General features: G+C 38.5%; 3 protein-coding genes across 6 annotated transcripts in view; 2 read left to right on the forward strand and 1 right to left on the reverse strand.

The window, feature by feature from the left end:
• Nucleotides 1-22,045: 22,045 nt before the first annotated feature.
• On the reverse strand, nt 22,046-46,168 carry LOC133547096 (gastrula zinc finger protein XlCGF17.1-like). Of its 3 annotated transcripts, none has more exons than XM_061892921.1 (3): nt 46,021-46,168; nt 30,183-30,295; nt 22,046-24,518 (listed from the first exon to the last, which is right to left on the reverse strand). In XM_061892921.1, exon 3 carries the CDS (start codon nt 23,962-23,964, stop codon nt 23,062-23,064), a length of 903 nt encoding a protein of 300 aa, XP_061748905.1. In that variant the 5' UTR covers nt 23,965-24,518; nt 30,183-30,295; nt 46,021-46,168; the 3' UTR covers nt 22,046-23,061. The 3 variants fall into 3 exon arrangements, with proteins under 3 accessions (XP_061748905.1, XP_061748906.1, XP_061748904.1); XM_061892922.1 differs by lacking the exon at nt 46,021-46,168 and adding an exon at nt 30,561-30,597; XM_061892920.1 differs by lacking the exon at nt 46,021-46,168 and having other exon boundaries at nt 30,183-30,634.
• A 14,118-nt stretch (nt 46,169-60,286) lies between these two features.
• Nucleotides 60,287-67,610, forward strand: LOC133547099 (oocyte zinc finger protein XlCOF8.4-like). The gene is made up of 2 exons (XM_061892925.1): nt 60,287-60,942; nt 66,358-67,610. Exons 1-2 carry the CDS (start codon nt 60,756-60,758, stop codon nt 67,395-67,397), a joined length of 1,227 nt encoding a protein of 408 aa, XP_061748909.1. The 5' UTR covers nt 60,287-60,755; the 3' UTR covers nt 67,398-67,610.
• Nucleotides 67,611-71,981: 4,371 nt separating this feature from the next.
• The window catches only part of LOC133547097 (gastrula zinc finger protein XlCGF57.1-like), a 7,442-nt gene continuing 7,334 nt past the window's right edge, over nt 71,982-72,089 (forward strand). For both annotated transcript variants that reach the window (XM_061892924.1, XM_061892923.1), the window contains exon 1: nt 71,982-72,089. This exon is cut by the window's right edge and continues 111 nt beyond it. Coding sequence is in view for 1 of the 2 variants with exons in the window: in XM_061892923.1 (XP_061748907.1) it covers nt 72,077-72,089 (13 nt within the window). In the remaining variant the exon portion in view is untranslated.

A 72,089-nucleotide genomic window follows, 5' to 3' on the forward strand; every position in this document is an offset into this window, starting at 1 on the left:
ATATGTTTAGTTTATTAAAATTAAATACATGTTTTTGTATTAATATCAAATACATGTTTAGTGTATAAATATTAAATACATGTTTAAGGTATTATTATTAAATATATGTTTAGTTTATTACAATTAAATACATGTTTTTGTATTAATATTAAATACATGTTTAGTGTATTAATATTAAATACATGTTTAAGGTATTAATATTAAATATATGTTTAGTTTATTACAATTAAATACATGTTTTTGTATTAATATTAAATACATGTTTAGTGTACAAATATTAAATACATGTTTAGTGTATAAATGTTAAATACATGTTTAGTGTATAAATATTAAATATATGTTGAGATTTTAAAAATTAAATACATTTTTTTTAAATATTAAATACATGTTTAGTGTATAAATATTAAATACATGTTTAGTGTATTAATATTAAATACATGTTTAGTGTATAAATATTGAATACATGTTTAGTGTATGAATATTAAATACATGTTTAATGTATGAATATTAAATAAATGTTTAGTGCATAAATATTAAATACATGTTTAAGTTATGAATATTAAATACATGTTTCGTGTATAAATATTAAATACAAGTTAAGTGTATAAATATTAAATACATATTTAGTGTATAAATATTAAATACATGTTTAGTGTATAAATATTGAATACATGTTTCGTGTATGAATATTAAATACATGTTTAGTGTAAGAATATTAAATACATGTTTAAGTTATGAATATTAAATACATGTTTCGTGTATAAATATTAAATACAAGTTAAGTGTATAAATATTAAATACATATTTAGTGTATAAATATTAAATACATGTTTAGTGTATTAATATTAAATACATGTTTAGTGTATTAATATTAAATACATGTTTAGTGTATAAATAGTAACTACATGTTTAGTTAAATAATATTAAATACATGTTTAGTGTAATAATATTAAATATATGTTTAGTTTATTAAAATCAAATACATGTTTTTGTATTAATATTAAATACACTTTTAGTGTATAAATATTAAATACATGTTTAGTGTATTAATATTAAATACATGTTTAGTGTATTAATGTTAAATACATATTTAGTGTATAAATATTAAATAAATGTTTAGTTTATTAAAATTAAATACATGTTTTTTTATTCATATTAAATACATGTTTAGTGTATAAATATTAAATACATGTTTAGTGTATTGATATTAAATACATGTTTAGTGTATGAATAATAAATACATGTTTCGTGTATGAATATTAAATACATTTTAGTGTATTAATATTAAATACATATTTAGTGTATGAATATTAAATACATATTTAGTGTATAAATATTAAATGCATGTTAAATGTATGACTATTAAATACATATTTAGTGTATGAATATTGAATACATGATTTGTGTATTAATATTAAATACATGATTAGTGTATAAATATTAAATACATGTTTAATGTATTAATATTAAATACATGTTTAGTGTATTAATATTAAATACATGTTTAGTGTATAAATAATAAATACATGTTTAATGTATTAATATTAAATACATGTTTAGTGTATTAATATTAAATACATGTTTAGTGTATGAATATTAAATACATGTTTAGTGTATTAATATTAAATACATGTTTAGTGTATTAATATTGAATATATGTTTAGTTTATTAAAATTAAATACATGTTTTTGTATTAATATTAAATACATGTTTAGTGTATGAATATTATATACAAGATTAGTGTGAAAATATTAAATACATGTTTAGTGTATAAATATTAAATACATGTTTAGTTTATTAGTATTAAATACATGTTTAGTGTATAATTATTAAATACATGTTTAGTGTATGAATATTAAATACATGTTTAGTGTATGAATATTAAATACATGTTTAGTGTATGAATATTAAATATATGATTAGTATATAATTACATATACATTTAGTATATGATTATTAAATACATGTTCAGTGTATTAATTTTAAATACATGTTTAGTGTATGAATATTAAATACATGTTTAGTGTATGAATATTAAATACATGTTTAGTGTATAAATAATAACTACATGTTTAGTGTATGAATATTAAATACATGTTTAGTGTATTCATATTAAATACGTGTCTAGTGTATTAATATTAAATATATGTTTAGTTTATTAAAATTAAATACATGTTTAGTGTATTAATATTAAAAAAATGTTTAGTGTAAAAATGTTAAATACATGTTTAGTGTATGAATATTAAATATATGTTTAGTTTATTAAAATTAAATACATGTTTTTGCATTAATATTAAATACATGTTTAGTGTATAAATATTAAATACATGTTTAGTGTATTAATATTAAATACATGTTTACTGTATTAATATTAAATACATGTTTAGTGTATAAATAATAACTACATGTTTAGTGTATGAATATTAAATACATGTTTAGTGTATAAATATTAAATACATGTTTAGTGTATTAATATTAAATATATGTTTAGTTTATTAAAATTAAATACATGTTTTTGTATTAATGTTAAATACATATTAAGTGTAAGAATAATAACTACATGTTTAGTGTATGAATATTAAATACATGTTTAGTGTATGAATATTAGATACATGTTTAGTGTATAAATATTAAATACATGTTTACTGTATTAATATTAAATATGTTTAGTTTATTAAAATTAAATACATGTTTAGTGTATGAATAATAACTACATGTTTAGTGTATGAATATTAAATAAATGTTTAGTGTATAAATATTAAATACATGTTTAGTGTATTAATATCAAATACATTTTAGTGTATAAATGTTAAATACATGTTTAATGTATAAATATTAAATATATGTTTAGTTTATTAAAATTAAATGCATGTTTTTGTATTAATATTAAATACATGTTTAGTGTATTAATATTAAAAACATGTTTAGTGTATCAATATTAAATACATGTTTAGTGTATAAATAATAACTACATGTTTAGTGTATGATTATTAAATACGTGTTCAGTGTATTAATATTAAATACTTGTTTAGTGTATGAATATTAAATACATGTTTAGTGTATGAATATTAAATATATGTTTAGTGTATGGATATTAAATACATGTTTAGTGTATTAATATTTAATCAATGTTTAGTGTATAAATATTAAATACATGTTTAGTGTATGAATATTAAATACATGTTTAGTGTATAAATATTAATACATGTTTAATGTCTGAATATTAAATACATATTTAGTGTATTAATATTAAATACATGATTAGTGTATTAATATTAAATACATGATTAGTGTATAAATATTAAATACATGTTTAATGTTTTAATATTGAATACATGTTTAGTGTATGAATAATAAATACATGTTTCGTGTATGAATATTAAATACATTTTTAGTGTATGAATATTAAATACATATTTAGTGTATGAATATTAAATACATATTTAGTGTATAAATATTAAATGCATGCTAAATGTATGAATATTAAATACATATTTAGTGTATAAATATTAAATACATGATTAGTGTATTAATATTAAATACATGATTAGTGTATAAATATTAAATACATGTTTAATGTATTAATATTAAATACATGTTTAGTGTATTAATATTAAATACATGTTTAGTGTATAAATAATAACTACATGTCTAGTGTATGAATATTAAATACATGTTTAGTGTATTAATATTAAATACATGATTAGTGTATTAATATTAAATACATGATTAGTGTATAAATATTAAATACATGTTTAATGTATTAATATTAAATACATGTTTAATGTATTAATATTAAATACATGTTTAGTGTATTAATATCAAATACATGTTTAGTGTATTAATATTAAATACATGTTTAGTGTATAAATATTAAATACATGTTTAGTGTATTAATATTAAATACATGTTTAGTGTATTAATATTGAATATATGTTTAGTGTATTAATATTGAATATATGTTTAGTTTATTAAAATTAAATACATGTTTTTGTATTAATATTAAATACATGTTTAGTGTATTAATATTAAATACATGTTTAGTGTATTAATATTAAATACATGTTTAGTGTATACATAATAACTACATGTTTAGTGTATGAATATTAAATACATGTTTAGTGTATTAATATTAAATATATCTTTAGTTTATTAAAATTAAATACATGTTTTTGTATTAATATTAAATACATGTTTAATGTGTAAATATTAAATACATGTTTGGTGTATTAATATTAAATACAAGTTTAGTGTATGAATATTAAATACACGTTCATTGTATGAATATTAAATACATGTTTAGTGTATTAATATTAAATATATGTTTAGTTTATTAAAATTAAGTAGATGTTTTTTGTATTATATTAAATACATGTTTCGTGTATAAATATTAAATACATGTTTAGTGTATGAATATCAAATACATGTTTTTGTATAAATATCAAATACATGTTTAGTGTATGAATATTAAATACATGTTTCGTGTATGAATATTAAATAAATGTTTAGTGTATAAATATTAAATACATGTTTAGTGTATAAATATTAAATACACGTTTAGTGTATAAATATTAAATACATGTTTAGTGTATAAATATTAAATACATGTTTAGTGTATGAATATTAAATACATGTTTAGTGTATAAATATTAAATACATGTTTAGTGTATGAATATTAAATACATGTTTAGTGCATAAATATTAAATACACGTTTAGTGTAAAAATACTAAATACATGTTGAGTGTATTAATATTAAATACATGTTTAGTTTATAATTATTAAATACATGTTTAGTGTATTAATATTAAATACATGTTTAGTGTATAATTATTAAATACATGTTTAGTGTATGATTATTAAATACATGTTTAGTGTATGATTATTAAATACATGTTTAGTGTATAAATATTAAATACATGTTTAGTGTATTAATATTAAATACATGTTTAATGTATTAATATTAAATATATGTTTGGTTTATTAAAATTAAATACATGTTTTTTGTATTAATATTAAATACATGTTTAGTGTATTAATATTAAATATATCTTTAGTTTATTAAAATTAAATACATGTTTTTTTTATTAATATTAAATACATGTTTAGTGTGTAAATATTAAATACATGTTTGGTGTATTAATATTAAATACAAGTTTAGTGTATAAATATTAAATACATGTTTAGTGTATTAATATTAAATATATGTTTAGTTCATTAAAATTAAGTAGATGTTTTTTGTATTATATTAAATACATGTTTCGTGTATAAATATTAAATACATGTTTAGTGTATGAATATCAAATACATGTTTTTGTATAAATATCAAATACATGTTTAGTGTATGAATATTAAATACATGTTTCGTGTAAAGATATTAAATACATGTTTAGTGTATAAATATTAAATAAATGTTTAGTGTATAAATATTAAATACATGTTTAGTGTATGAATATTAAATAAATGTTTAGTGTATAAATATCAAATACATGTTTAGTGTATACATATTAAATACATGTTTAGTGTATTAATATTAAATACATGTTTAGTGTATAATTAATAAATACATGTTTAGTGTATTAATGTTAAATACATGTTTAGTGTATTAATATTAAATATATGTTTAATTTATTAAAATTAAATAGATGTTTTTTGTATTAATATTAAATACATGTTTCGTGTATGCATATCTAATACATGTTTTGTATAAATATCAAATACATGTTTAGGTTTTTTAAACATAAGATCATTGTCTCCGAAAACGTTATTAGTTAATGATATTATCAGAGACAACAATCTTAACGTCATCGGTCTCAGTGAAACCTGGCTTAAACCAAACGACTTTTTTGCGCTAAATGAGGCATATCCTCCTAACTTTACACATGCGCATATTGCCCGTCCGCTTAAAAGGGGTGGGGGGGTCGCACTAATATACAACGAAAACTTTAACCTTAGTCCTAACATAAATAATAAATATAAATCGTTTGAGGTGCTTACTATGAAGTCTGTCACACCGCTGCCTCTACACCTGGCTGTTATCTACCGTCCCCAAGGGCCCTATTCGGACTTTATCAATGAATTCTCAGAGTTCGTTGCTGATCTAGTGACACACGCCGATAATATAATCATAATGGGGGACTTTAATATCCATATGAATACCCCATCGGACCCACCGTGCGTAGCGCTCCAGACTATGATTGATAGCTGTGGTCTCACACAAATAATAAATGAACCCACGCATCGCAACGGTAATACGATAGACCTAGTGCTTGTCAGGGGTATCACCGTCTCCAAAGTTACGATACTCCCGTATACTAAAGTATTGTCCGATCATTACCTTATAAAATTCGAGGTTCAGACGCATGTTCGTCAAACTAATAATAATAATAACTGCTATAGCAGCCGCAACATTAATACGGCCACAACGACAACTCTTGCTGACCTACTGCCCTCGGTTATGGCACCATTCCCAAAGTATGTGGGCTCTATTGATAACCTCACTAACAACTTTAACGACACCCTGCGCGAAACCATTGATAACATAGCACCGCTAAAGTTAAAAAAGGCTCCAAAAAAGCGCACCCCGTGGTTTACAGAAGAAACTAGAGCTCAGAAATTATTATGCAGAAAGCTGGAACGCAAATGGCGCACGACTAAACTTGAGGTGCACCATCAAGCATGGAGTGATGGTTTAATAACTTATAAACGCATGCTTACCTTAGCTAAAGCTAAATATTACTCAAATCTCATCCACCGTAATAAAAACGATCCTAAATTTTTGTTTAGTACGGTAGCATCGCTAACCCAACAAGGAACCCCTTCCAGTAGCTCAACCCACTCAGCTGATGACTTTATGCAATTCTTTAGTAAGAAAATTGAAGTCATTAAAAAGGAGATTAAAGACAATGCGTCCCAGCTACAACGGGGTTCTATTAACACTGACACGATGGTATATACGGCGGATACTGCCCTCCAAAATAGTTTCTCTTGTTTTGATGAAATAACATTAGAGGAATTGTTACAACGTGTAAATGGAATAAAACAAACAACATGTTTACTTGACCCACTTCCTGGGAAACTGATCAAGGAGCTCTTTGTATTATTAGGTCCATCAGTGCTAAATATTATAAACTTATCACTTTCCTCGGGCACTGTTCCCCTAGCATTCAAAAAAGCGGTTATTCATCCTCTTCTTAAAAGACCTAACCTCGATCCTGACCTCATGGTAAACTACCGACCGGTGTCTCACCTTCCCTTTATTTCAAAAATCCTTGAAAAAATTGTTGCGGAGCAGTTAAATGAACACTTAGCGTCTAACAATCTATGTGAAACCTTTCAATCCGGTTTCAGAGCAAATCACTCCACGGAGACAGCCCTCGCAAAAATGACTAATGATCTATTGCTAACGATGGATTCTGATGCGTCATCTATGTTGCTGCTCCTCGATCTTAGCGCTGCTTTCGATACCGTCGATCATAATATTTTATTAGAACGTATCAAAACACGAATTGGTATGTCAGACTTAGCCCTGTCTTGGTTTAACTCTTATCTTACTGATAGGATGCAGTGTGTCTCCCATAACAATGTGACCTCGGACTACGTTAAGGTAACGTGTGGAGTTCCCCAGGGTTCGGTCCTTGGCCCTGCACTCTTCAGCATCTACATGCTGCCGCTAGGTGACATCATACGCAAATACGGTGTTAGCTTTCACTGTTATGCTGATGACACCCAACTCTACATGCCCCTAAAGCTGACCAACACGCCGGATTGTAGTCAGCTGGAGGCGTGTCTTAATGAAATTAAACAATGGATGTCCGCTAACTTTTTGCAACTAAACGCCAAAAAAACGGAAATGCTGATTATCGGTCCTGCTAGACACCGAACTCTATTTAATAATACAACTCTAACATTTGACAACCAAACAATTAAACAAGGCAACACGGTAAAGAATCTGGGTGTTATCTTCGACCCAACTCTCTCCTTTGAGGCACACATTAAAAGTGTTACTAAAACGGCCTTCTTTCATCTCCGTAATATGGCTAAAATTCGCTCCATTCTGTCCACTAAAGACGCTGAGATGATTATCCATGCGTTTGTTACGTCTCGCCTCGACTACTGTAACGTATTATTTTCGGGTCTCCCCATGTCTAGCATTAAAAGATTACAGTTGGTACAAAATGCGGCTGCTAGACTTTTGACAAGAACAAGAATGTTTGATCACATTACGCCTGTACTGGCTCACCTGCACTGGCTTCCTGTGCACTTAAGATGTGACTTTAAGGTTTTACTACTTATGTATAAAATACTACACGGTCTAGCGCCATCCTATCTTGCCGATTGTATTGTACCATATGTCCCGGCAAGAAATCTGCGTTCAAAGGACTCCGGCTTGTTAGTGATTCCCAAAGCCCAAAAAAAGTCTGCGGGCTATAGAGCGTTTTCCGTTCGGGCTCCAGTACTCTGGAATGCCCTCCCGGTAACAGTTCGAGATGCCACCTCAGTAGAAGCATTTAAGTCTCACCTTAAAACTCATTTGTATACTCTAGTCTTTAAATAGACTCCCTTTTTAGACCAGTTGATCTGCCGTTTCTTTTCTTTTTCTTCTATGTCCCACTCTCCCCTGTGGAAGGGGTCCGGTCCGATCCGGTGGCCATGTACTGCTTGCCTATGTATCGGCTGGGGACATCTCTGCGCTGCTGATCCGCCTCCGCTTGGGATGGTTTCCTGCTGGCTCCGCTGTGAACGGGACTCTCGCTGCTGTGTTGGATCCGCTTTGGACTGGACTCTCGCGACTGTGTTGGATCCATTGTGGATTGAACTTTCACAGTATCATGTTAGACCCGCTCGACATCCATTGCTTTCCTCCTCTCTAAGGTTCTCATAGTCATCATTGTCACCGACGTCCCACTGGGTGTGAATTTTCCTTGCCCTTATGTGGGCCTACCGAGGATGTCGTGGTGGTTTGTGCAGCCCTTTGAGACACTAGTGATTTAGGGCTATATAAGTAAACATTGATTGATTGATTGATTGATAGTGTATGAATATTAAATACATGTTTCGTGTATGAATATTAAATACATGTTTAGTGTATAAATATTAAATAAATGTTTAATGTATAAATATTAAATACATGTTTAGTGTAAAAATATTCAATAAATGTTTAGTGTATAAATATTAAATACATGTTTAGTGTATAAATATTAAATACGTGTTTAGTGTATTAATATTAAATATATGTTTAGTTTATTAAAATTAAATAGATGTTTTTGTATTAATATTAAATGCATGTTTAGTGTATGAATATTAAATGCATGTTTAGTGTATGAATATTAAATACATGTTTAGTGTATAAATATTAAATACACGTTTAGTGTATAAATATTAAATACATGTTTAGTGTATAAATATTAAATACATGTTTAGTGTATGAATATTAAATACATGTTTAGTGTATTAATATTAAATACATGTTTAGTGTATAATTAATAAATACATGTTTATTGTATTAATATTAAATATATGTTTAGTGTATTAATATTAAATATATGTTTAGTTTATTAAAATTAAATACATGTTTTTTGTATTAATATTAAATACATGTTTAGTGTATTAATATTAAATATATGTTTAGTTTATTAAAATTAAATACATTTTTTGTATTGATATTAAATACATGTTTAGTGTGTAAATATTAAATATATGTTTAGTGTACAAATAGTAAAAATATGTTTAGTGTATAAATATTAAAAACTATGTTTAGTGTATGCATGACCAGACTTATGAAGAGGGAATGTGCGCCCTCCAGTGGAAATCTGCCTTAACTGCACACAAATAAATTAATTATTTCAGAGTGTGCCTTATTTAGAGAATAATAAATACATGTTTACTGTATGAATATTAAAAAATATTATTAGTATATTAATATTAAATGTGTTTAGTATATGATTATTAGATACATGCTCAGTGTATGAATATTAAATACATGTTTAGTGTACGAATATTTCAGTGTATAAATATTAAATACATGTTTAGTGTATAAATATTAATTAAACAATATATATATTGTTGAACAATATATATATTGCCAGCGACGGCGTGGCGCAGTGGGGAGAGTGGCCGTGCGCAACCCGAGCGTCCCTGGTTCAATTCCCACCTAGTACCAACCTCGTCACGTCTGTTGTGTCCTGAGCAAGACACTTCACCCTTGCTCCTGATGGGTGCTGGTTGGCGCCTTGCATGGCAGCTCCCTCCATCAGTGTGTGAATGGGTAAATGTGGAAGTAGTGTCAAAGTGCTTTGAGTACCTTGAAGGTAGAAAAGCGCTATACAAGTACAACCCATTCATTTATTTATTTATTTATATATATATATATATATATATATATATATATAGAGAGAGAGAGAGAGAGAGAGAGAGAGAGAGAGAGAGAGAGAGAGAAGAGAGAGAGAAAGGGAGAGAGAGAGAGAGATAGAGAGATAGAGACCAGAATTATTAAGAGGGAATGTGCGCCCTCCTGTGGACTTCTGCTGCAACTGCACACACAAAGAACTTCATTACTTCCAAAGTTGCCTTATTTAGTGTCCCAGACTTCCAATTCCTCCTTTACATGTTTAGTGTATAAGTATTAATTAAACAACTGTTTAATATATGAATATTAAAAAATGTGCTTAGTGTATAAATATTAAATACATGTTTAGTGTATGAATAAATATATATATATATATATATATATATATATATATATATATATACATATATATATATATATATATATATACAGAGAGAGAGAGAGAGAGAGAGAGAGAAAGAGAGAGAGAAAGAGAGAGAGAGAAAGGGAGAGAGAGAGAGAGAGAGAGAGAGGGAGATAGAGACATAGAGACCAGAATTATTAAGAGGGAACGTGCGCCCTCCTGTGGACTTCTGCTGCAACTGCACACACGAATAAATTCATTACTTCCAAGTGTGCCTTATTTAGTGTCCCAGACTTCCAATTCCTCCTTTACATGTTTAGTGTATAAGTATTAATTAAACAACTGTTTAATATATGAATTTAAAAAAATGCGTTTAGTGTATAAATATTAAATACATGTTTAGTGTATAAATAAATATCTATATATATATATATATATATATAGAGAGAGAGAGAGAGAGAGAGAGAGAGAGAGAGAGAGAGCCACCGGAGCAGAGACTGTGAACAACAGATACCCTGTTTATAATCGACACCTGTGTAATATACATCACTTATGTTTTTATTTCAGTTTATTTTGCCAGCGACATTAAGTCATGACCGTGGTTAAGCGTCTGTCGTGTGTGTGTGTGGCCTCTTCAATGCCCAAGATGGCGGTCGCCGTTAGCAATGACTGCTACATGTAAAGCTGATCACTTTCTGTGTGGGTCCAAACCAGGCTAATCCGTGTTTATAGCTATGTATGCTTAAGACATTGTGGACATAACAAACTGTGTGAATGATGAACCGGCTAAATATTTTGGGATACTGAATGAGCAGTGTGTATTGACGGAAGAGCTAAGCTAATTATTATCCCGCCAGAATGCTCTAGCCCAGGGGTGTCAAACGTCCGGCCCGAGGGCCGCTTAAGGCCGGCTAACAAATTGTATCAAGCCCGCAGGATGAGTTAAAGTATAAAAATGTACCTGACATTTTTAAATGAAAGAAACAGCTGTTCTAAATGTGTCCACTGGATGTTGCAATAGCAATTCTTTGTAGATGATGCAACATATGTACAAAATAAAGCACATGATGTTAGTACATCAGTCGAGGAAAATGAGCAAACTACACGAATAACATCCTGTAATTTGACTTTGATATAATTTGTTTTATCTTGAAAGACACCAATGACTTGACTGATGAACATTATCACATAATGTATTCAGAAAATATAAATAACAACAAACAAAATGATTAACCACAGCATGTCAATGTAAAAAAAACTTTTTACACTTGTTCTATTTTCAAACAATGAAAAACAGTCTGAAGTTGTCTTTATTTTTAAGTTATCGTGCTGTGATTTTACCAGTCCGGCCTACTTGGGAGTAGATTTTTCTCCATGTAACCCCCGATCTAAAATGAGTTCGACACCTCTGCTCTAGCCGTAGGCCGGGGATATCCCCCCCGTTCAAATGTGTTGTGGGTATTAGTGCTGCCGTGATTAGTTGGCTAGGAATTCACACGGTTTTGATTGATTGATTGAAACTTTTATTGACAGATTGCACAGTACATATTCCGTACAACTGACCACTAAATGGTAACACCCCAATAAGTTTTTCAACTTGTTTAAGTCGGGGTCCACGTTAATCAATTCATGGTGGGCGAGAGAGAGACGTGAGTGTAACGTAGGCGTATCCTCTATATTTTCAAGATAGTCGACCATGAAAAGGCCTTTTTTTTTTAGCCGACGGGTTGTTCTACTATTGACCGCCTATTTATTTTTGTTCTCCCGTCCCAAACGGCTCACTGTAATTCACTTCCACAAGTCTGTGCCCTGCTGGAAAAGCAGATCAACTGAGAACAAGAGAGTATTAAGACACGTTAATACAATTATTCAGTGTGGAGTAATGGTCTATTACTGAACTGTCATTTTCACCTTTTATGTCATTCATGTTTATGCATTACTTACCTGCACTTATGTTCAAAGGGGTGACTCTACACTAAACACAGTATTTCCATAGCTAATATTACTTGCTAATACTTACCTGTAGGACCTGTTGAGTAAAGTTAACATGTATTTGAGTACTTACCATGAATATGTAGACAAAGTAACTGATATAATACTGAGTATGGTAAGTGTAGCATGTCTGTGTGGTGTAGCCTATACTATTTATGTGTAATATAAAGTGTATGAAGTATCTGTTGAACATAGAGGTGGTGGGAAAAAAATGGATAATTGTCTGCAGCTAAATGCTTTTAGTGAAACCAAATATTTCCATTTCATGTTTCTTGTGTTTCAGAGGAGGATTGAATGCAGTGCAAATATTGCAAATTGGAAAGCTCCAATCAAGAGGTATGGCTGTCATTTATTTATTAACTGTGGTACTTATATGTTCATTGCACTGTATGGAATAGGTGTAGGAGTGTACGCATTTATTGACACACTGCACTATACCTGCCCTCCCACTCCACTACATGCTCCTCCAACATAAAGCACCCCACTATACCATCAGCCCTGAAATTTCAAGTCAAAAGCTCACATTGTGATTAAAGTTAAATGCCATTGCTCCACTGATTGTGTTTTTCAGATATCTGAAAAATGTCATGGCATCACCAGCAAAGACCTCCTGAAGACTTTCAATGAGTGCCTTGAGAATTATGTGCCTCGCCTGCTCAGACTGTACCGGGCTAGAAAGGGAGCTATTGGTCAGCAGATAGAAGACTTCCTGGATAAGCTTGATGAACAAGTAACTGATGGACATGTGTCAGTAAAATGGATTTTATCAGTCATTGCTATATGTTCTTAGTTTGTGCTATTTGATAATTATAACAATGTTTAATTTGCAAAAGTAGAAAATGCTTTAGTCTGAAGGCTTGAAGTGTTTTTTTCCCCTTTTCTTGAGCATGCTACTGGTCAGACTTGCGGTCTACTGGTCATTACTAAAAACAACTTTTGATTTTGCCATTTGTATAAATCCACTATGGCGCTTCACTAATGTACATGCTTATGTCTTCCACTGTATACTCTATAGACATCAGACATTGTGTCTCACCGAAAGATGACAGCACTGAGATGCCTCCCCGTTTTTGTCTGGGACGACACAACTAAGTGTGGAGAGACGCAGCCGACGGGCCGACAGCGGGCGGACAGAGGCGTTCTGGACCAAGATGAAGGCCAGGAGGCGGGGCATGCGGCGTGACGCACGCGGAGCGGCAGGAGGACGGCCATCGGAGTCAGGTGCGTAGAACACACATCTGCTCACAATCTGCGCATCTGCTCCTAGCCTTTAAGAGAGGCGAAGGGGGCACGATTGCGAGAGGGAAGACAGGAAAGGAAAGGAAACCACGGCAGCCCGACCACGAGCCCGACGACAGAGAGCAGTCCGCAACGAGTCCCCGCCACAGACGCAGCAGGCGAGCACCAAAGGGTGCAGCGCGACCAGGAAGAGGTGCCAGCGCACTAGAAATGGGTGCGCCCGACTGGCCCGAAGAAAGGTTGTTTGAACCAATAAATGGGAATCAAACCTGCTACGATGCGTCGTGTGTTCAATGTCACAGCAACCCACACGAGGACGGCTGGGAGTTTGTCACATAAGTTTTTCCTGCAGCATTTGGTAAGTAATAATAATAATAGGACATTTACTTGAAAATTAAAAGTAATTTGGCCTAATGTAGCTTCAATGGAATAGTTCAACATTTTCATATTCTAGCTTGTTGCCCTGCTCTCTGGTTTAAGATTTGTCGATAGAAACCATTCCTTTAACTGTGGATGTATTTTTGAAGAAGAATCAGCCAATGTTTCCTCATCGCTTGTTAGATTAGCTCAAATACTGGTAGTCTATTGGTAGCCTGCCTTCGCCAACAGTCGGAAGATAAACTTTACAACTCTATTCCGACGACATGCTGTTAGTTTTAAGTTGCAGAAGAGAAAACGACGTTGCTGATGAATGTCTGTTGAATATAAACTAAATTCACCCTGGCTCACAGTCGGCAGCGGCATACTAACACTTACAACTGACTGCTAGTTTTTGAGCTAAGCTTACTTGCGATGAACAATCTTCGCCTATTCCTTCCAAAATGCACAAACAGTTAAAATGAATGATTTCTGTTGCCTTGCCTTGAACCAGAGAGTGGAGCAACAAGCTAAACAACTATTACTATTTTAACATTTTGAGTAGGATCTGATTGTAGCTGAGATAGGCACCAGCAACCCCCGAGACTCCATAGGGAATAAGCGGTACACAATGGATGGATGAATGGAGTAGGATCTCATAGCTGATGACAAAGATTTTATGCATAATACACTTTGTGTAGATTTCATTTCGTGCCCAGATTTGTTTTTGAATGCCCAAATGTCATATTCTTTAACCAATGCATATAATCATAAAGAAAAGTTCTTGCCCCAATTTTTTTTAAATATTTAATGGTTAATGTTCTGCCTTCAATTCATTTGAAAGTAATTTAAGGGTTTTTCCCATTTTTTTGAACATTGTAAAATTTTAATCGTTCCCAGAAGATCCACACAATTACATCCTTTTGTTGGACCTAACACTCAATCATGCATGTGTTACTTACCCTCAGGAAAGTGACCCTGAAGAAAGAGTGCTCAGAGGCGTGTCTGTTGGCATCCTTACAATCCTTGAAGAAGATGATCATGCTGTATCACCCAACTTACGGGACTGGGCTGTTGTGTTGGAAGGTTCCATGGTGCTACATGACCTGCCAGACCTCGGTACCGCCTTTGCATACCTCTTTGGCCTACTGTATGCCATCAACATTGATTATCCAAAGGAGATGAAGTACACCTTTGAAGCAATTCAGTCTATCTTTTTCCAGCTTGGCTCTCAGTGCGGCCCTGCGATGAGGTGGCGACTTGTCCAGAGTGTACCCTGCCTGGCGCCCGATTGTAGCTGAGATAGGCGCCAGCGCCCCCCGTGACTCCAAAAGGGAATAAGCGGTAGGAAATGGATGGATGGATGGGCTCTCAGTGGACAAGGTCTCTGAAAACAAAGCTTTTGCTGTGACTCTTAATGTGGAAGCCAACCTATGTTTTCTGCCTGTTCTAGTGCGTTGTGGTTGGTGCTCATATAAAACTTCACGGCCAGTGATTTAAAACATGCAAGGCCACACGGAAAACAATTATATTTATTTTCAAAATGTATTTACAATTAAGTGAGATACACAATTTTTTGAATTTTTTTTTTTTTTCAAAATGTATTTAAAATTGAGTGAGATTCACAAAACGCCATTATGCCACATAACCGCCAGAACTCGGTACTGCCATTTGTTATGTAGCATATTGGTATTTTGTGAATCTCACTTAAATGTAGATATATCTTTTTCTTTATATTTAAGTGAAGTTGACAAGAGGTGCATATTCACTGTCAGCTGATCAAGTTTGTCAACTCTTCTAATTTACTAAACACATTTTCTCTATCTATGAAGATAATTCTATCATCAAATCATTACACAATTATATTGCCTGGCTGCTGTAAAAGCATTTATTTCTTAGCTTTTAACTTTCTTAGCTGGTTTATTCACTTTAAAGAAAATAGCTGGGAAAGTGTCAAGGTCTCTGACACACCCAATTGAACCCTTATGTTAAACATGTTTCTAAATGAGAAATAAACAAGGTTTTGGATATATTTTGATGTCTGCTCTTTATTTTATTTATTCATTCAGCATTTAAAAAAAAAATTATCGCAACATAAATGTTACTTGACTTGTAAAGGAATTTTACTAACTGAAGTAACAAGAATTTCCGAGTTAGTTGAAGGTGAAAATACATGGAATTGAAGCATGAAATTTATTGTTGGTCCGACGTGAATATAATAATTTGGTGAACAAGATCGAGGTGGTAAAACTCTTTTCTAAACTTTGAAATCTTAGTTAAGTCAAGAACAGTAGTCAAAGTTCAACAAGAATATATGAGTTAGTTGAAGGTAAAAATACATGGAATTGAAGCATGAACTTTATTGTTGGTCCGACGTGAATATAATAATTTGGTGAACAAGAAGATCTGAGTTGACATAACTCTTATCTCAACTAGTTAAGTCAACAATAGTAAAACGCAAAAATCTTGTTGCATCAAGTTACCTTGAAAATGTGGGTTTTCTCAACTTTTTTTTTTATTTAAAGTGTACCGGTTTGATGTGCTCAAAACACCTCCATAGGGAGACGTTCGGGTGGCATCCTGACCAGATGCCCGAACCACCTCATCTGGCTCCTCTCCATGTGGAGGAGCAGCGGCTTTACTTTGAGCTCCTCCCGGATGGCAGAGCTTCTCACCCTATCTCTAAGGGAGAGACCCGCCACCCGGCGGAGGAAACTCATTCCGACCACTTTTACCCATGATCTTGTCCTTTTGGTCCTAACCCAAAGCTCATGACCATAGGTGAGGATGGGAACGTAGATCGACCAGTAAATTGAGAGCTTTGCCTTCCGGTTCAGCTCCTTCTTCACCACGTCCGCATTACTGAAGACGCCACACCGCGAACAAGACTCCGAGGTACTTGAACTCCTCCACTTGGGAGCAGGGTCTCCTCCCCAACCTGGAGATGGCGCTCCACCCTCTTCCGAATGATAACAATGGACTCGGATTTGGAGGTGCTGATTCCCATCCCAGTTGCTTCACACTCGGCTGTGAACCGATCCAGTGAGAGCTGAAGATCCTGGCCAGATGAAGCCATCGGGACCACATCATCTGCAAAAAGCAGAGACCTAATACTGCAGCCACCAAACCAGATCCCCTCAACACCTTGACTGCGCCTAGAAATTATGTCCATGAAAGTTTTGAACAGGATGGGTGACAAAGTCCAACCGTGACTGGAAACGCCACACCGTCCCGTTAATATTATGTATAGTATATTAATATATGTGTATATATACATGAATATACACATGTATGGGATTTATATATATATATATATATATATATATATATATATATATATATAAATGGTAAATGTTTGTACTTGTATAGCGCTTTTCTACCTCTTTTTAAGGAGCCCAAAGCGCTTTGATAGTATTTCTCCATTCACACACACATTCACACACTGATGGCAGGAGCTGCCATGCAAGGCGCTAACCAGGATCCATCAGGAGCAAGGGTGAAGTGTCTTGCTTAAGGACACAACGGACGTGACTAGGATGGTAGAAGGTGGGGACATATACACATATATATATATATATATATCTTGATTGGATTATCCAGAGAATAGTGCTCGATACCGTGGTAGAGCGCAATATGTAGGTGTGGGAAAAATCACAAGACTACTTCATCTCTACAGAACTGTTTCATGAGGGGTTCCCTCAATCATCAGGAGATTTTAATGGAAGCATTCACATACAATGGTTTATATAGGGCACAGAGTGGGTGGGTACAGGCAGGCGTAGGGTGTGGTGATTGGCTCATGTGTTACCTAGGAGGTGTTTCCGTCTGTGGCGGCATGCTGAGATGATTTTACTGTGCTTGTTGAGTGATGACGGGTCTGGGTGATGTATAATAAACAGTGTCTCTTTTAAGCATAGGTTGCATCTTTTATTACCACTGTTGTAAGGTGTGCTGGATGCAAGAGTTTGCCATGTTATTGAATATTCAACATTATTGTCTTTGAGGTTCCAAATGTACTTGCTGAGTTCTGTGGATTATATATATATATATATATATATATATATATATATATATATATATATATATATTATCCAATTGTGGCCCTCGAGTCAAAACGTTTAGAGACTGCACTGGCCTTTCTAGAGCTTTTCAGGTCTTTAGTATTCACATTGCATTTAAACATGTTCTACAACCTGTCACTATTTACACTTCACACACCCTCTGTTACGGTGTGGTCGCATCGTGGATGTGGGAGGAGGGCCACCTCTTGATGCCAAAGGACCCGGAGCAAGCAGGATGAAGGTAGGAACTGGTTCTAATATAGAAATCCAAAATAACACATAACAAAAGGGTAAAATAAAGGTGCGCCAAAGCACGGGAAGTAAAATGCTAATGTTAGCAAGGGTTGAGTTCAAAGTCCAAAGCAGCGCGAGCCGAGCGCGCAGAGGCTAAGCTAAAACTTAGCGAGGAACAAACAAAAGGCTCGGGAGGAAACAACCTAACTGTTGCATTGAGCAAGCAAAACGTCCAGAATGAACTCAGGTAGCAGGCGGACTTAAATACTAACACAACAATCAAAAGCAGGTGTGCGTCCGAAAGTAAGAGCAGGTGGAGCGAATGAAGTAGCCATGGTGACAAAAACAAACAAGGAAGTGCTCAAACAATGGGATCGGCGGAGTCCAAACATAATAAGAAAATACACAAAAGCAAACAACAAATGAATCGTAACACGTGGCCATCTCCACCTCTCCAATGTCCTTCTTTCAACCCTTAACCAGTGTCATCAAACTAATATCCTTCATGTCTTCATCTGACTTCAATGTATATATAATCTTGCAATTATCCACCATCATCTTTTTCCACCTTTCTACTCTTTTAGTGCGCTACTTTCCTTCATGACCTCCTCTCCGCTTCTTTCCTCTCTCCCCTCTGTTCCTATCCACGTCCATACCTTCCTCATACATCCCCTCCATATATCCACTTCCATCTCTTTTTAACCAGCTACCAGAAATCCAGAGCTCGGTAATGGAGAAGTTTTGTGAAATAATAAAAAAAAAATATTCACCTAAAAGCAAAAATAAAAATGAACTAAATCTCCTCTGTTCTGTACATCATTGTCCAAGTGACATTATATTGTCATCTTCCTCTTTATGCCATTTCCTCAAGGTGATGTTATGTATCGACAAGGGGGAAGGAGACCGCACAACAACAGGAGGTATAGCTCAATGGGTTTATTGAGTCTTTAATGAATACGTGGAGTGTGTATGCAACTATGTGTGTGGATGTTAGACTATGTGTGGAAATTAAAGGGGAACATTATCACCAGACTTAAGTGTCAATATATACCTTGATGGTGCAGAAAAAGAGACCATACATTTTTTTAACCGGTTTCCGAACTCTAAATGGGTGAATTTTGGCCAATTAAACGCCTTTGTTTATCGCTCTGTGGTGATGACGTCAGAACTTAACATCGCCGAGGTAATGAAGCCGCCATTTTAATTTTCAACACATTGCAAACATTGGGTCTCAGCTCTGTTATTTTCCGTTTTTTCGACAATTTTTTGGAACCTTGGAGACATCCTGCCTCGTCGGTGTGTTGTTGGAGGGTGTAACAACACTAACAGGGAGGGATTCAAGTTGCACCACTGGCCCGAAGATGCGAAAGTGGCAAGAAATCTGCTGCCAGACCCCCATTGAATGTGCCGGAGTGTCTGCACATTTTACCGGCGATGCTAAGGCAGACATGGCACAGAGATGTATGGATAACCTGCAGATGCATTTGCAACGATAAAGTCAACGAAATCACAAAGGTGAGTTTTGTTGATGTTGTTTACTTATGTGCTAATCAGACATATTTGGTCGCAGCGTGACTGCCAGCTAATCGATGCTAACATGCTATGCTAATCAATGCTAACATGCTATTTACCGGCGGTGCTAAAGCAGACATGGCACAGAGATGTATGGATAATCTGCAGATGCATTTGCAACAATATTACGTTTCCTTCCACCCACATTTAATGCGAAAAAAACACTTACCAATCGACGGATTTAAGTTGCTCGAGTGTCACAAGATGGGAAAGTCCTGATAGTTTGGTCCGCACATTTTACCGGCAATGCTAACGCAGCTATTCGGCCATGCTATGGTTATGAGTAGCGTCAATAGCTATTCGCTCAATAGCTTCAGTTTTTATCTCAATACTTTTATACTCCAACCATCTGTTTCAATACATGCGTAATCTGTTGAATCGCGTAAGCCGCTGAAATCAGAGTCTGAATCCAAGCTAATGTCGCTATATCTTGCTGTGATATTCGTCATGGTTTGTTTGTATTGGCAGCACTGTATGACGTCACAGGAAAATGAACAGTGTCAAGGCAAGGAGCGAAAAAAAGGCACTTTGACGCTTTTTTTAGGGATATTCCGGGACCGGTAAAATTTTGAAAAAAACAAGCCACTGAGAACTGATTTTTATTGTTTTTAACCCTTTTGAAATTGTGATAATGTTCCCCTTTAACACAATGTGAATTACCGTGGGTTTGTTGAAGGTGTGTGTTGGTTGTGGCAGCGTCCAAGTCCAGAGAGGAAGATCCCAAAGGGTTCGTGATCCAAGCAAGGTCCGTGGAGCAGGAGAGAAGCGTCCGAGGTCCAAATCCGGGTGTGGGGTCGAGAATCAAGGGAGGCAATCAGAATCCGGGTAGAAGTGCAAGGCAACGACTGAGGCACGAAGGCTGTGGGAACAGGAGAAGACAAAAGGACAAAATCAGGGCCAGGCACAAGGAAGGCAACAACAGGCAAGAGAGAAAGCACAAGAGGGGAGCCAGAGACGCGAGAACTTACTGTAACCAGGACTACGTTCCCACGAGAAGCAGTCAGCGACGAAGCTCTTTATTCTGTCGCCTCTCATTAGTCCCAGGTGTGTCGTTGGTAGATTGCCACCTGCTGTGTCGGCGCGTGGGCGCGGTCTGCGCAACGAGCATGGGGGCGTGTCCTGCTTGGCTCACAATGGAGCCTCTTGGTGTTCCCACAGCAGACAGTGTGTGTGCCATGACAGGTGACAGAAAAACATGATACAACCTGCCTATCATGTGATTCTACCATGTTGGCAAAATACAAACACACAATATATTGACATATATAACACATAAAACATGGAATTAGAAGTGAACAGTACCCATCCCTACCAGCAAGTGTTGTTGTACTGGAAACTAATTTACAAACACAACTTCATCACACACAATACTCCACTATGGAATTGTTCTTATATTAAAATGAGAAACAAATCCATCTTTGTACAGCAATGGTTTGAAAAAGGCATTTGGTCACTGATGCACTTATTGACTGATAAAAATATGTTAATATTTGAAGATTTCATTAAGTAAGACCTGCAAATAAACAAAATATTACAACATTTAAAAAGGCTTTCATTCAAAATATTCTAGTTACTGCATCTTTTTTAATTCTTTACTATTTCTTCTTCTTATTATTTTTTTTATCTGGAACAAAAAAATACTCACAACTTAAAGTTTCCATTCTTTCCAAGACGGAATTGACCACTTAAAATATTTTGGATGTTGTTTTGCAATTAGATACAACATTTGTTGGTTCTGTGACTGGGAAACACAATAAACAGTTTATTTTATGAATGTATGAAAAGTAAATCTCTGTGGGATGATGTACAATATTGGCTTTTGTCTGACACTCCAAACTTTGACTGATATTGATGTTGTTTTGGGGATGTTAAAAAAGAAAAAAAAAACATTGAAAAAAATGTTTAAAACACAATACTGGATTTATTTGATTTATCCACAAATGTAAGTTTGTAAAAACAACCCCATCCTTCCACAAAAACTCAGCCATTTTCTCTCACTTGTATATTGCATAAAGGTCTGGGGACATACATATAAAATAATCACAACACAATCATCATAATACAGAGTAATAACGGTAATGAATAAAATAGATTATAGAGACCCAACAAATGATTCAAAGAGACACATATTTTAAAATTGTATAAAAGACAACTGTTCAAATGATGTATGAAGTAAATAATAATATGCTTCCTGAAGTGGTCCAGAAGATGTTTCAGATGTGAACCAGTACATATGTATATCATATAAAGGTGACAATCTATGGGGTTATTAACAATTACAAATACAAATATGTAATACTTCAATATTTCATATAAATAGGTCTAAAATTGTATGATGAATATACAGTATATATATATATATATATATATATATATATATATATATATATATATATATAGAGAGAGAGAGAGAGAGAGAGAGAGAGAGAGAGAGTGTGTGTGTGTATGTGTATACATACACACATGTTTATTGCATGTAAAATATGTATTTTACTGTTTACTCTCACTTTTTTACTCAAATTGTTCTGTCCATTTTTTAACAAAAGTACACAATGTTGCATATTAATACATGTACTTGACTGAAAAAAGCATTAATATAAAATGTCTAATCTATAAATGTAAAGATCATATTAAACAGATTGTTAGACAAACAACAATGTCACACATGTTATATGTGCTGATGTTGTTAGAAAGTCAAAATGAAAGTCTGGACAGTTTATTTCAAATCCTGCAGTTTCATTTGCTGCTGCTGTTCTCACCAGCACACTTGTGTTTCTTACACTGGTACTTAGAAGACAATCTTTCACCACACACACTGCAACTCAACACTTTCTCTCCTGGGTGTCTTCTCATGTGTGCTACAAGCTTTGATCGTCAACAAAAGCTTCTGTTGCAGATTGAACAGGAATGTGATTTTTCACAAGTGTGTTCTCATGTGTCTTTTCAAATGTTGACCTTGTGCAAAGCATTTACCACAGATTGAACAGGAGAAAGGTTTTTCACCAATGTGTGTTCTCATGTGTACTTTCAAACCCTGACTTTTAACAAAGCCTTTACCACAGATTGAACAGGAAAAAGGTTTTTCTCCAGTGTGTGTTCTCATGTGTCTTTTCAAACTCTGATTTTGTGCAAAACCTTTACCACAGATTGAACAAGAAAAAGGTTTTTCACCATTGTGTGTTCTCATGTGTACTTTCAAACTCTGACTTTCAACAAAACCTTTACCACAGGTAGAACAGGAAAAAGGTTTTTCACCAGTGTGTGTTCTCTTGTGTCTTTTCAAATGTTGACTTTCTCTAAAACCTTTACCACAGATTGAACAGGAAAAAGGTTTTTCACCGGTGTGTGTTCTCATGTGTACCTTCAAATTGATACTTTGTGTAAAACCTTTACTACAGAGTGAACAAGAAAAAGGTTTTTCTCTAGTGTGTGTTCTAATATGTCTTTTCAAACTCTGACTTTGTGTAAAACCTTTACCACAGGTTGAACAGGAAAAACGTTTTTCACCAGTGTGTGTTCTCATGTGTACTTTCAAATTGATACTTTGTCTAAAACCTTTACTGCAGAGTGAACAAGAAAAAGGTTTTTCTCCAGTGTGTGTTCTCATGTGTCTTTTCAGACTACAATGGTATTTAAAAGTTTTGTGACAGAGAGAAGATGTGAAATGAGTGTTGTCAGTGTGACATGTCTTATCATCTTTAGAGTCTTCATCATCAGTGTCAGGAGAGTGTGACGTTGTGTCCTCACTATCTGATAGTGGAGCTAAGAGCTTGTCTGCTTGTGATCCTCCACAGTGGTCTCCATCAGCTTCTGTTGTCATGTGTTGTGTTGAGCTGCTGCTTGGAGGCTCCCCCCCTCCCCTCTCCTCACTTTCACCTTTCACCTCATCATCTTCACTCTTCACAGGGACACCAGTCACTGGGAACTCCTCCAACCATTTAGGCTGACTGATGCCCTCTTCCTCCTCTTCCTCTTTAATGTGCGGCGGCTCTTGGTCCTCCTCTTCCTCTTTAATGTGCGGCAGATCTTGCTCCTCCTCTTCCTCTTTAACGTAGGGGGTTAGTGGGTCCTCCTCTTCCGTTTTATAGTAGGGGGTCAGCGGGTTCTCTTGCTCCTTAAAGTAAGGAGTCAGTAGGTCTTCCTCTTCCTTTTTGATGTGTAAGATCAGTGGGTCCTCCGCTTGCCCTTTAATGTGAAGGGTCAGTTTAACATTATGGGTCTGTGGCGTCTCGTCTTCCTCTTTAATGTGGGGGGGCTGTGGCTCCTCTCCTCCCTCTTTGATGTGTTGGGAATGTGGTACCTCTTCTTCCTCGTGTAAATGGGGGGACTGTCGTTCCTCCTCCTGCTCACCAGGACGATGTGCTTCATCGAGGTCTGTGGGACAGGAAAAACAAACATTCTTGATAAAAGTCCAGCTTTGCTCAGTCACATGAGACATTGTCCTGCACCAACATATGATCTCACAATCTCATCAGTTTCCCCTCACAGCAGTCAGGGTACTTCCAGCTGACATATGAAGAAGACCTTCAGGGGAATGCCTTCCCAGGCCAACATCCAATCCACCTTATTTATATAAAAACATCCTAAAAGTCATTCCTGCAATCCTTAATGGTAGACGCCATATGTGAAAGTGTGCTGTTGTCCCTCTGAATAAGTCATACACACACACAGGAAATAATGTACCACATGCCAGCCTCCACACAGTAGTACTAGTGATGAGCTCCCCCTGCTGGTGGACAATAATTACAGTCATTTTCACATTCATCTTTAGAGACATGTCTGTTATAAAAGAAGCATGAGCACAGTCAACATGTTGGCCAAGAAAGATGACATCTGTTTTACTTTCATTTAGATAGTGTCACCACAGTTAAACCGGGATGAAGTTTTTAGATTACTGACTACACCTTCAAAAGATAACTTGTTTACCTTATTAATATTAGTAATGATGGATTAAATTAATTTAGTGCGTTTCCAGACACTCAAATTGCGTTACAGTGAGAACTGAGAAGGCATCATTCATGCAGTCCACACATTCAATCAAAATCAGAATCAGACAGACCGTATTCCCTTGAATTGCCGCCAGGTATATAGTATGTGCCTGCCTAGAATTACTGCCGGGTCAAACTCGTTTCGCAAAATAATTAGCGCATGCTTAGCATTACCGCCGGCTCAGGATTAATGCCGGGTCAAACTCGTTTCGCAAAATATTATTTTTTATTAGCGCACGTCTAGAATTTCGGCCGGGTCAAACTCGTCACGTCACGAGTGACACTTCACCTGTCATCATTTTCAAAATGGAGGATGCTGATTTCAATGATTTGAAATGGCATAAAGGGTTTCATGGTGGCAGAGGGGTTAGTGCGTCTGCCTCACAATACGAAGTTCCTGCAGTCCTGGGTTCAAATCCAGGCTCGAGATCTTTCTGTGTGGAGTTTGCATGTTCTCCCCGTGAATGCGTGGGTTCCCTGCGGGTACTCCGGCTTCCTCCCACTTCCAAAAACATGCACCTGGGGATAGGTTGATTGGCAACACTAAATGGTCCCTAGTGTGTGAATGTGAGTGTGAATGTTGTCTGTCTATCTGTGTTGGCCCTGCGATGAGGTGGCGACTTGTCCAGGGTGTACCCTGCCTTCCGCCCGATTGTAGCTGAGATAGGCGCCAGCGCCCCCCGCGACCCCGAAAGGGAATAAGCGGTAGAAAATGGATGGATGGATGAAATCGCATAAAGGGAAAAAGATTAAAACCTATTCAGTAGGATTTAAGGTCCAAGCTATTGAATACGCCAAAAAGAACAGTAAGCAGCTATGTTTTATTAATATACCGTAGCTGCGTGTGTCAAATATGAGTCATTAAATGATTCCCGCCTCCTGGTGGTAGAGGGCGCTAGTGATCCCTCTTGCGACTACTCGGCTGCAGAAGAAGTGACAACAAGCAGCAAGAGTGAGCAGTGTGTGTTTATTTTTTCCTCTCGCTTGCACTTTTAACATGGAGGATTACATATCTAAAATAAAACAATTTTCTAAACTGGACTTTCAATCGAAGTAGGAGGTAATAAAGGAAGATCTCCATCGAGACAGTGAGACTTTTAAAACTGAAGAAAGGAAGACTTTTATGACCTGTGAGAACATTTTTACAACTCTTCTTCTCTGACCTTCCCAAAGTAATAATCCAATCAATAATCACTGAACTCAACAAAAAAAAGGCATATTATTTCAACAATCTGCGATGATGTAACGACTTTCCAGGGTGTATGCCGCCTTCCGCCCGATTGTAGCTGAGATAGGCGCCAGCGCCCCTCGCGACCCCAAAAGGGAATAAGCGGTAGAAAATGGATGGATTATTTCAACAATAAATTCCGGTGTCACAGAACTGGCTAATATAACCAAATCTGCTTTTCATTGCACAATATCAGGGAAATTGACATAAATGTAAGAGCAATGTTGTCATTCTTAGGAGAAGCAACATTTGTTAGGGAAAATAATGCCTTGCCGGTAAAGTCTATTCAGGTGTACTGGATAGGAGCCTGAGCCAGATAGTCGGACCTCGGATTCAGGAGGAACAGTGTGGTTTTCGTCCTGGTCGTGGAACTGTGGACCAGCTCTATACTCTGGGCAGGGTCCTTGAGGGTGCATGGGAGTTTGCCCAACCAGTCTACATGTGTTTTGTGGGCTTGGAGAAGGCATTTGACCGTGTCCCCCAGGAAGTCCCGTGGGGAGTGCTCAGAGAGTCTGATTGTGGCGGTCCGCTACCACTATGATCAGTGTCAGAGCTTGGTCCTCATTGCCGGCAGTAAGTCAGACCCGTTTCCAGTGAGGGTTGGACTCCGCCAAGGCTGCCCTTTGTTACCGATTCTGTTCGTAACTTTTATGGATATAATTTGTAGGTGCAGTCAGGGCGTTGAGGGGATCTGGTTTGGTGGCAGCAGGATTAAGTCTCTGCTTTTTGCAGATGATGTGGTCCTGATGGCTTCATCTGGCCAAGATCTTCAGCTCTCACTGGATCGGTTTGCAGCAGAGTGTGAAGCGACTGGGATGGGAATCAGCACCTCCAAGTCAAAGTCCACGGTTCTCGTCCGGAAAAGGGTGGAGTGCCATCTCCGGGTTGGGGAGGAGATTTTTCCCCAAGTGGAGGAGTTCAAGTACCTAGGAGTCTTGTTCACGAGTGAGGGAAGAGTGGATGGTGAGATCGACAGGCGGATCGGTGCGGCGTCTTCAGTAATGCGGACGCTGTATCGATCCGTTGTGGTGAAGAAAGAGCCGAGCCGGAAGGCAAATCTCTCAATTTACCGGTCGATCTCCGTTCCCATCCTCACCTATGGTCATGAGCTTTGGGTCATGACCGAAAGGACAAGATCACGGGTTCAAGCGGCCCAAATGAGTTTCCTCTGCCATGTGGCGGGTCTCTCCCTTAGAGATAGGGTGAGAAGCTCTGCCATCCGGGAGGAACTCAAAGTAAAGCCGCTGTTCCTCCACATGGAGAGGAGCCAGATGAGGTGGTTCGGGCATCTGGTCAGGATGCCACCCGAACGCCTCCCTAGGGAGGTGTTTAGGGCATGTCCAACCGGTACGAGGCCACGGGGAAGACCCAGGACACGTTGGGAAGACTATGTCTCCCGGCTGGCCTGGGAACGCTTTGGGATCCCCCGGGAAGTGCTAGACGAAGTGGATTGGGAGAGGAAAGTCTGGGCTTCCCTGCTTAGGCTGCTGCCCCCAAGACCCGACCTCGGATAAGCGGAAGAAGATGGATGGATGGAAGATAATTTTTTCTGGACAGCTCATTCCTCCTTTAAACACCCAATTGTCCCGTCCTTTTAGGCGGTCATTCGAAATAGCGACTAAACTACGAAGCTAAAGCTGGCAAGGAAAATCCATAAACGCACAACACATCTCATCTGCTTGTGTTGTTGTGAACGACATCATCAATGTTGGAATAATGTACAAAGAGGACAGCAGTCGCAACTGTCACCTCCACACATCGTTCTGAGAACAGCAACACACTTCCCCCTTCACAATAATAGGTCTGACTGCGCTAACAAAATAAAGGTTTTAAAAAAAAAAGCACCTTAAACAAGCGTAATGAACTTATTGATGCATTTACACAATTATTATGCTTTGATCCAAAGTACGGGTCAAAATTGTCTAAAGATTTATTGCACAAATAAATGTGAGCAATTCTACATTTAATTAACAAACTGGAAAGAAAATAACATTTGCCTTGGTGCCCTAAAATATGAGCCCTCCTTTAAGGCAACACTTGTCTTGACCTTAAAAAGTAAAATGTTGAGGCCTGTCGATGATGTGCCTTTTCCCACCCATCCATCCATTTTCTACCGCTTGTCCCTTTTGGACTCACAGGGGGGCAGAAGGTGGGGTACACCCTGGAAAATTCCATAAAACCATTACACTATTTATTTAAATTGTATCCAAATTAAAAATGTATCCTCCAGTTTGTGGCTATTATGGGGCATATTTCCAGAGAATATGCATTTTTACAGCATGTTTTAAAGAGATAGCGATTAAAAAAATGACTTGTGGGTATATTATATTGCTCAACTAATTCTTATTAGTGAGCAGAATAGAGGCGCTCTCATTGACTCAAATGGTAAAATTAGGATGGTCAAGATTTTGCTAACGTTTGTTTAGGACTTAGAATGCATACAAAATAAAAACATGTTATTGTCTTACATATGGATTGTGAATGACAGGCAAAATAAAACAAATCAGATCCCCTTTGATAATTTCTCTACATCCTGTGAACGGGTTGATGCTGTGGTGAAAGTGAGAAAATAAATACATTTTGGGAAAATGCAAATTTAAGGAAAAATGGCTGACAAACTTTTTAAAGGGGAACATTATCACAATTTCAAAAGGGTTAAAAACAATAAAAATCAGTTCCCAGTGGCTTGTTGTATTTTTTGAAGTATTTTTCAAAATTTACCGGTCCCGAAATATCCCTAAAAAAAGCTTTAAAGTGCCTTTTTTCCACTACCTGCCAAGATACGGTCCATTTTCCTGTGACGTCATACAGTGCTGCCAATACAAACAAACAGTGGCGAATAGCACAGCAAGATATAGCGACATTAGCTCGGATTCAGATTCGGATTTCAGCGGCTTAAGCGATTCAACAGATTACGCATGTATTGAAAAGGACGGTTGGAGTATGAAAGTATTGAAGAAGAAACTGAAGCTATTGAGCGAATAGCTATTAACGCTATTCATAGCCATAGCATGGCCGATTAGCTGCGTTAGCATCGCCGGTAAAATGTGCAGACACTCCGGCACATTCAATGGGGGTCTGGCGGCAGATTTCTTGCCACTTTCGCATCTTCGGTGCAACTTGAATCCCTCCCTATTAGTGTTGTTACACCCTCCGACAACACACCGTCGAGGCATGATGTCTCCAAGGTTCCAAAAAATAGCTGAAAAAACTGAAAGTAACAGAGTTGGGACCCGTGTGTGTAATGTGTTGAAAATGAAAATGGCGGCTGTATTACCTCGGTGACGTCAAGTTCTGACATCATCGCCACCAGAGCAATACACAGAAAGGCGTTTAATTCGCCAAAATTCACCCATTTAAAGTTCGGAAATCGGTTAAAAAAATATATGGTCTTTTTTCTGCACCATCAAGGTATATATTGACGCTTACATAGGTCTGCTGATAATGTTCCCCTTTAAAACCTGCTTAGAGATTGTTGGTGATAAACCCAGAGAGGCATGTGTGTGTTATAAAATGATGGTAGAATTAGCTTTATTATTTGGGTTTAGGGGCCATGTCATGGAGCTCGTCCACAGCACATCTCTGACTTGTTCCACCACTGACAGTTTATTGTACAAATGGACTGGGATATGTAACTCATCTTTAGTAGTTACATTCCACAGAACACAGACAACCACGTGGTTGCAAGACCACGTTGCAAGTAGCAGACGGAATGCATCATCCTCACAAGACAACACAACTTCTTATACACAATATATTAAGCATAGTGTTATTCATCAAATATAAAGTTAGTAAAGATGTGAGAGTAAGAAGTAAACAAACCTGTTCTGTGTAACACAACTTGATGTTTCTTGAAAACAGCGTCCAGTAGTTGATGTTGTCGCTCCTTCTCCTCTTTTGTTGGACAAAGTTCCTCCTCATACTTTGCTATGGTTCTTTGGCACATTTTCACACAATCACAACACTTTACTCTCACACTTGATCTCTACTTAGCGATGTGTTGATAACTTCTGTGTCTTCTGTTAGCAGCTAACAAGCTAAGCTAACTAGCGAGCTAAGCTAACTAACAAGCAAAGATAGCACGAGAAGCGGCACAGTGCTTCTAGCGCATCGAGACCACTTTATCCTTAAAGAAAGAATCACATATGTATTTTATACGACGTAAATATTATAAACTGGATAACAAATAATAAAACTGACTTATTAGCGTCCTGCACACTTCTTTCTCCTTCTCCTCCTGTTCTGCTGTCTTCCGTTTACACCGGAAGCTGGGAATGACGTCACAGCTGAGCGGACGAAGAGGTAGCTCTATATAAGATATTGCTTGCTGTCACTGTTACCATGCTTTTCTTTTACGTAATATTTATTTGAATAACAATGTGATATAAACGAGTGTCTTGTTTTTCAAAAATAAATTCAAAGTATATCAAACAAAGCTTTAATGTTGGGGTTCAGTGGCGCCCCCGTGCGACATTCATTGCAATGACAAGAGTGAAAGTGCTAGAAATTGTAGCGATATTACTGCCTGATTTTTTTAAATTTACCCTTCCACGTGTTTTTATTGTTGTGCCCTTTTACTCCTAATCCATTTCATACGAAAAATTAATAAAACATTGAAATATGACAGAAAGTGACGACGCAGGACCTCCGTCGTAAAAACGTACAGGAAGTGACGTAATTCACGCATGCGTGGATCGATCGTGTCGTGAATTTATATCCATTTTTAAAAAGTGTGAAACATTTGCTCTCATACACAAAAGTCTCTTAAAGTGAAATCCAAATCCTCACATTGTGTTAATGATTTCAATTTATTCATTCAGTCTTAGAAGATTTGTATAAAATAGAAAACACTTACATTATTACATTTATTGGAATATATTACGTCGTTTTAAATAAGCACATTTAAGCACAAGTTTATCATTTAATTATATACATTTTATTTTAATCTTATTGGAATGGTCTCTCATATTTACTTTTACTTTCTTTAACGGGTTTTGTTTGTAAGAGGATTGGATTTAATGTGATGTTTTTTATATTGCTGAGTAAAATACTGAAAACACTGACTCATATTGTATTGAAAGTACCTTAATGTGTCCAAACATTGTTTATGTATGTTTAATTGTTCAATAAGAAAATAAAATAAATAATCACAAGTAGAACTGGCTAGCAAATAAACTCTTATATTAACATAAATAATGTTGAAGTCATATTACATGACATTATACAAATATGTATATTAAATATAATTTGAATAGTTGGCAAGTAAACAAAATGCATTTGCCATACCTAATTGTATTATATCAATTATAACTCAACCCCACACTTTACAACATGTATTCACACTTTGTTGTGTGAAAATATTTTACACAAACTTACATTCAATTATAGTAATGATTATAATATAATAAGATATATAACAATGTGTGTTCCATCCATCCATCCATTTTCTACCGCTTATTCCCTTTTGGGGTCGCGGGGGGCGCTGTCGCCTATCTCAGCTGCAATCGGGCGGAAGGCGGGGTACACCCTGGACAAGTCGCCACCTCATCGCAGACAATGTGTGTTCTGGATCTAAATTAATGCATGGAAAATAAATAGTTAAACAATTAATCTTTTTAGTGAGGTGGCATCTTTTTCACCTGGAAACTTATCTACTTAAGTGTGCAAATAAAGTCTTACGTATTACTTGTATTACATTTGAATAGAACCTTATTGAGCATATTAACAAGATTATGTTAGAAAATGTGCCAAGTATGAAAAAGTCATTTTGTATTTGCGTACAGGATGTAGAATGACGATGATCTTAACCCACCATAAAATAAATCAGGAAGATTGGAGAATGTGGAAGGAAGTTATGACTGTTAAAATTTTCCACCACAAGGGGGCGATGTTGGTGTCGATATCAATGACTAGTCATGATCAGACCCCGAATTAAAGGTCTCATATCAGTTTGCAATGAGATCCCATCATCTAAAGAGAAGTAAAGACAATTTGATGGTTGATGGCGAGGGGCAGTTTTGGCCGCCAGGCTCCGCCCACCACCAATGGGTACCAACAGGTACTGACCCATTCTGCACGACAGGGTGTCATCATCATCATTTGTACCAACTCTGAGTACAATCTCAGTTTGTGGAGCCGAGTTATAAATGTGTAAAGTTGTGTGGCGAGCCATCAGGTCAAAGTTTGGTCAAAGTCCCGAGGAGGAGTTTGTTCAAGTACCACCCCTTTTTGCCTTCAACATGGCTGATGGAAACCAAAATGGCCGACTTCCTTTTGGCTTTCAAATATGGCTTCTTGAGACTTTTACGTTCCTCCTGTCACGATAGACGCCGCTGGTGATGTTGGTGGCGATACGTGAATCTGGGGCGAGGGGCACAATCATTCACATTTTCAAGAGTTAATATTTGATGTTTGGCTTCGGGGCTCCTAAACTAAATCATTTTTTGCTTGCAAGATTTGGAGAGTTTTGAGAGAACCTTTCCTCACACACACTGCACATTCTATCACATTCTAGAACTATCCTTTAGCCACGCCCCCTGGGCTAATATACTTCCAGTGTTGTGACCTCTGTTTACAATTTGTCAGCTCCAAAATATACCTTCTCACTGGCTACTCGGCATGTCAATCTTTGGCCTCCACACCATTCCAGTCAGAAGCCATTCTCCATTCAAAAGCAATACTTGGCTGCCACTTCTCTCATCAACTACATCCCTCCAGAAAATACACTGATAATACTTGATCTGAAGCAATCAAATATATCATGAATCTACTCAGGTCGCATGGTTTATAACAGGGGTAGGGAACCTATGGCTCGCGAGCCAGATGTGGCTCTTTTGATGACTGCATTTGGCTCTCGGATAAATCTGAGCTGACATTGCTTAACACGATAAGTAATGAATAATTCCACTTGTAATCACAGTGTTAAAAATAACGTTCAAAATATAAAACATTCATTTTTAATCCATCCATTAATTTTCTGCTGCACCTGTTGAAGAAGTTACATAAAGGTAAGTAGTTATTTATTTATTAGTGGTTAATGTGGGCTTGCAATCCTGGGGATTCTTCAGACCACCAAGCACCGACATGAGAGCCTGTTTCAGGGTTTAAATATTGTTTTATTTTTAAATAAGACTCTCAGTTGCTTTCCAGCAATTGTCTTTTTCTCTTTCCTTCTTGCTCGCGCTCTGGCTCCAGCCCCAACCCCGTCTCTCTTCCTGGATGCTGCGTATAACAGAGCGACAGGTGACAGGTGATTACATAACAAGGCCCAGGTGGGCCATCTACGGTACTGGCACACCCCGCTTCGCTGCAGGCCCGCATGCCACGACCCCTCCACAGTTAGCTTCAGAATAACAATGTTATTACAAAAAATAAGAGACCTGTTATACTTTACAAATGTTGGTCTTACTTAAAAATGCACGCGTTTAGTTGTGTTCAGTGTTGAAAAAAATATTATATGGCTCTTACGGAAATATATTTTAAAAATATTTGGATTGTAGCTGAGATAGGCGCCAGCACCCCCCGCGACCCCAAAGGGAATAAGCGGTAGAAAATGGATGGATGGATGGATGGATTTTTGGCTCTCTCAGCCAAAAAGGTTCCCGACCCCTGGTTTATAAGAAAGATAATGAAGTTGGATAAATGAGTCATAATTGCAATGGTCTTGCAGACAACAGAAAAAGAAAACTTATATTTATGTGGCTGAAGGAAAAAAGAACACAATATTTTTTGTCTTCAAGAAACGCATTCAATAAATTTTAGAGTCAGAAAAATGGAGAAAAGAATGGGATGGTTCGATTTCCCGGGGTATACTATTCCCATTTATTGAACTTTGGGCTGAATACTTAAGTTAAAGTTAAAGTTAAGTTAAAGTAGCAATGATTGTCACACACACACTAGGTGTGGTGAAATGTGTCCTCTGCATTTGACCCATCCCCTTGTTCACCCCCTGGGAAGTGAGGGGAGCAGTGGGCAGCAGCGGTGCCACGCCCGGGAATCATTTATGGTGATTTAACCCCCAATTCTAACCTTTGATGCTGAGTGCCAAGCAGGGAGGTAATGGTTCCCATTTTTATAGTCTTTGGTATGACTCGGCCGGGGTTTGAACTCCCAACCTACCCATCTCAGGGCGGACACTCTAACCACTAGGCCACTAAGTAGGTGGCCTAGTGGTTAGAGATTAGTTTTAACATTTAGCGCTCAGATTTAGATTCAGCTGTGATGAGGTAGCGACTTGTCCAGGGTGTACCCCGCCTTGGATGGATGAATGGATTTACATTCAGATTTAAGATTTATGTTTAGATTTAACATGAAGCGCTCTCATTTAGATAGAGATGTAGATTCAAGATTTAGATTCAACATTCAGACTTAGATCGAATATTTAGCACTGACATTTAGATAATTTAGTTTTAAGATGTATGTTTGGATTCAAGATTTAGGTTTAGTTTTAACATTTAGCGCTCACGTTTACAAACCCCGTTTCCATATGAGTTGGGAAATTGTGTTAGATGTAAATGCAAACAGAATACAATGATTTGAAAATCATTTTCAACCCATATTCAGTTGAATTTGCTACAAAGACAACATATTTGATGTTCAAACTGATAAACTTTATTTTTTTGCAAATAATCATTAACTTTAGAATTTGATGCCAGCAACACGTGACAAAGAAGTTGGGAAAGGTGGCAATAAATAAATAAATGATAAATGGGTTGTACTTGTATAGCGCTTTTCTACCTTCAAGGTACTCAAAGCGCTTTGACACTACTTCCACATTTACCCATTCACACACACATTCACACACTGATGGAGGGAGCTGCCATGCAAGGCGCCAACCAGCACCCATCAGGAGCAAGGGTGACGTGTCTTGCTCAGGACACAACGGACGGGACGAGGTTGGTACTAGGTGGGATTTGAACCAGTGACCCTCGGTTTGCGCACGGCCACTCTCCCACTGCACCACGCCGTCCCCAATAGATACTGATAAAGTTGAGGAACGCTCATCACAATACTTTTTATTTATGTATGTATGTAGAAGTGTCTGGTTGTATCAGCTCCGCTGCTTTAATGTCTTTCATTTCCTTTGTGTTCTTTGATGTTTGATGTTTCCCTCCACATGTAAGAGGGATGTCTACTATGTGTGCTATGGTTATGCGTTGTTTTTTCCCCCTTGGCCTCAGTCTGGACCCCCTCTCCAGAGGCCCAGGCTTAGACCCATTTTTTTTTTTTATTTTAATCTTTTTTTTTTTCCCCCATTCCCCCCCAATTGTTTACCTGTATCTCACCTTTTTTGTAAGGGCGCCGGAAGTCGGCAGACCCGTCAGCGATCCTGTTCTGTCTCCCTGTAATGTTTGATCTTGAATGGGATTGAGCTGAAAATGTTAATTATCCTGAAGGAACTCTCCTGAAGGAATAAATAAAGTACTATCTATCTGTCTGTCTGTCTATCAAACACTTATTTGGAACATCCCACAGGTGTGCAGGCTAATTGGGAACAGGTGGGTGCCATGATTGGGTATAAAAACAGCTTCCCGAAAAATGCTCAGTCTTTCACAAGAAAGGATGGGCGAGGTACACCCCTTTGTCCACAACTGCGTGAGCAAATAGTCAAACAGTTTAAGAACAACCTTTCTCTAAGTGCAATTGCAAGGAATTTAGGGATTTCAACATCTACGCTCCATAATATCATCTAAAGATTCAGAAAATCTGGAGAAATCACTCCACGTAAGCGGCATGGCCGGAAACCAACATTGAATGACCGTGACCTTCCATCCCTCAGACGGCACTGTATCAAAAACCGACATCAATCTCTAAAGGATATCACCACATGTGCTCAGGAACACTTCAGAAAACCACTGTCACTAAACACAGTTTGTCGCTACATCTGTAAGTGCAAGTTAAAGCTCTACTATGCAAAGCAAAAGCCATTTATCAACAACATCCAGAAATGCCACCAGCTTCTCTGGGCCTGAGATCATCTAAGATGGACTGATGCAGAGTGGAAAAGTGTTCTGTGGTCTGATAAGTCCACATTTCAAATTGTTTTCGGAAATATTCAACATCGTGTCATCCGGACCAAAAGGGAAGCGAACCATCCAGACGGTTATCGACGCAAAGTTGAAAAGCCAGCATCTGTGAAGGTATGGGGGTGCATTAGTGCCAAAGACATGGGTAACTTACACATCTGTGAAGGCACCATTAATATTGAACGGTACATACAGGTTTCAGAACATATGCTGCCATTTAAGCGCCGTCTTTTTCATGGACGCCCCTTCTTATTTCAGCAAGACAATACCAAGCCACATTCAGCACATGTTACAACAGTGTGGCTACTCAGTGGCCTAGAGGTTAGAGTGTTCGCCCTGAGATGGGTAGGTCGTGAGTTCAAACCCCGGCTGAGTCATATCAAAGACTATAAAAATGGGACCGGTTACCTCCCTGCTTGGCACTCAGCATTAAGGGTTGGAATTGGGGGTTAAATCACCATAAATGATTCCCGGGCGCGGCACCGCTGCTGCCCACTGCTCTCCTCACCTCCCAGGGGGTGATCAAGGGTGATGGGTCAAATGCAGAGAATACTTTCGCCACATCCAGTATGTGTGTGACAGTTATTGGTACTTTAACTTTAAAAAAAGAGTGCGGGTACTTTCCTGGCCAGCCTACAGTCCAGACCTGTCTCCCATGGAAAATTTGTGGCACATTATGAAGCCTAAAATACGACAGCAGAGACCCCGGACTGTTGAAGGACTGAAGCTCTACATAAAACAAAAATGGGAAAGAATTACACTTTCAAAGCTTCAAATTAGTTTCTTCGGTTCCCAAATGTTTGTTGAGTGTTAAAAGAAAAGGTGATGTAACACAGTGGTGAACATGCCCTTTCCCAACTACTTTGGCACGTGTTGCAGCCATGAAATTCAAATTTAATTATTTGCAAAAAAAGAAAAAAGTTTATGAGTTTGAACATCAAATATGTTATCTTTGTAGTGCATTCAACTGAATATGGGTTGGAAATGATTTGCAAATCAGCAGAGGGGTTAGTGCGTCTGCCTCACAATACGAAGTTCCTGCAGTCCTGGGTTCAAATCCAGGCTTGGGATCTTTCTGTGTGGAGTTTGCATGTTCTCCCCATGAATGCGTGGGTTCCCTCCGGGTACTCCGGCTTCCTCCCACTTCCAAAGACATGCACCTGGGGATAGGTTGATTGGCAACACTAAATGGTCCCTAGTGTGTGAATGTGAGTGTGAATGTTGTCTGTCTATCTGTGTTAGCCCTGCGATGAGGTGGCGACTTGTCCAGGGTGTACCCTGCCTTCCGCCGGATTGTAGCTGAGATAGGCGCTAGCGCCCCCCGCGACCCCGAAAGGGAATAAGCGGTAGAAAATGGATGGATGGATGGATGTATTCCGTTTATATTCACATCTAACACAATTTCCCAACTCATATGGAAACGGGGTTTGTAGATTTAAGATTTAGGTTTAGATTTAACATTTAGATTTAGATTTAACATTTAGGTTAAGATTTAGGTTTGGATTTAACATCCATCCATCCATTTTCTATAGCTTATTCCCTTAACATATAGATTAATATTTAAGATTTAAATTGTGATTAAGATTTATATTGAACATTTAGATATAATATTTAGAGTCTACATTTAAATGTGATGAAAATTAGTTAAATGTGAGAAAGGTGAGTGAAATGTGAGAAATATATCTGCTACAAAAGTTAGACTGAACTTTTACATCCGGCACCCCATAATCGCTTTTAATAAACTTTTTTCTAAACGTCTAAAGTGATATTTCTCTAAGTTAGGGCAGCTCAGAAAGAGTGATTGAAATGTAAAGTTAAGCCCAAAATGACTGCTCATTTGTTTTGATGGACTTACAATTCCACAGAAAGTAAGTCAGGACAAAGCATTGCTTTTAATGTCATCCAGTATTAGTTTTGACAGTGTGAGTACATGAATATATGTGACATACTCCGCTGCAGTAGGTGGCAGTATTATATATATTATTATCATCCAGTATTAGTTTTGACAGTGTAAGTACATGAATATATGTGACATACTCCGCTGCAGTAGGTGGCAGTATTATATATATTATTATCATCCAGTATTAGTTTTGACAGTGTAAGTACATGAATATATGTGACATACTCCGCTGCAGTAGGTGGCAGTATTATATATATTATTATCATCCAGTATTAGTTTTGACAGTGTAAGTACATGAATATATGTGACATACTCCGCTGCAGTAGGTGGCAGTATTATATATATTATTATCATCCAGTATTAGTTTTGACAGTGTGAGTACATGAATATATGTGACATACTCCGCTGCAGTAGGTGGCAGTATTATATATATTATTATCATCCAGTATTAGTTTTGACAGTGTAAGTACATGAATATATGTGACATACTCCGCTGCAGTAGGTGGCAGTATTATATATATTATTATCATCCAGTATTAGTTTTGACAGTGTAAGTACATGAATATATGTGACATACTCCGCTGCAGTAGGTGGCAGTATTATATATATTGTTATCATCCAGTATTAGTTTTGACAGTGTGAGTACATGAATATATGTGACATACTCCGCTGCAGTAGGTGGCAGTATTATATATATTATTATCATCCAGTATTAGTTTTGACAGTGTGAGTACATGAATACATGTGACATACTCCGCTGCAGTAGGTGGCAGTATTATATATATTATTATCATCCAGTATTAGTTTTGACAGTGTAAGTACATGAATATATGTGACATACTCCGCTGCAGTAGGTGGCAGTATTATATATATTATTATCATCCAGTATTAGTTTTGACAGTGTAAGTACATGAATATATGTGACATACTCCGCTGCAGTAGGTGGCAGTATTATATATATTATTATCATCCAGTATTAGTTTTGACAGTGTAAGTACATGAATATATGTGACATACTCCGCTGCAGTAGGTGGCAGTATTATATATATTATTATCATCCAGTATTAGTTTTGACAGTGTGAGTACATGAATATATGTGACATACTCCGCTGCAGTAGGTGGCAGTATTATATATATTATTATCATCCAGTATTAGTTTTGACAGTGTAAGTACATGAATATATGTGACATACTCCGCTGCAGTAGGTGGCAGTATTATATATGTTATTATCATCCAGTATTAGTTTTGACAGTGTAAGTACATGAATATATGTGACATACTCCGCTGCAGTAGGTGGCAGTATTATATATATTATTATCATCCAGTATTAGTTTTGACAGTGTGAGTACATGAATATATGTGACATACTCCGCTGCAGTAGGTGGCAGTATTATATATATTATTATCATCCAGTATTAGTTTTGACAGTGTAAGTACATGAATATATGTGACATACTCCGCTGCAGTAGGTGGCAGTATTATATATATTATTATCATCCAGTATTAGTTTTGACAGTGTAAGTACATGAATATATGTGACATACTACGCTGCAGTAGGTGGCAGTATTATATACATTATTATCATCCATTATTAGTTTTGACAGTGTAAGTACATGAATATATGTGACATACTCCGCTGCAGTAGGTGGCAGTATTATATATATTATTATCATCCAGTATTAGTTTTGACAGTGTAAGTGTAACGATGTGTCACTTCATTTCTGTTAGTTTTTTGTGTTTTTGTATTTACTTCCGGTTCAGTGCTCTTATTTTGTTGTATTTCCTGTTTTTATTCACGGAGCACTATTTTTCTCTTTTCGTTGATTGGCAGCGGTTCACACCTGCTGTCAATCACACTAGTGTCTATTTATGTTTCACTCGAGCACTCCTCAGTGCTCGATGATAATATTATGTTGAGAACGTTTATCTGCACGACTGCTTTATGTTTGCTTTTGTTATTTTCTTTTGTGTATTAAATTCATCTTACCTCCACGCAACTCTCCTGGATTCTTGCATACTCGGGGACACACAACTGCAGCCATGCGACATCCCAACAGTATCATCGAGCCAGAAGAAAGTGTCCTCGCGAGAATCCCTGTCGGCAATCCTCAGCCGACGTTCTGGACCGCACAATTCCTGGAGGACTTGAAGGCCAGGTTTGTGCGGTCCCAGCCAACAGATGCGGACCCTCTCCCCGCGGCAACGCCACCGGCTTCGGCTCTCCGACCGGCGCGTCCCCCGCCGCCATCTTTCCTCTCGGCTCGACGGCTGACTACGGCTCTCCGACCAGCACGTCCGCCACTTCCTGCATGCCTCGCGGCTCCCGCGGCAACGCTACCGGCTACGGCTCACCGACCGGCGCGTCCTCCGCCGCCATCCTTCCTCTCGGCAACGCTGCCGGCTACGTCTCACCGACCGGCGCGCCCACCTCCTCCTTCACGTCTCGCGGCTCCTGCGGCTCCGTCGCCTACTGCGGCTCTCCGACCGGCACGTCCGCCGCCGCCATCCTTCCCGTCGTCTGCTGAGCTGCTTCTCCCTGCTCCTACGCAGCTTCCAGCGGCTGCTCCCCGGCTGCTCTTTCTGCCAGCTCCCGCTCTCTTTTTTGGATCGCCGAGAGCTCCAGTGGAGCCCACAGTGAGGTCACTTTTGTCCTCCTGCTGGGACTCGGCGCGGGACGTGTCTTCGTCCCTCTTCCTGGCCTCCTCCCGCCCGTCCCTGGTTTTCGCACCGGGGGACGCCGACGAGCAGGCATGTCTTCCCGCAAGTGTGGACGGTTTCTGGCAGCCGCCTAGTGGAGGGGGGCCCACAATACACTGCGGTGCAGCCAGGCACACACCGCTGTCATCTTCGCAAGCGTCTCCTTCCACGGAGACATCTACGTGCCTGGCGGGTTTTCGCACAGCCCCAACGCCGGCTCCACGCCTAGCCCCTACGCCGGCTCCACGCCTAGCCCCTACGCCGGCTCCACGCCTAGCCCCTACGCCGGCTCCACGCCTAGCCCCTACGCCGGCTCCACGCCGAGCCCCAACGCCGGCTCCACGCCGAGCCCCAACGCCGGCTCCACGCCGAGCCCCAACGCCGGCTCCACGCCGAGCCCCAACGCCGGCTCCACGCCGAGCCCCAACGCCGCCAAGAGCAGCACCACGCCGGGCTTCGTCACCGCCGGCATCCGCTATTCCTCGGCCAGCATTTGCTGCTCCTCGCCCGGCGTCATCTGCCGCTTTCACGCCGCCGATGACGCCTGCCGCTTCAACACCGCCGATGACGTCTGCCGCTTTCACGCCGCCGATGACGTCTGCCGCTTTCACGCCGCCGATGACGTCTGCCGCTTTCACGCCGCCGATGACGTCTGCCGCTTTCACGCCGCCGATGACGTCTGCCGCTTTCACGCCGCCGATGACGTCTGCCGCTTTCACGCCGCCGATGACGTCTGCCGCTTTCAGGCCGCCGATGACGTCTGCCGCTTTCACGCCGCCGATGACGTCTGCCGTTTTCACGCCGCCGATGACGTCTGCCGCTTTCACGCCGCCGATGACGTCTGCCGCTTTCACGCCGCCGATGACGTCCGCCGTTTTCACGCCGCCGATGACATCCGCCGCTTTCACGCCGCCGATGACATCTGCCACTTCCACGCCGTTGATGACGCCTGCGGTTTCCACGCCGCCGGTTACGTCTTCTGCTTCCCGGCCTGCTTCAGCGCGCCCGCTTCTACGTCGGCCGTGGATGTGGCCGTGCCCTGCGCACTCTCCTCTTTTTCGGCCAGTGATTTGGCCGTTCCCTGGCCGCCCGCCTCGCCAGTTCCAGCGGCGCTCTACGCGGCGCCGCCACCTGACTTTCCCTCGCTGGCTGCGGGGACACGAGGTTTGGCAACCCTCCACCAAATCCTCCCTCCACCCTCCCTTACATTTTGGACTTTTTTCCATTTTTTTTTCTTTCCCAGGGAACATCTGGTATCTGTTCCTTGAGGGGGAGGTCCTGTAACGATGTGTCACTTCATTTCTGTTAGTTTTTTGTGTTTTTGTATTTACTTCCGGTTCAGTGCTCTTATTTTGTTGTATTTCCTGTTTTTATTCACGGAGCACTATTTTTCTCTTTTCGTTGATTGGCAGCGGTTCACACCTGCTGTCAATCACACTAGTGTCTATTTATGTTTCACTCGAGCACTCCTCAGTGCTCGATGATAATATTATGTTGAGAACGTTTATCTGCACGACTGCTTTATGTTTGCTTTTGTTATTTTCTTTTGTGTATTAAATTCATCTTACCTCCACGCAACTCTCCTGGATTCTTGCATACTCGGGGACACACAACTGCAGCCATGCGACATCCCAACAGTAAGTACATGAATATATGTGACATACTCCGCTGCAGTAGGTGGCAGTATTATATATATTATTATCATCCAGTATTAGTTTTGACAGTGTAAGTACATGAATATATGTGACATACTCCGCTGCAGTAGGTGGCAGTATTATATATATTATTATCATCCAGTATTAGTTTTGACAGTGTAAGTACATGAATATATGTGACATACTCCGCTGCAGTAGGTGGCAGTATTATATATTATTATCATCCAGTACTGGTTTTGACAGTGTAAGTACATGAATATATGTGACATACTCCGCTGCAGTAGGTGGCAGTATTATATATATTATTATCATCCAGTATTAGTTTTGACAGTGTAAGTACATGAATATATGTGACATACTCCGCTGCAGTAGGTGGCAGTATTATATATATTATTATCATCCAGTATTAGTTTTGACAGTGTAAGTACATGAATATATGTGACATACTCCGCTGCAGTAGGTGGCAGTATTATATATATTATTATCATCCAGTATTAGTTTTGACAGTGTAAGTACATGAATATATGTGACATACTCCGCTGCAGTAGGTGGCAGTATTATATATATTATTATCATCCAGTATTAGTTTTGACAGTGTAAGTACATGAATATATGTGACATACTCCGCTGCAGTAGGTGGCAGTATTATATTATTATCATCCAGTATTAGTTTTGACAGTGTAAGTACATGAATATATGTGACATACTCCACTGCAGTAGGTGGCAGTATTATATATATTATTATCATCCAGTATTAGTTTTGACAGTGTAAGTACATGAATATATGTGACATACTCCGCTGCAGTAGGTGGCAGTATTATATATATTATTATCATCCAGTATTAGTTTTGACAGTGTGAGTACATGAATATATGTGACATACTCCGCTGCAGTAGGTGGCAGTATTATATATATTATTATCATCCAGTATTAGTTTTGACAGTGTAAGTACATGAATATATGTGACATACTCCACTGCAGTAGGTGGCAGTATTATATATATTATTATCATCCAGTATTAGTTTTGACAGTGTGAGTACATGAATATATGTGACATACTCCGCTGCAGTAGGTGGCAGTATTATATATATTATTATCATCCAGTATTAGTTTTGACAGTGTAAGTACATGAATATATGTGACATACTCCGCTGCAGTAGGTGGCAGTATGCACCTTTCATGTCATTGCTGCAAGCTGCCCTTCAACTCAAGGAAGAATTGCTCAAAGCTTCTTTCATGTCAAAGAGCTGCTACTTCAAAGAGCAGCATCTTTTAAAGGCCGATCCTTCGCCAAGCACCCATCACTCCGTGTTGGGAGCCTCAAATGCTAACATCTCATCTCTTTTTGCACTCAAACTAATTACTTACTTTTAGAATCAGCTTTTTACATGTAAAACATGAGCCAAGAAATAAGGCAGGAAAAAATGTGGGAATTCCAAAAGGTGAGAAGGTTGATGGAGCAGCGACTCAATCTTACTGTTGAAGAAATATTTGGAGTGTTGGAAAGAACCGTAGCAGAGTACCAGGAGGAACTTTCTAGGACAAAGGAGGAGAACAAACGTCTACAAGAACTACTGGACGCTGTTTTCAAACCTCAAGTTGTGCTACACAGAGCAGGTTTGTGGACATCTTTTCACCTTATGTCACGTAAAGTTAAAGTTATAGTTAAAGTAGCAATGATTGTCACACACACACACTAGGTGTGGCGAAATGTGTCCTCTGCATTTGACCCATCCCCTTGTTCACCCCCTGGGAAGTGAGGGGAGCAGTGAGCAGCAGCAGTTCCGCGCCCGGGAATCATTTATGCTGATTTAACCCCCAATTCCAACCCTTGATGCTGAGTGCCAAGCAGGGAGGTCATGGCTACCATCTTTTTATAGTCTTTGGTATGACTTGGCCGGGGTTTGAACTCCCAACCTACCCATCTCAGGGCGGACACTCTAACCACTAGGCCACTGAGTAGAATCAACAGCTTGTAGAATGCTCACTAAATTATTGGATGACACTCTTGATTTGTTAATTTTATTTGACATTGTCTTCATGATGATTATCCTGTAGAAACAAGATTGTTTCTTTTAGATATGTTTTGTGTTTTATAACAGTGGGAAAAGTCCAGAACAATTGGGAGATGACACCTTTTTAAAATGAGTGATTCATCTATTTTCTATTTGACATAAACATCATTGTGTTGAAAGCCTCTGCATGAATTTAAAAATAAAAGTTGCAAGTTGCAAGATTAGAATGTATGAATGGCTTTGATATTTATACCTGGAGCTTTGTTTTCAATGAAAAATGATATTTTGCTCAATAAAAATATTGTATTGGGGATAGGTTGATTGGCAACACTAAATAGTCCCTAGTGTGTGAATGTGAGTGTGAATGTTGTCTGTCTATCTGTGTTGGCCACCTGTCCAGGGTGTACCCCGCCTTCCGCCCGATTGTAGCTGAGATAGGCACCAGCGACCCCAAAGGCAATAAGTGGCAGAAAATGGAAGAATGGATATTAACATGACATGAGGGAAGAAGTTTCTACTTGAACTCAGTTACATACTACATGACTTCTTCACTACTCAGTGGATTAGTGGTTAGAGTGTCTGCCCTGAGATCAGTAGGTTGTGAGTTCAAACCCCGGCCGAGTCATACCAAGGACTATAAAAATGGAACCCATTACCTCCCTGCTAGGCTTGCAGCATCAAGGGTTGGAGTTGGGGGTTAAATCACGGGTACTTTAACTTGACATTTTTTTCCCGGGAAGTGAAAAAGGTGGTGGTCAACCAAGCCAAGATGGCTGTTGTGCAGCAACCTGTGAGCCAACTCTCTTTGAGGACACAAAGGGCCGAGATCAGGGCTGTCAAACATAGGTCCCACGGGCCGGATAAGGCCCTCCTGTTCTACAAGTCTGACATACCAATACGTGTTTTGATACCCTCTAATAAAATATTATGATTGACAGTATCGAAAGCAGCGCTAAAATCAACAAAAAAGTATATTTTTAAAAATATACTTCATCTCCAATGTCCATCATAACTATACATAAAACTTCTTAGAGGTCCTTTTAGACAACCAATTAACATTAAATTAGAGCTACTTTGACTATAAACCAGTCCAAATGCCAAAAAAAGCAACAAAAAGCCCACCCGTTGGAAAAGGTTCGCTACCAAAACATACATCTTTAATTCTTTGTAGTAAAATATATAATTTCCAGTCCAAATGCCAAAAAAAAGCAACATAACGTGATTCAAAAGCTTTCTAGGAGCAATGCTATGCTACCTCACAAGACGTAACTACCTTACCTCATTTCTTGGCTTAACTTGCTTATGAACACATTGCTCTTGCACAAATGATAGTCAACAACCTCCATTTATAAGAAAGATGTGCTTACCTTTTTGGTTTAAACAGCTTATTTTGGTGTTGAGTCAGCCGACATGTCCTGCACTGCAGAGGAACCTCCTTCAGTTTGGGGACCAGGTGTAGTCCATTGGTAATCAGGGGAGGGATATGAGCCCAACAGCGAGTGCAGTACCAGCTACAGCCCTATGAGGGGGCTGCTGTGCAAATGTCTCACACTCAAACTAAAAACTAAACATGGTTTATGGGGGGAAAAAAGCTTAAAAGTCACTTAGGCATTTTCAGAATGGATTTGACTATTATTTAAAGTGACTTTGTAAACAGAACGACGTCCCCCATAAGTAAGCATTGCCAGAACACACACACACACACACACAGACACACACACACACACACACACACACACACACACACACACACACACACACACACGCACACACACACGCACACACACACACACACACACACACACACATACATACAAAGCACTGAGGATTTGAGGAAAAAAGTCACTTTTGAGTTGTCCACACCGGAGAATAACTAAAGATTGTTGAACAAAAAAAATATGGAACTGAAATACTTCTGCAACAAAGATCACAAAAACCAAGATTTGGAAAATGATATCGATCCAGATACAAATGTTTTCCCCCACATCAGTAATAATAGTTGTTATTATCCAGATGAACAATATAATAGCAACATTAATTGTAATAACAAACTGTCAATTATTCATTTTAATAGCAGAAGTTTGTATGCAAATTCTAACAACATGAAGCACTTTTTAGAACAATTCAACAAACCCTTTAAAGTGATCGCTGTCACAGAAACATGGATTGATGATAAAAAAAGGAATATATTTTGATCTGGAAGGATATGAACTAAACTACATCAACAGAAGCAACAAAAACGGAGGAGGAGTAGTTGTGTATGTGATGAAGAACCTGAACCACAAAGTGGTAAAAAACATGTCATTTGCTGTAGATAATATCTTACAAAACCAGTGAATTTGGCACGTTGTGTAAATGGTAAATAAAAAGAGAATACAATTATTTGCAAATCATTTTCAACTTATATTCAATTGAATAGACTGCAAAGACAAGATAATTATTGTTCTAAAAGAGAAACGTGTTTTTTATTGCAAATAATCATTAACTTAGAATTTAATGGCAGCAACACATTGCAAAAAAGTTGTCACAGGAGCATTTTTACCACTGTGTTACATGGCCTCTCCTTTTAATAACTCTCTGTAAACGTTTGGGAACTGATAAGACCAATTTTTAAAGCTTTTCAGGTGGAATTCTTTCCCATTCTTGCTTGATGTACAGCTTAAGTTGTTCAACAATCCGGGGTCTCTGTTGTGGAATTTTAGGCTTCATATTACGCCAAACATTTTCAATGGGAGACAGGTCTGGACTACAGGCAGGCCAGTCTAGTACCCACTCTTTTAGTATGAAGCCACGCTGTTGTAACACGTGACATGGCATTGTCTTGCTGAAATAAGCAGGGGCATCCATCATAACGTTGCTTTGATGGCAATATTTGTTGCTCCAAAACCTGTATGTACCGTTCAGGATTAATGTTGCCTTCACAGATGTGTAAGTTACCCATGCCTTGGGTACTAATACACCCCCATACCATCACACATGCTGGCTTTTCAACTTTATACCTATAACAATCTGGATGGATTATTTCCTCTTTGGTCCGGATGACACAAGTACCACAGTTTCTAAAAACAATATGAAATGTGGTCTCGTCACACCACAGAACACTTTTCCACTTTACATCAGTCCATCTATGATGAGCTCGGGCCCAGCGAAGCTGCCGGCATTTCTGGGTGTTGTTGATAAATGGCTTTGGCTTTGCATAGTAGAATTTTAACTTTCACTTACAGATCTAGCGACTAACTGTTGTTACTGACAGTGGATTTGTGAAGTGTTCCTGAGCCCACATGGTGATATCTTTTACACATTGATGTCGCTTTTTAATGCAGTACCGCCTGAGGGATTTAATGTCCTCGCTTATGTGCAGTGATTTTTCAAGATTCTCTGAACCTTTTGATGATATTACAGACCACAGATTTTGAAATCCCTAAATTCCTTGCAATAGTTCTTTGAGAAATGTTGTCCCTAAACTGTTCGACAATTTGCTTACACATTTTGTCACAAAGTGGTGACCCTCGCTCCATCCTTGTTTGTGAATGAGGGAACATTTCATGGAAGCTGCTTTTATAGCCAATCATGGCACCCACCTGTTCCCAATTAGCCTGTTCACCTGTGGGATGTTCCAATTATGTGTTTGATGAGCATTCCTCAACTTTATCAGTCTTTTTTGCCACCTGTGCCAGCTCCTTTGAAATTAGTTGCAGGCATCAAATTCCAATTGAGCTAATATTTGTAAACAATAAAAAAGTTTTCCGTTTCGAATGTTAAATATCTTGACTTTGCAGTCTATTCAATTGAATATAGGTTGAAAAGGATTTGCAAATTATTGTATTCTTTTTTTATTTACGGTTCACACAACGTGCAAACTTCACTAGTTTTGGGTTTTGTAGAATGTATAAGCATTGAAATATGTCAGGAAAAAAGAAAAAACATATTCATCAGTTGTATATATAGATTAAGTATAGAAACATTTGAAGATTGGATAAAGGCAAATTCCATGGACAATGGTCAAAAAATAATGTTCTTATGTGGTGACTTTAATATTGACTTATTGAACCCTAACAAGCAAAAGTCCATTGATGACTTCATTGATACAATGTACAGCATCAGTTTATATCCTAAAATCACAAAGCCAAGCAGCATCACAGGACACTGTGCCACGCTTATTGATCATATCTTTACCAATGATTTTGATAACAACATTACAAGTGGTCTACTTATAACCAATATTAGTCATCATCTGCCAGTTTTCGCAATATATGATGGAAACTCCAAAAAGAAGAACATGGAAGACATTAATACATTTTGAAAAATTTGCACAGAGAAGAGGATGATTGTTTTCAAAAATGAGCTAGAAAAGCTAAATTAGGACAATGTGTCCAATGAAAATGATGTTGATGAAGCATATGAACATTTCTTAAACACGTTGATTTTTTTTTATGACAAACATTGTCCATGGAAACAACTCAGTAGAAAGCAGAGAAAGAATAATCAACCATGGACGACAAAAATATTTAAAATGCTTCTAATAAGAATACATTATATCGAAAATGTATAACACAAGCAAGGACAAAAGGTATAAAAACAAGCTAACTAGCATACTACAAACATGTAGAAAATAATATTACAGTCAATTATTAGACTGACACAAAAACAATATGAGAGCAACATGGGGGCATCCTCAGTAGCTTTATTAAAAATGGCACAAAGAGGGATTGGCCCCAATTCTTCTCAGACACACTGATAGAATACAATACAATGAATAATAAAAAAACAGGAGTTGAACATGATCAGTAAAAAGTCTGATTAAAAAGGTGTGTCCTTAGCCCTTTTAAAAAATACATCAATGGTCTCTGCAGTCCTGAGGCTCTCTGGCAGGCTGTTCCACAGGTGGGGGCCATAAGAGAATATAACACCCACTCTCTGTCAAATAGTCAAAATCCCATCAATCAAAATGGTTTATGACCTTTAAGCCACGCCCCCGGATTTTAATGTGATCAATAGGTCACTGACAGTATGATTTGACTGATCAATCCATTAAAGATGACCATGTATTTTACAGTCTGATACTAACTGTCTGATTTGTCAGATGTCAGTTGTTTTGAAAATCTATGAAGGACTTGTCTGTCATCTCTGTACATCTAATATATTTCATTTAACAGTAGTGTGTATGTCAACTATACACTCTATAAAACTCTTAAAAAATGGAGAGGCTACTATGTTAGACATGTTAATGTGTGTGTGTGTGTGTGTGTGTGTGTGTGTGTGTGTGTGAGTGTGTGTGTGTGTGTGCCCACCCAGGAAGGATAGAATAATGTCTTGTGCTACCATGAGGGTTTGTGTGGGCTCAGTTTGTTCCTTGCGTGCAACTTCAGAGTTGAAACAAACACATTAGGAAAAGTTCTGTTTATTTCTCATAAAAGTCATTATAATGTGTCTTGCAGACGTCTGTGAAGAACATCTTCTCTCTGAGCAACAGGAGTGGGGCTCCAGGATGGTGAAGGAGGAGCCTCAGCCCTCTTACTTGAAAGAGGAAGGCAAGGACCCACTCTTCCTCCATTTTAAAGAGGAAGAGGAGGTACCAGAGACCCCACACTTTATAAAGAAAGTGAATGATCCACTGACCCCCAACATTAAGCGGAACAAGGAGGAGCCACTGACCTACCACTTTAAAAAGGAAGAAGAGGCGCCACAGATCTCACACATTAAAGAAGAAGAGGAGGAACACAGCCTTAGTCAGGAGGGAGAGCATATTGCAGGACTGATGTTCCCAGTGACTGGTGTCCCTGTGAAGAGTGAAGATGATGAGGTGAAAGGTGAAAGTGAGGAGAGGGGAGGGGGGGAGCCTCCAAGCAGCAGCTCAACACAACACATGACAACAGAAGCTGATGGAGACCACTGTGGAGGATCACAAGCAGACAAGCTCTTAGCTCCACTATCAGATAGTGAGGACACAACGTCACACTCTCCTGACACTGATGATGAAGACTCTAAAGATGATAAGACATGTCACACTGACAACACTCACTTCACATCTTCTCACTCTCACAAAACTTTTAAATTCACTCAGCACTTTTAAAGTCTTCTGAAAGAACACATGAGAACACACACTGGAGAAAGACATTTTTTGTGTTCAATCTGCGGTAAAGATTTTACTCAAAGGTACATTTTGAAAGTACACATGAGAACACACACCGGAGAAAAACCTTTTTCCTGTTCAACCTGTGGTAAAGGTTTTACACAAAGTCAGAGTTTGAAAAGACACATGAGAACACACACTGGTGAAAAACTTTTTTCCTGTTCAACCTGTGGTAAAGGTTTTACAAGAAGTACAGATGTGAAAAGACACATGAGAACACACACTGGTGAAAAATCACATTCCTGTTCAGTCTGCAACAAAAGCTTTAGTGACCGATCAAGCCTTGCAGCACACATGAGAAGACACCCAGGAGAGAAAGTGTTGAGTTGCAGTGTGTGTGGTGAAAGATTGTCTTCTAAGTACCAGTGTAAGAAACACAAGTGTGCTGGTGAGAACAGCAGCAGCAAATGAAACTGCAGGATTTGAAATAAACTGTCCAGACTTTCATTTTGACTTTCTAACAACATCAGCACATATAACATGTGTGACATTGTTGTTTGTCTAACACAATGTTGTTAACATGCTTCTATATTTACACACCATTTTTTCAGCCCATTGTATGCATTATTGTGCAACATTGTTTAGTTTTATATTGACATACATTTTTGCAAGAGGAACAATTTTACTAAAATGGTCAGTAAATCCAAAACAGTACAAAACATGTGATACATTCAAATTCCATTTAATGTACAAACAATTTATACAAAATTATTCCCTTTTAAAATGTGTGACTGTATGTGTAACATTGTTGTTTGTGTAATACTATTCTAATATGCTTCTACATTTAAAGATTAGATATTTTGTATTAGTGTTTTTTTTAGTCGAGTACCTGCATTAATATGCAACATTGTGTACTTTCATAAAAAATTGAACAGAACAATTTGACTGAAAAGGTGAGAGTAAACAGTACAAGACATATTTTAAATACATTTAAAAAAATGTAAGTGTATATATATTCATCATACAACATTAGACTTATTCATAATAGTGTTTTTTATAGGTGTTTGAAATATTGAAGTTTGACATATTTTTATTTGTAATTGTTAATAATCCCATAGATTATCACCTTTATATGATATACATATGTACTGGTTCACATCTGAAACATCTTCTGGACCACTTCAGGAAGCATATTATTATTTACTTTATACATCATCTGAACAGTTGTCTTTTATACAATTTTAAAATGTGTGACTTTATGAATTATTTGTTGGGTCTCTATAGTCAATTTTATTAATTATCTTTATTACTCTCTTTTGTAATATGATGATTGTGTTGTGATTGTTTTAAATGTATGTCCCCATACCTTTATGTAATATAAAAGTGAGAGAAAATGACTGAATTGTTTGTGGAAGGATGGTTTTGTTTTTACTTACATTTGTGGATAAAATCAAACATTCCATTATTGTCTCTTAAACATTTTGTACAATTTTTTTTCTTTTTTAACATCCCGAAAACATTATTAATTTCAGTAAACAAGTTTGGAGTGTCAGGCAAAAGCCGATATTGTACATCATCCAGCTGAGATTTCCTTTGCATACATTCTTATAATAAACACTTCATTTTGTTTTGCTATCACAGAAAGAACAAATGTTGTCTTCAATGGCAAAACCTCTTAAAAATTATTTTAAGTGGTGAATTCCGTTTTTTTTTTTTTTTTTTTTTTTTTTTTATGAACTCCTTTGCCTTTGGAAGAATGAAAACTTTACAGTTATTTGTATTTTTGTTAGTTTTTTTGTTCTAGAGAAAATACAGCAAATAAGAAATATTAAATAATTGTCTAATTTCAGAGTTTCAAATCTGTAATATTGTGTCCATCCACCAAAAGCCCGGAAAATTTAGAAAAGAGCTTTGAAAAACATTACATGCTGTATTTAGAATATTTTGAACCTTTACATTTGTTTTTAAATATGTTTGTCTATTTACAGGTCGTACTTACTGAAATCTTGAAATATTATAATACTTTTATCACTCAATAAGTGCATCAGCAACCAAATGCCTTTTTCAAACCACTTGGGTTGCCAGCACCCAGACTTTGAAATAAGGGACATCTCGCGGGTGGTTGGAACATTTTTGGTGTCCCTTATAAAACTTGGATATCCCCTATTTCAGTCCGGGCCTGAAAAAATGCTTAGAAAATGCTTTAAAAATGCAATATCTGTGCCAGTGCAGTTTGCAGAGGAAGTCCTCCCAGAAAGAATCATGAATGGGTATTTAAGCTTCTACTTTAGAGCTTACGTGCCACCCCTAGTACCTTGTTTTAAGTGCCAACGCTATGGGCACATAGCTAGTGTGTGTCATGCCAAGATGAGATGTGGACGGTGTGGAGGAGAGCATGAATATGGACAATGTGGAAGTCATGAACAGGTCAAGTGCTGTAATTGTGGCGGGAATCACACAGCAGCGTATGGGGGCTGCATCATAAGGAAACAGGCAACAGAAGTGCAGCAAATCAGAGTTGAAAGAAATATTACATACACAGAGGCAGTTAAAATAAGAAATCAAAAAAGTGCAGAACAGGACAGAAGTGAGAATATTTCAAGAAATAAAAAACAAGAGGCAGCAAATACAGGAATTTCCATGGACAAACTAGTTGTATTCCTGGCTTACGTAATAAACTGTACAGAACAGGCTAGAAACAAGACTGAGAAGATCAAAAATAATTGTCAAAGCAGCAGCAAAGTTTTTAAATGTAAAAGAACTATCCTGGGAACAGGTGCAAGGTGAGCTACAGAGAGTAGACGAGACCGAGTCATGTGACCACAATCCAACGCCATGTTAATTGTTCAGTGGAATGCCAGAAGTTTGATAGCAAACCGACAGGACTTAAAGGGATATATTAATAATATGAAAAATAAACCACAAATAATATGTTTTCAAGAAACATGGCTGAAGACAAAATTAAACTTTATAATAAAAGGATATATAACGATACGTAAAGATAGGAATGATGGGCAAGGAGGAGGATGTGCCATATTTATTAAGGAAGACATGCAATATTCAATATTAAAAGTAAAACAAGAACTAGAGATAGTAGGAGTAGAAGTATGGAATAATAAAGAAAGATAAAAAGTACTAAATTTCTATAATCCATGCAAGAAATTAGAAATTCACCAACTAGAAACAATAATGGAGCACTGGAGTGGCAATATTATTTGGTGTGGTGACTTTAATGCACATAGCACAATGTGGGGTGAAAGGGATGACTGGAATGGGGAAACATTGGAAGCACTTTTGGAGGAAAAAGAAGTGGTGTGTGTGAATGATGGGTGGGGAACAAGGTTAGATGTCGTCACGGGTAAAGAAACAGCAATAGATTTAACACTAGTGTCACAAGGGTTAGCAGGAAAGGTGGAGTGGGAAGTAAATAAATACAGCACAATGGGAAGTGATCACTATCCAATCTTCATTCACATAAACATAAATCATAGGACAGAAAGCACTAGGATAGAAGGAAGATGGAAGTATAATCATGGTGACTGGGGGAAATTTAGGGAAATTACCGACATAACTTTAAAGGAAGTAGATATAAATCAAGATATTGAACAATTAATTACAGATATTACAAAGTGCATAATAGAAGCAGCCGAACAGAGCATACCAAGGAATAGTATAGGGAGAAGAAGGAAGTGCCGTGGTGGACACAAGAGTGCACAGATGCAATACAAGAACGGAATAGAGCATTTAGAATATTGAGAAGAACACATCATTTCCAAGACATGATCCAATATAAAAGGCATCAAGCTAGAGTAAGGTATGTTATTAAAAAAACAAGAAAACACCATTGGATAACTTTTTGTGAAACACTAAATAGAACTACTCCTTTAAGCCAAGTGTGGGGAATGATCAAGAGAATGTCAGGGCTCAGAAAAGAACATAAACATCATGTGATGAAAGATGGAATGCGGAGTGTGGTAGGAAATAAAGAAAAAGCAGAACTTTTAGCAAAAACCTTTGTTAAAGTGCACAGTAATGATAATTTGAGAAATGTAGAAAAACAAAAGAGAGAAGAAACAATTAGTTTAAATATTGAGGAAATGAAGGAAGACAACGATAATAGTTTTACCAACACTATGGATATGACATTTTCTTTGGATGAAATGGTTCCAATTTTAAAAAAAGTTAAAAATACGACGCCAGGGAAAGACCTGGTGAGTTATCAAATGATCAAAAATGTAGGTAGCATCGGCAAAGAAGTGGTCTTGAAATTATATAATAGGATATATGAAGAAGGAAAATGAGCAGCTGAGTGGAAAGAAGCTGTAATAATTCCAATATGCAAGCCAGGGAAAGATCCGGAAGAGGCAGGAAATTATAGGCCGATAGCATTGACCTCAAATTTGGGCAAAGTAATGGAAAAAATGATTAATGAAAGATTAATATATTATTTAGAGTCAAAAGAAATGATAAAAAACTACCAAAGTGGTTTTCGCAAAGCAAGTGTTACGGTTCAGACCCCTGCCAGCGCCGCTCGTCCATCTGTGCGCCACTCGGGTCACGCGCACGGTCGCACACATCCAGGAACGAGCCGCGCGCGTCCCCGCCCTGCAGCAGCTGCCAGCTGCAATCAGTCACCTGCAAACTTCACACCTGATGGTAATGACGGAGCTGCCTTTATAGACCTGGACAACCTGCCATCGCTGGCCGGATTATAGCCATCTGTACCTGAGTAAGCATCCTGTGTCTGGCTTCCATCCCGCGTACTCGCGCTTCCCCTGCGACTTCCGTGTTTCTGTTGTCTGATGCTCTTGTTGTCTTCCTGGATCCCCTGTTGTTCCCCTTGCCTCCCGGACTGCCTTTTGGATTCTCGACCTCCCGCTTGGACACGTTTTCCCACGGACTTCCGCGTTACTTCACTCTCGTCAACATTTTGGTAAGACATCCTCCAGCTAATCTACACACATAGTCTTACACCATACACACTTGAGTTTTGGTCGGACTTCATTTCCTTGGTTTATTCATTAGCAGTATTAGTATTATTATTATTAGTAGTAGTAGTACAGATGTATGTATATATTTACTATATATAATAAATCTTTGGACATACTGCCACCTGGTGTTCGTTTGCCGTCACTTCCCCTTTAGTCAAACATAACCCCAAGAAGCACAAACGACCCAGCAGTGCAGCTGGAAGAGGAAATTAGAAAGGGACAAATAAATAAAGAAAGTATAATTGCGGTATTTTTTGACATAGAGAAAGCGTATGATATGTTGTGCAAACAGGGGTTGCTGATGAAACTAAATAGGATTGGGATTAGAGGAAGAATGTACAGATGGATAAAAGACTTTTTAACAAGTAGAACATTATTAGTAAAGATAGAGAATGAATATAGTAGAGAATACAAAGTGGAAAATGGGACCCCACAAGGGAGTATAATAAGTCCAGTACTATTTTCCATCATGATAAATGAAGTTTTTAGTGAAGTGGAAGGGTTAGTGGAGGTGGCATTGTTTGTGATGATGGAGTGATGTGGAAGAGAGGTAGAAATACAAATTATATAGAAAAGAAGATTCAAAAAGCATTAAATAATGTTCAAGACTGGGGGACGGCTTGGGGTTTAAGATTCTCTGTTGGAAAGACAAAAGTCATACATTTTACGAAGAGGAAAGTACAAAACAAGCTCCAAATAAAACTCTATGGAGAAAACATAGAAGAGGTACAAGTATTTAAATATTTAGGAATATGGTTTGATAAAAATATGAACTGGTCAACCCACATCAGCAAGATAGTGGAGAAAAGTAAAAAGGTGTTAAATATAATGAGGGCTTTGAGGGGTAAAGATTGGGGGGCTGATAGGTTGACATTGAAAACAAAGTATATCACTTTAATTCCATCTGTTATTGACTACGGATGCATTATTTATCAATCTGCTTCAAAAACTCTACTTGAGAAAATAGACCGGATCCAGTCGCAGGCGTTAAGATTATGTTGTGGAACTACTAAATCTACTCCAGTGGCAGCATTACAAGTAGAAATGAATGAAAAACCTTTGGACATGAGGAGAGATCAACTCTCAGCAGTTTATTGGGCAAACTTAAAAGGATCCAAGCAAGGACATCCAACCCGTCAAGTGCTAATAAACTGCCAAGGAAAAGAGAAGAAAAAAATGAATAGTTTTGGGTGGATAATAGGAGATATATGTAACAAAGCACAAATTGACAATATTAAAGTGAGCCCTACAGTACCAATTCCTGCAATACCACCGTGGATGTATGACAACCCAAAGGTAAACATGCAATTACTGAAGAATAGACATTTAAATAGTTACCAGATAGAACAATGGGTTGAGGAAATGTTTTTTGATAACATGATATACACAGATGCATCAAAAACTATAAATAGTAAAGTAGGAGTTGCTGCAGTTATCCCACAAGGAAATATAGTATTAAATAAAAGAATCAGTGATGAACTATCTGTTTTTACGGGGGAATTGGTAGCAATTTGTATGGAAGTTAACTGGATAGAGGAAAACAAAGCAAGGAAAGTAGTCGTGTGCTCGGACTCCAGCAGTGCATTGACGAGCATAAAAAACATAACATCAGAAACAAGACAAGATATAGTTTATGAAATAGTTCAGGCAATCTACAGGATAAATAAAGCGGGAGATGTGGTAACATTTCTCTGGGTTCCTGCTCATGTAGGAGTTGTGGGGAATGAGTTAGCTGATAGATACGCAAAAAAAGCAAGCACTAAAACAGAAGTAAACATGGAGATGAAGCACAGTAAAGAAGTGAAGAGCATCATTAAGATAGAACACAATAAAAAGTGGCAGGATAATTGGAATAAGGAAATAAAAGGTAGATAGTTTTACAAAGTCCAGAGGAAAGTAGGTGTCATGAGAGGAGGAATAGAAATAGGAAGGAAGAAGACATTATTACTAGAACGAGATTAGGACATACATTTCTAAATAGTTCACTAAAATTGATTGGAAACATAATACAGGACTGTGTGATTTTTGCCGTCAGATAAAAAATAATGACCATGTTTTAATACAATTTAAGAAATACAATAGAGGAAGTGATCAATACTGGAAAGTAGGCTGGCGAAAGAAAATATTAGGTTGGCAGTGGGAGATATATTAGGATTTAATTCAGAACACATAGGATATAAAGCAATATAAACATATTTAAAAAACACTGGGTTGAATAAAAGAAAATAGAGTAGGGATCCACCTCGGTCCACACTCCATTACAGTAGGTGGCGCTAATGCACACCACAAGGTTGCTTGCCAACCGCCATAAAAACATAAGAAAAAGGAGTGATGGGATCAGCAGTTATTTTGACTATACTGAATCACTAGAATCATTTCCTGAGATTGATTCGTTCAAAAAATTTGATCACCGAATCACTTCTGCAGCAGCAGTTCTGTGTGCAGGTCGGCGAATCATGAGTCAGTCAGTAACAGCTTCCCCAGCGGCAGATCTCGGTGTGTGTCAGTTGGCGAACATCACAAGCCCTCAGCACCCAATGAACGACACAAGCCCTCGGCACCCAATGAACGACACAAGCCCTCGGCGCCCAATGAACGGCACAAGCCCTCGGCGCCCAATGAACGGCACAAGCCCTCGGCGCCCAATGAACGGCACAAGCCCTCGGCGCCCAATGAACGGCACAAGCCCTCGGCGCCCAATGAACGGCACAAGCCCTCGGCGCCCAATGAACGACACAAGCCCTCGGCGCCCAATGAAGGACACAAGCCCTCGGCACCCAATGAACGACACAAGCCCTCGGCGCCCAATGAAGGGCACAAGCCCTCGGCGCCCAATGAACGGCACAAGCCCTCGGCGCCCAATGAACGGCACAAGCCCTCGGCGCCCAATGAACGGCACAAGCCCTCGGCGCCCAATGAACGGCACAAGCCCTCGGCGCCCAATGAACGGCACAAGCCCTCGGCGCCCAATGAAGGGCACAAGCCCTCGGCGCCCAATGAACGACACAAGCCCTCGGCGCCCAATGAACGGCACAAGCCCTCGGCGCCCAATGAACGGCACAAGCCCTCGGCGCCCAATGAACGGCACAAGCCCTCGGCGCCCAATGAACGGCACAAGCCCTCGGCGCCCAATGAAGGGCACAAGCCCTCGGCGCCCAATGAAGGGCACAAGCCCTCGGCGCCCAATGAACGACACAAGCCCTCGGCGCCCAATGAACGACACAAGCCCTCGGCGCCCAATGAAGGGCACAAGCCCTCGGCGCCCAATGAAGGGCACAAGCCCTCGGCGCCCAATGAAGGGCACAAGCCCTCGGCGCCCAATGAACGACACAAGCCCTCGGCGCCCAATGAACGACACAAGCCCTCGGCGCCCAATGAAGGGCACAAGCCCTCGGCGCCCAATGAAGGGCACAAGCCCTCGGCGCCCAATGAAGGGCACAAGCCCTCGGCGCCCAATGAACGACTCGCACAGTGACTGAACGAGAGCCTCAATGTGACGTTCTCCTCCGCGACACAGTCAGTTCTCTGTGTCAGTAGGTTCGCAAATCCTGATTCTGAATAAGTGAGTGCAGCGCGAACGTGAGTCACGTCCTCAGCGACAACCAGTCAGTTCTTGTAGGTCCGTGAAGCGAGCCTGAATCACTCAGCTACGGTTCTGTGGGCCAGAGGGCGACAAACGTGAATCGCTCTATGCAAAAGCAAATATTAAATTAAGAAAACCCTTAACAAATGCCAACATAAAAACTAAATGTTCTGTAGCCTAAGTTTAAAAATATAACAAAGAACATGTAAACTTAAATATGCAAACAAAAACAAAAATACCTTCAAAATAAAACAAATTAAGAGGCAGAAATGCCAACATAAAAACTAAATGTTCTGTAACCTACGTTTAAAAATATAACAAAGAAAAGATCAACTTAAATGTGCAAACAAAAATAAAATAAAAGGCCACCTTAAATAAAACAAAACAAATATTAAACCAAGTGCCAGAAATGCCAACATAAAAACAAAAAATTATGTAGCTTACATTTAAAAATATAAAAATGGAAATATTGCCTTCCGCCCGATTGTAGCTGAGATAGGCGCCAGCGTCCCCCGCGACCCCAAAAGGGAATAAGCGGTAGAAATGGATGGATGGATGGATGGATATCAACTTAAATATGCAATAAAAATGTTATGTGTTGAGATGATGGGGACGGGGCGCGTGTGTGTGTGTTTATTTTCACGTGGCTTGAGTCAACATTAGCTGTTATCTTGGAGAATGAATGGAGAAGGGATGTCAATGGCATGAAACATATCTTGGAGAATGAAGGGATGTCAATGGTGTGAAATATATCTTGGAGAATGAAGGGATGTCAATGGCATGAAACATATCTTGGAGAATGAATGGAGAAGGGATGGACAATCACTCGCGGCATTTGGGCAAGCAGAGCAGAGAGCGAGACAGTTGTCGTTCACTGAGTGATTCATGTCGTTAATCCGCGGTGAACGAGTCGTTCGCTCAGTCCCTCCCCCGCCCACATGACGAGTAGCTGGCTGCGTCGTTCGCCGACGTCGAGGGTTCAGCAAGTCACAGAATGCGGAAGTTCCACTCATACCGGCATGGTTGCGGCGGAGCTCAACTGAACTGAGAAAAGAACGAATCAGTTCATGAAGTGATTCGGTTCAGTACGGTCACTCAAAAGATTCGTTCGTTTGAAGGAATCGTTCGTGAACGACACAACACTAGAAGGCGGCCGACAAGAGCAATTCGAAGGAGAAAGACGTGAGCCATACGCTAATAAGTCAGTCTTACTATTTGTTATCCAGTTTGAAATATTTACGTCGTATAACATACATATTTGATTCTTGATTTAAGGATAAAGTGGTCTCGATGCGCTAGAAGCACTGTGCCGCTTCTTGTGCTATCTTAGCTTGTTAGTTAGCTTAGCTCGCTAGTTAGCTTAGCTTGTTAGCTGCTAACAGAAGACACAGAAGTTATCAACACATCGCTAAGTAGAGATCAAGTGTGAGAGTAAAGTGTTGTGATTGTGTGAAAATGTCTACATTACAAATGTTGAGAGCGTTGGTGGATCAGCGACTAACTGCTGCTGTTGAAGAAATATTTGTAGTGTTAGAAAGAACGATAGCAGAATACGAGGAGGAACTTTCTAGAACAAAAGAGGATTACAATCAACTACTGGACGCTGTTTTCAAGAAACATCAAGTTGTGTTACACAGAACAGGTTTGTTGACTTCTTTCTCTCACATCTTTACTAACTTTATATTTGATTAATAACAGGAAAAATACATTTGGAATATATAATATAATCACGATGAGCAGTGGAACTGTGTCTTCTTCCATCACACCTTCAACCATCCTCCATTGCAGCAAATACATTACATTTCCTACAGGTATTATTATCACTGAAGGACTGTAGAACATGGCTAAACATGTTACACACAAAGGACGGACACGCTAATAGTTAAGCTAGCCGCTAAAGTAGCTTGAAACAAGAATAAATACATGCTTAGCCATTTTTCCCGTACAACATGAATTGGCTGTTTTTCAAACTTCCACCATTTCCACTTTTTTCAAGTGACTCAAATCATTCCATCTTCTACATGTTTCACTAAACCTGGACATTCAAACTATCATTTTTCCAAGTTAAAATTTTTTCGAAGAATGCCCAAAATTCCCGTTTTTTCAAACCCTTTTTTCACCCTTTTTTGTGTCGACTACAATTTTCAACCCACTTCAACCGTTCCACCAGCAAATCATTCCTCTTAATGATGACAAAAAACAAAGATGTTTTTTTCTCTGAAAAAATTCTTGGTTTTCCCAAAAATCCGGGAATTCCATAATACTATTTCTCAACAAAAAATGTTACTACTTCAACATTTCTCGACTGATTTGAAAAATTCCAACACCAACCATTCACTCCTTCAGAACATTCACATATTTTAGCAATTTCTACAAACCCCGTTTCCATATGAGTTGTTAAATTGTGTTAGATGTGAATATAAACGGAATACAATGACTTGCAAATCCTTTTCAACCCATATTCAATTGAATGCACTTCAAAGACAAGATATGTGATGTTCAAACTCATAAACTTTTTTTTTTTTTAAATAATAATTCACTTAGAATTTCATGGATTCAACACGTGCTAAAGTAGTTGGGAAAGGGCATGTTCACCACTGTGTTACAAACCCCAATTCCATATGAGTTGGGAAATTGTCCATCCATCCATTTCTACCGCTTATTCCCTTTTTGGGATCCCGGGGGGCGCTAGCGCCTATCTCAGCTACAATCGGGCGGAAAGCAGGTTATACCCTGGACAAGTCGCCACCTCATCGCAGGGCCGACACAGACAGACAACATTCACACTCACATTCACACACTAGGGACCATTTAGTGTTGCCAATCAACCTATCCCCAGGTGCATGTCTTTGGAAGTGGGAGGGGCCTATCCCCAGGTGCATGTCTTTGGAAGTGGGAGGAAGCCGGAGTACCCGGAGGGAACCCACGCATTCACGGGGAGAACATGCATACTCCACACAGAAATATCTCGAGCCTGGGATTGAACCCAGGACTGCAGGACCTTCGTACTGTGAGGCAGACGCACTAACCCCTCTTCCACTGTGACGCCGTTGGGAAATTGTGTTGGATGTAAATATAAACGGAATACAATGACTTGCAAATCCTTTTCAACCCATATTCAGTTGAATGCACTACAAAGACAAGATGTTTGATGTTCAAAATCATAAACTTGATATTTATAGATCCAGATACAAATGTTTTCTCCCACATCGGTAATAAATAGTTTTTATTATCCAGATGAACAATATAATGAAATAGAATAATATAGTAAAAAGAGAATACAATGATTTGCTATTTATTTTCAACTTATATTCAATTGAATAGACTGCAAAGACAAGATATTTCATGTTCACAGTGAGAAACTTATTTATTTTTTTTCAAATAATAATTAACTTAGAATTTCATGGCTGCAACACATGCCAAAGTAATTGGGAAAAGGCATGTTCACCACTGTGTTTCATCACATTTTCTTTTAACAACACTCAATAAACGTTTGGGAACTGAGGAAACTAATTGTTGAAACTTTGAAAGTGGAATTCTTTCCCATTCATGTTTTATGTAGAGCTTCAGTCATTCAACAGTCCGGGGTCTCCGCTGTCGTATTTTACGCTTCATAATGTGTCACACATTTTCCATGGAAGACAGGTCTGGACTGCAGGCGGGCCAGGAAAGTACCCGCACTCTTTTACTACGAAGCCACGCTGTTGTAACACGTGGCTTGGCATTGTCTTGCTGAAATAAGCAGGGGCGTCCATGATAACGTTGCTTGGATGACAACATATGTTGCCCCAAAACCTGTATGGACCATTCAGCATTAATGGTGCCTTCACAGATGTGTAAGTTACCCATGCCTTGGGCACTAATACACCCCCATACCATCACAGATGTGTAAGTTACCCATGCCTTGGGCACTAATACACCCCCATACCATCACACATGTGTAAGTTACCCATGCCTTGGGCACTAATACACCCCCAAACCATCACAGATGCTGCCTTTTGAACTTTGCTCATGTAACAATCCAGATGGTTCTTTTCCTCTTTGTTCTGGAGGACATCACGCCCACAGTTTCCAAATATAATTTGAAATGTGGACTCGTCAGACCACAGAACACTTTTCCATTTTGCATCAGTCCATCTTAAATGAGATCGGGCCCAGCAAAGCCAGCGGCGTTCTTTGGTGTTGTTGATAATGGGTTTGGCTTTGCATAGTAGAGTTTTAACTTGCATTTACAGATGTAGCAACCAACTGTAGTTACTTACAGTGGTTGTATGAAGTGTTCCTGAGCCCCTGTGGTGATATCCGTTACTCACTGATGTTGGTTTTTGATGCAGTACCGCCTGAGGGATCAAAAGTCTGTAATATCATCGCTTACGTGCAGTGATTTCTCCAGATTCTCTGAACCTTTTGATGATTTTATGCACCGTAGATGGTAAAGTCCCTAAATTCCTTGCAATAGCTCGTTGAGAAATGTTGTCCTGAAACTGTTCGACATTTTGCTTACAAATTGGTGACCCTCACCCCATCCTTGTTTGTGAATTACTTAGCATTTCACAAAAGCTGCTTTTATACCCAATCATGGCACCCACCTGTTCCCAATTAGCCTGCACACCTGTGGGATGTTCCAGATAAGTGTTTGATGAGCATTCCTCAACTTTGTAAGTATTTATTGCCACCTTTCCCAACTTCTTGGTCACGTGTTGCTGGCATCAAATTCTAAAGTTAACGATTATTTGCACAAACAAATTTTTTTATCAGTTTGAACATCAAATATGTTGTCTTTGTCGCATATTCAACTGATTATGGGTTGAAAATGAATTCCGTTTATATTTACATCCAACACAATTTCCCAACTCATATGGAAACGGGGTTTGTAAAAGAATTCCGCTTTTCCCAAAATTACCAAATTTTCCTGAAATTCTCATTGAAAATAATGGTACATTTTTCAAAGTTCCACAACCTCAACATGTTTCATCCGATTCACTCCTTGCCAACCTCAAACTGTTCAGCCTATTCGATAATCACGGGCTTTCCCTTGACCAATTCCAAAAATTCCCAGAATTACACGTTTTCCGTGACATTTTTCCCCATTCAAAATGAATGAGCCATTTTTCAAAATGCCACCATTTCCACATTTTTACACCGATTCAAACATATTCCACTAATTCTGGAAATTGAAATTACAACATTTTTCAACCCACTTCCACAGTTCCACCGTCAAATCATTCCTTTCCATCAGGACAGAAAACAAATTTGTTTTTTGAATTGAAAAGAATCCTGGTGTTCCCAAAATTCAAGGAATTCCATAAAACCATTTCTCAATTAAGTATGTTACGACTTCAACATTTCTCAACTGATTTGAATAATTCCAACACCAACCATTTCAACTCATTCAGAACATTCACATTTTATAGCATTTCCAAAAAAATTCCCGCTTTCCCCAAAAATTCCATGAAATTCCCATCGAAAGGAATAAAATGAAAGTTCCACAACTCCCACATTTTTCATCTGATTAGAACCGTTCCAACTTCAAAATATTCAGTGTGTTCAGGAATTGTGTGCTCCCTTTCAACACTTATTAAAAGAAATTCCCGGATTTTCTGGAATTCCCCGTTTTTAGGGACATTTTCCCCATTCAAAATTAATTATCCATTTTTCAATTTTCCACAATTCCCACATGTTTCAAACCATTCCACCTTCAACACATTCAATTCATCCTGGAAATTCAAACAACCAGTTTTCCACATTCAACAAATTTCCAGGAATTCTCATATTTTTCTAACCTTATTTCCAACCTTCTTTAGTGCAATGACTACTTTCACATTGTTCAACCCATTTCAACCGTTCCACTGTCAAAACATTCCTCTGAGTCAGGACAAAAAAAGCATGTTGGTTTAAGAACTTAAAAAAAATCACGGTTTTCCCAAAATTCAAACTCTACAAAATCAAATCGTTCCAACATTCAAACTATTCTTACATTCATACTACATTCTGTCAACCTTTCAGTTCAACTTCAGCATTGGAGCATTCACACACAATTCTTTCAGGAATTGCTTCATCTACTTATTAGTATTATTTTAATTTAATGTAGCTTACCACATTGAAAGCGTGGACTGTATGAATGGTGCCTTTCCAGTTCTCACACTAATGCAATTTGAGTGTCTAGAAACGCACTAAATTAATATTTTTTTACAATTATTATTAATAATAATAATAATGATGGATTAGATTTATATCGCGCTTTTCTATTGTTAGATACTCAAAGCGCTCACAGAGAAGTGGGAATCCATCATTCATTCACACAAGGTGGTGGTAAGCTACATCTGTAGCCACAGCTGCCCTGGGGTAGACTGACAGAAGCGTGGCTGCCAATTTGCGCCTACGGCCCCTCTGACCACCACCAATCATTCATTCATCATTCATTCACCGGTGTGAGTGGCACCGGGGGCAAGGGTGAAGTGTCTTGCCCAAGGACACAACGGCAGTGATTTGGATGTCAATAGGTGGGAAGCGAACCGGCAACCCTCAGGTTTCTGGCATAGCCGCTCTACCCACTACACCATGCCGCCCCGTAATAAGGTAATCAAGTTATATTTTGAAGGAGTAGTCAGTAATCTGATTACTTCTTCCCAGTTTAACTGTGGCGTCACTATCTAAGTGAAAGCAAAACAGATGTCATTGTTTTTGGCCAACATGTTGATTGTGCTCAAGTGGTTTTTAGAGCAGACATGTCTCTAAAGATAAATGTGAAAATGACAGAAATTATTGTCCACCAGCAGGGGGAGCTCATCACTAGTACTACTGCGTGGAGGCTGCCATGTGGTACATTATTTCCTGTGTGTGTATGACTTATTCAGAGGGACAACAGCACACTAGTATGGATTGCAGGAATTAATTTGAGGATGTTTTTATATGAATAAGGTGGATTGGATGTTAGCCTGGGAAGGCATTCCCCTGGAGGTCTTCTTCATGTGTCAGCTGGAAGTACCCTGACTGCTGTGGGGGGAAACCGATGAGATTGTGAGATCATATGTTGGTGTTTTCTCCTGTCCCGCAGACCTAAAAGAAGAGCATCTTCCCTATGAGCAGGAGGAGGAACCACTGCCCCCCAACATACATGAGGAAGACGAGACGCCACAGACCCATAATGTTAAACTGACCCTTCACATTAAAAAGGGAGAGGAGGACCCACTCACCCCCTACTTTAAAGAGGAAGAGGAGGACCAAGAGCCGCCGCACATTAAAGAGGAAGACGAGACGCCACAGACCCATAATGTTAAACTGACCCTTCACATTAAAAAGGGAGAGGAGGACCCACTCACCCCCTACTTTAAAGAGGAAGAGGAGGACCAAGAGCCGCCGCAGATTAAAGAGGAAGAGGAGGAAGAGGGCATCAGTCAGCCTAAATGGTTGGAGGAGTTCCCAGTGACTGGTGTCCCTGTGAAGAGTGAAGATGATGAGGTGAAAGGTGAAAGTGAGGAGAGGGGAGGGGGGGAGCCTCCAAGCAGCAGCTCAACACAACACATGACAACAGAAGCTGATGGAGACCACTGTGGAGGATCACAAGCAGACAAGCTCTTAGCTCCACTATCAGATAGTGAGGACACAACGTCACACTCTCCTGACACTGATGATGAAGACTCTAAAGATGATAAGACATGTCACACTGACAACACTCGCTTCACATCTTCTCACTCTCACAAAACTTTTAAATACCATTGTAGTCTGAAAAGACACATGAGAACACACACTGGAGAAAAACCTTTTTCTTGTTCACTCTGTAGTAAAGGTTATGCACAACGTCATGATTTGAAAGTACACATGAGAACACACACTGGTGAAAAACCTTTCGTCTGTTCAATCTGTGGTAAAGGTTTTGTAGAAAGTCGCTATTTGAAAAGACACATGAGAATACACACTGGTGAAAAACCTTTTTCCTGTTCAACCTGTGGTAAAGTTTTTACACAAAGTCAACATTTGAAAGTACACACTAGAACACACACTGGTAAAAAACCTTTCATCTGTTCAATCTGTGGTAAAGGTTTTACAGAAAGTCGGAATTTGAAAGTACACATGAGAACACACACTGCTGAATAATAACAGTCCTGTTCAATCTGCAACATAAGTTTGCTTGACTGATCAAACTTTGTAGCACACATGAGAAGACACCCAGGAGAGAAAGTGTTGAGTTGCAGTGTGTGTGGTGAAAGATTGTCTTCTAAGTACCAGTGTAAGAAACACAAGTGTGCTGGTGAGAACAGCAGCAGCAAATGAAACTGCAGGATTTGAAATAAACTGTCCAGACTTTCATTTTGACTTTCTAACAACATCAGCACATATAACATGTGTGACATTGTTGTTTGTCTAACAATCTTGTTAACATGCTTCTATATTTATGCACTTTTTTTTCAGTCCATTACATGCATTAATATGCAACATTGTGTACTTTTATTAAAATTGAAACAAACCAATTTGAAAAGGTGAGAGTAAACAGTAAAATACCTTTTAAATACAATAAACATTTTATGTGTGTATATATATTCATCAGACAATTTTACACTTATTTTATTCTGTTTTAGATAGATTAGATAGTACTTTATTTATTCCTTCAGGAGAGTTCCTTCAGGAAAAAATAAACATTTTCCGTACAATCCCATTCAAGATCATACAAACATTACAGGGAGACAGAACAGGATCGCTGACGGGTCTGCCGGCTTCCAGCGCCCCTTACAAAAAAGGTGAGATACAGGTAAACAAGGGGGGAATGGGAGAAAAAAATAGAAGATTAAAATAAAATAACAAAAAATTATATCTAAGACTGGGCCCTGGAGAGGGTGTCCAGACTGAGGCCAAGGGAAAAAAAAAAAACAACTCATAGCCATAGTACACATCCCTCTCACATGTGTGTAAGAGGGAAACATCAAAGAACACAAAGGACATGAAAGACATTAAAGCAGCGGATACAAGCAGACACTTCTACATACATACATGAATAAAAAGTAAAGGAAACATATACACTGTGGTGGCCTCTGCGGTGTTCCACGCCATCGTCTGTTGGGGTGAAGGGAGCATGGCCAGAGACGGGAGCAGACCCAACAAAGCAACCAAGAGAGCCGCCAACCAACTCTCGGCCAATGTCCAGTCCGCATGGATGAGTGAGGATGTGTGCAAGGAGACTGAGGTGTCCGACACCGGCTCATTCAGCCAAGACACTGTAAAGCTTGTCCGTCCCGGCACTCAGAGCTAGCTCCGCAGTCCTGTCTCTTCATCCGCATCTCCTCCTGTCCTTCCAAACTGACTCCGGTGTGGCAGAGACCCAGCAGCTGGTCTCCATGGCCAAAAGGCTCCCGGGAGGCAGATCCAGAAGTCCACAAAAAAAGCACCGCAAAGGTCACGAAAGTGACACCCCTTGTCACACAGTCCCAAAGGGTCCCGGACCAAAAGGCAAAAAAATATAATAACACGTGAAAAGAAGAGAGAAACACAAAAGGATGACACAAGAGCACAGAGATCCTGCCAACAGCAGCCACTACAGCAGCGCCATCTTGGGAAAAAAAATATTGAAGTGTTGCATATTTTTATTTTTAATTGTTAATGATCCCATAGATTATCACCTTTATATGATATACATATGTACTGGTTCACATCTGAAACATCTTCTGGACCACTTCAGGAAGCATATTATTATTTACTTTATACATCATTTGAACAGTTGTCTTTTATACAATTTTAAAATGTGTGACTTTATGAATTATTTGTTGGGTCTCTATAATCCATTTTATTAATTATCTTTTTTACTCTCTTTTGTAATATGATGATTGTGCTGTGATTGTTTTATATGTATGTCCCCAGACCTTTATGCAATGTGAAAGTGAAAGAAAATGACTAAATTGTCTGTGGAAGGATGGTTTTGTTTTTAGAAATTACATTTTGGATTTTTTTTAAAATCCCATTTTTGTGTTTTAAACATTTGTTACTTTTTCAGTTGTTTTTTTTTAACATCCCAAAAACAATATCAATATCAATCAAATTTCGGAGTGTAAGGCAAAATCCAATAGTGAACATTTACTTTGCATACATTCATAAAATAAACTGTTTATTTTGTTTCCCTATCACAGAACGAACAGGTATTGTCTTCAGTTGCAAAACAACATCCTAAAAAATATTTTAAGTGGTCTATTCCGTTTTTTTTCTTAAATGAACTCTTTTGCTTTTGGAAGAATGGAAACTTTCAAGTTATGATTTTTTTTTGTTCCACAGAAAATACAGTAAATAAGAAAAAGTAAAGAAGTAAAAACGATGATATGCTGTAATTAGAATCATTTGAAGGAAAGCCTTTCCAAAGGGGCGCACTTCCGTATGTGCGGTGACAGGTGCTTGAGGCGGAACAATTGTTCTACAATCCTATCAGCAATGAAAGGCAGTTTTGTTTCCTTCAGGCCGAGTGTATGCCTTCCATCAATGTTCACTGTGCTCCCCATAAGCTGTGGCTTGCTATTGAGAAGAAGTCAATAGTGCATATTCTACCTGTTTTGCTGGCTGTGTAACTATATAAGATCATAGAAAACACAATCTGAATAAAAAAAATCATTTTAGAGGTTTAACTTGTGTAGTGTTTGAGTTTTAATGCATGTAATATTTATTCCGTTTGTGTAAAAGTTCAACATTTAGGATGATTTTGAAGATTTTCAACATCTTGCCATCTCCAGGTATTGCATACATCACAATGATTTGTGTGTCTCATGAAAAACAATATTTTTTGATGATGATCATGTTCCACGGATTCCACTCCAGTGTTGAGTTTTGGGGACTGAAAAAAAGAATAAAATTGTGTCATTTAAAATCATCTGCCGAGTAATATAACTGTTAATTGGTACTGTTTAGTAAACAAATAACTGTCAATTGATATAACCTATTAGTAGATAATCCATGACACTTAGAACATTTGTGATGACAGGATAACAATGATGTAATGTACCTTTCATGATTATTTGTACACAACATTATTGTAGAATGTAACAATATGTTTCAACAATGTTTATTTCAACGACGGCGTGGCGCAGTGGGAGAGTTGCCGTGCGCAACCTGAGGGGCCCTGGTTCAAATCCCACCTAGTACCAACCTCGTCACGTCAGTTGTGTCCTGAGCAAGACACTTCACCCTTGCTCCTGATGGGTGCTGGTTGGCGCCTTGCATGGCAGCTCCCTCCATCAGTGTGTGAATGTGTGTGTGAATGGGTAAATGTGGAAGTAGTGTCAAAGCGCTTTGAGTACCTTGAAGGTAGAAAAGCGCTATACAAGTACAACCCATTTATCATTTATTTACAGTCCATGTCTGGTTTTAACATACCTGCTAAAGTAAAGTAAAGTTAAAGTACCAATGACTGTCACACACACACTAGATGTGGCGAAATTATTCTCTGCATTTGACCCATCACTCTTGATCACCCCCTGGGAGGTGAGGGGAGCAGTGGGCAGCAGCGGTGCCGCGCCCGGGAATCATTTTTGGTGATTTAACCCCCAATTCCAACCCTTAATGCTGAGTGCCAAGCAGGGAGGTAATGGCTCCCATTTTTATAGTCTTTGGTATGACTTGGCCGGGGTTTGAACTCACGACCTACCCATCTCAGGGCGAACACTCTAACCTCTAGGCCACTGAGTAGCCACACTGTTGTAACACGTGCTGAATGTGGCTTGGTATTGTCTTGCTGAAATAAGCAGGGGGCGTCCATGAAAAAGACGGCGCTTAAATGGCAGTATATGTTCTGAAACCTGTATGTACCGTTCAATATTAATGGTGCCTTCACAGATGTGTAAGTTACCCATGTCTTTGGCACTAATGCACCCCCATACCTTCACAGATGCTGGCTTTTCAACTTTGCTTCGATAACAGTCTGGATGGTTCGCTTCCCTTTTGGTCCGGATGACACGATGTTGAATATTTCCGAAAACAATTTGAAATGTGGACTTATCACACCACAGAACACTTTTCCACTCTGCATCAGTCCATCTTAGATGATCTCAGGCCCAGAGAAGCCGGTGGCATTTCTGGATGTTGTTGATAAATGGCTTTCGCTTTGCATAATAGAGCTTTAACTTGCACTTACAGATGTAGCGACAAACTGTGTTTAGTGACAGTGGTTTTCTGAAGTGTTCCTGAGCCCATATGGTGATATCCTTTAGAGATTAATGTCGGTTTTTGATACAGTGCCGTCTGAGGGATCGAAGGTCACGGTCATTCAATGTTGGTTTCCGGCCATGCTGCTTACGTGGAGTGATTTCTCCAGATTCTCTGAATCTTTTGATGATATTATGGAGCGTAGATGTTGAAATCCCTAAATTTCTTGCAATTGCACTTAGAGTAAGGTTGTTCTTAAACTGTTTGACTATTTGCTCACGCAGTTGTGGACAAAGGGGTGTACCTCGCCCCATCCTTTCTTGTGAAAGACTGAGCATTTTTTGGGAAGCTGTTTTTATACCCAATCATGACACCCACCTGTTCCCAATTAACTTGCACACCTGTGGGATGTTCCAAATAAGTGTTTGATAGACAGAGAGACAGACAGACAGACATACAGATAGATAGATAGATAGATAGATAGATAGATAGATAGATAGATAGATAGATAGATAGATAGATAGATAGATAGATAGATAGTACTTTATTTATTCGCTAGTTAGCTTAGCTTGTTAGCTGCTAACAGAAGACACAGAAGTTATCAACACATCGCTAAGTAGAGATCAAGTGTGAGAGTAAAGTGTTGTGTTTGTGTGAAAATGTGTGAAAGAA

The sequence above is a fragment of the Nerophis ophidion genome, unplaced genomic scaffold (genome assembly GCF_033978795.1).
Source record: "Nerophis ophidion isolate RoL-2023_Sa unplaced genomic scaffold, RoL_Noph_v1.0 HiC_scaffold_61, whole genome shotgun sequence".
NCBI lineage: Eukaryota > Metazoa > Chordata > Actinopteri > Syngnathiformes > Syngnathidae > Nerophis > Nerophis ophidion.

Excerpts from the sequence above, each read along its gene's own strand:
- LOC133547099 (XM_061892925.1), top strand. The coding sequence starts at position 60,756 with ATGTCTACATTACAAATGTTGAGAGCGTTGGTGGATCAGCGACTAACT. Across the intron at positions 60,943-66,357 it reads AGTTGTGTTACACAGAACAG|ACCTAAAAGAAGAGCATCTT; the intron begins GTTTGTTGACTT and ends CCTGTCCCGCAG.
- LOC133547096 (XM_061892920.1), bottom strand. The coding sequence starts at position 30,306 with ATGTGCCAAAGAACCATAGCAAAGTATGAGGAGGAACTTTGTCCAACA. Across the intron at positions 24,519-30,182 it reads AGTTGTGTTACACAGAACAG|ACCTCGATGAAGCACATCGT; the intron begins GTTTGTTTACTT and ends CCTGTCCCACAG.